The 72,089-nt window shown below is 40.5% G+C and overlaps 3 protein-coding genes across 12 annotated transcripts; 1 reads left to right on the top strand and 2 right to left on the bottom strand.

Moving 5' to 3' along the window:
• Positions 1-25,927: 25,927 nt before the first annotated feature.
• glcci1a (glucocorticoid induced 1a) lies at positions 25,928-51,861 on the bottom strand. 8 transcript variants are annotated; one of them, XM_053446463.1, is made up of 10 exons: positions 51,089-51,857; positions 48,735-48,910; positions 47,476-47,583; positions 46,301-46,344; positions 46,032-46,070; positions 36,380-36,531; positions 34,322-34,474; positions 33,948-34,158; positions 32,079-32,199; positions 31,856-31,994 (listed from the first exon to the last, which is right to left on the bottom strand). In XM_053446463.1, the coding sequence occupies exons 4-9, from the start codon at positions 46,322-46,324 to the stop codon at positions 32,080-32,082; spliced, it is 699 nt and encodes a 232-aa protein (XP_053302438.1). In that variant the 5' UTR covers positions 46,325-46,344; positions 47,476-47,583; positions 48,735-48,910; positions 51,089-51,857; the 3' UTR covers positions 31,856-31,994; position 32,079. The 8 variants fall into 8 exon arrangements, with proteins under 8 accessions (XP_053302437.1, XP_053302435.1, XP_053302433.1 ...); XM_053446464.1 differs by lacking the exon at positions 46,301-46,344 and having other exon boundaries at positions 51,089-51,856; XM_053446462.1 differs by lacking the exons at positions 46,032-46,070; positions 46,301-46,344 and having other exon boundaries at positions 25,928-31,994; positions 34,322-34,479; positions 51,089-51,861.
• Positions 51,862-52,842: 981 nt separating this feature from the next.
• On the bottom strand, positions 52,843-62,569 carry umad1 (UBAP1-MVB12-associated (UMA) domain containing 1). 3 transcript variants are annotated; one of them, XM_053446469.1, is made up of 4 exons: positions 62,451-62,569; positions 61,594-61,684; positions 60,856-60,941; positions 52,843-54,996 (listed from the first exon to the last, which is right to left on the bottom strand). In XM_053446469.1, the coding sequence occupies exons 2-4, from the start codon at positions 61,673-61,675 to the stop codon at positions 54,721-54,723; spliced, it is 444 nt and encodes a 147-aa protein (XP_053302444.1). In that variant the 5' UTR covers positions 61,676-61,684; positions 62,451-62,569; the 3' UTR covers positions 52,843-54,720. The 3 variants fall into 3 exon arrangements, with proteins under 3 accessions (XP_053302444.1, XP_053302443.1, XP_053302442.1); XM_053446468.1 differs by lacking the exon at positions 62,451-62,569 and adding an exon at positions 62,335-62,450; XM_053446467.1 differs by lacking the exon at positions 62,451-62,569 and adding an exon at positions 62,124-62,434.
• A 53-nt stretch (positions 62,570-62,622) lies between these two features.
• On the top strand, positions 62,623-64,526 carry rpa3 (replication protein A3). Its single transcript, XM_053446472.1, has 4 exons — positions 62,623-62,848; positions 62,948-63,022; positions 64,121-64,232; positions 64,311-64,526. Exons 1-4 carry the CDS (start codon positions 62,750-62,752, stop codon positions 64,391-64,393), a joined length of 369 nt encoding a protein of 122 aa, XP_053302447.1. The 5' UTR covers positions 62,623-62,749; the 3' UTR covers positions 64,394-64,526.
• The last annotated feature ends 7,563 nt before the right edge of the window (positions 64,527-72,089 follow it).

The following is a 72,089-nucleotide window of genomic DNA, read 5'->3' as shown; positions in this document are numbered from 1 at the left end:
ATTATATGCCCACTCGTGTTATCTGTTGCTGCAAGTGGAGGTTGCTTATATAACTGATTCTCTTTCATGGGGAAAAACACTGTGGTAAGTCCGATCTGTTCTGCCTCATTCGTAAACTCTCAATGAAAGTGTTTAATCATACCTGTAAATTCAACGATGAATGATGAATGCATTGTTGAGTTGGAGTGTGTGTGTGTGTGTGTGTGTGTGTGTGTGTGTGTGTGTGTGTGTGTGTGTGTGTGTGGTAGGACAGAAGCACTTGGTTGGGGGTCAGCTACACAGTTTCACCCGTATCATAAAACACCTCAAAGGACACTGCTGATGCTGAGCACTGCAGACCACCTCCTGCCTCTCAATCCCTTCACGGACAAACTCATCAATTGTGTCCCTTCTCCCCTCCCGTATGCTGCCTAAACAAGAAAGGGAAGGGTTAATATCATGTAGATATCTGCACATGTGCGAGCATGGTCTGCGGCTGATATGGCCGAGGTGGAACAACAGCTTTAGCAGTGTTGAGGTCTGTAATGAAAGCTGCTGCGATTGGCCATTAACAACTGTTGGACAGAGACATTTAAACCTAATTGACTGTGCTACACCAGAGACTGTGAAGACTCAAAAGAATAACTGAAAACATAAATCACAAAGTGAGAATGATTTCCATACAGAGCGTAAATATTTACTTCACTTTCAAATCCAGGTAACTGAATCGGTCTCCATGATGTAACATTTGATCATCATATGATCCAATTCATCAATACATCAACAAACAGTTTTTCTTAATGTCTGACTCAGTCCCTTTAAAGACAGAGTTTAAAAGAGGTGTCAAGGTGTAGTTTAAATGCACACAAAAAAGACACATTTTGTTTACAGTGTCCATGTTTTTACCACATTCCGACTTAGCCATTTGAATAGCTGGCAAGTTTAGTTTCGCTAACCCAGGTGACTAGCATACTTAGCATAGCTCAGTTTCATTGACCGATGGGCATTGTCTCTGTAAAAGTAAATAAGTATATCAATAACTTTAAAAGTGATAGATAATACTTGGAGTTGCTACAACATCTACTCACAAATTAAAATCATCCCCTGATAATTTGGATAATTTTATTTTTTTCAGACATTACAGGGTGTCATGGGTGCTGATCTCTGTCACAGCTACATGCATCAGTAAATGCTTTATAAATGCTTTTTGATCAAGCTGAGAAACAGAGCTGTTACTATGAAATATTGTGAACTTATATAAAAACTAGGGGTGCACCGATATGGAAATTCTTGGCCGATACCGATATTTAAAATAACAATCTGGCCGATAGCCGATACCGATATTTAAAATAACAATCTGGCCGATAGCCGATACCGATATTTGTTTATTTTCTTTTTGTTGTTATTCATTCACCCTTTTGTGCCAGAAAAATAATTAAATCATTATTTAAAAGCACTATTTAAAAAATGTTCAGCCCTTCATCACTCTTATCTTTTAATGAGCACAAATTGAATCAGATTTATGAAACAATCTTTGATTTAACTAAACTTTATTTAACAGAGACATATTATACCCATTTTACCGCAAGTTGAAATGGTTCCTTGGGATCTTAATGAAATGTCTGTAACATATTTTGGTCAAAATACCACAAGGGTAATTTAAAACAGCACCTTTTTACCCTGTCTAAAACAGCCCTGTTAAAGTATCATTATAGAGAACGCTCTTCTCATTGATTTACGGTAGCAGTATTGGCCGTTTATTAGATGTGTTACGGCTTCTGTGTGTATGACGTATGTTGTCAGTTCTAGTGATGGGAAGTTCGGATCTTTTTACCGTGTCGGTTCTTTGAATCTCGTTCAGTAAAATGAACGAATCTCTTTTTGAGTCATTCGTTCGTTGCAAGGGGGGGTGCAAACGATCCAAAGACTCGTACCCGGCGGATGAACGAATCGTTCAACTCCCGACCGTGTGTTTGGATCAATGATCGGGTTCATCTGCCTACAGAGTCTTCGGCCGACGTGTCGGCCACACAGAGCGAGCTCATCTCGCCAGTGACCGCGGTGCGGGCGGCGCACGGGAAAGTCGCTCGGCACCTCCATACCGCTGCACGTCCACCCGGACATGAACGGGAATCTATGGAGCTGCTGATCCGCACGCTGCCCTGCCAGCACATCCAGCTGGCCCGCCGCATCCGCGGACACAGAGCTTAAACTGCTGCTGATCCACTGACTATAACAACAACGCATTCAAATAAAAATGTGGGAAAGAATATTGTACAGTATCTAATATTGTGTTGGTCATATTTAAATCATTCATTATTTTTTTGGGGGGGAGGGAAAGAGAGGATAAAATAAGAGAATCGCATATTAAATCTTAATCGTTCAGCCCTATTCACAAGTCATAATGACTGGTTTTGTTATTTTCACTTTACATTTACACTTACAGTTTAGTGCAGTGTAATTATTTCCCGTGATAATTAAATGCCAGTGTGACAATAAATGACAATTTAAAACCATACAAACTGTCTTGTATTTAATAGAGGAGGTTTTCTTAAAAATAGAGGAGGTTTTCTTAAAAAATATATGATCTGCCACACAAAAGCTGTCAGTCATGGCTGCTTTTTAACAGCGGTCACGCGAAAGGGGATGAGGTAACTGTTTCCTCTTCTGACGCCGGGTTCACACCGGACGCGGAAGCGACGCCGAAGCGTGGCGTAAGCGCTAATCCCTGGCGCGCCGGCGCTTGGCTGTTCACACCGGACACAGTAGCGACGCCGAAGCGCCGCGCATTACTCATAATATCACATACTTCTGCTGTTATCAGCCTGCAGTAAAAACGGCATTTAATCATTTTTTTCAAGCATATACTTACTTGTTGCTCCAACATTAACTGCAACAGCGTCCCAACATGTGTCTTTTTTGGTGTTGTCTTTATACAACATATGCTGAGAATCATACAACTCAAGTTACTTCTCCACTTCAATGATTAATTTAATGTCATCCATGTTGAAGAACTTCTCCGCTGTTAGCTCCGGAAAATGTCGGTTGTCGAGGGTAAATTACGTATTCTCCACTCAAGCCTATGTGGAGAATACGTAGCCCCCCCCCCCCCCCTCTCTCTTTTTTATCTTTATGACTGCTTGTGTGGCTGTAGTGGATTGGCAGAGGGGGACATTTAATAATGTGGTTGGTAAAAGTGGTAAAATTAAAACTCCAAGACAACAGAAGGTGAATACAAAGTATGGGATGCATATTTGGTCATTTATATCATATAAAATATGTCATCTATATCGTTTAAAATCATTTTTCAGTGTGTTTCCTGTCGCGATACGCTCGCGTCAAGCGGAAAAAATAGACTCGACGCCGAAACGATCGCTTCACGGCGCTAGGCAGCCGCGGCACAACGCTACGCTTCAGCCTCCGGTGTGTTCAGCGCTGCGGTTTAACATGGGAGTGGATGGGAGCCAGAGGATTGGCGCTGCGCTTACGCCTCGCTTCGGCGTCGCTTCCGCGTCCGGTGTGAACCCGGCGTGAGCCTATGGAGGTCACGTAGAAAATTATCCAAAGACTCGTACCCGGCAGATGAACGAATCGTTCACCTCCCGACCGCGTCTTCAGATCAGTGTTTCGTTCTTCTGCCAACAGAGTCTTCGGATCAGTGATTCGTTCATCTGCCGGATACGAGTCTTTGGATCCTTTTTCACGTGACCTGCATCAGCCTATGCAACAGTCCCGATGCGCGGCCACAAGAAAATGAACGAATCTCTCTTTGAGAGGACTCGTTACTCCCGAGTCCTTGTAAGGATTCGTTCAAAACGAACGAATCGTTCACGACCGACACATCATCACTAGTCAGTTCCCTTGTTACCTGTGCATGAGACGGATGAATAGAGCCGATGCACATGAGAATAAAATACTTTAACAGACGCTACGCTCATATTTTTTACGCCAAGTTACACTGCGTGAGTCAAGATAACTTAACAAGCCCTCCTCAGTTTTACCTGTTTTTAGTGTCGGGCAGAAATCACATCGCGTCAACACCCACCGTGGCCCTTCGCGATGCTTGTTTTAATTAAACAGTCGGATTCCCCTGGTCCGCACCAGTTCTCAGTCAGCTGCTAGGCGCCAGCCGGAGGGTTCCCCCAGCGGTCGCCGTAGCTGAGGTGATCCGCGAGAAGGGCCCGACACGCGTCCAGAGTGGCCGCCGCTGACCGCGTACCCAGTCCCCTCCCCGCCTTCCGCGCCGGCGCCGTGAGGTGCCACCGGATGAGGACCTCCCGGTGCCGCACACTGAGCCTCCGGCGGCGCGGAGAGGAGGGCGACGGAGCGACTGCTCCCCCAGCCGCGGCACGTGCCCATCGGTTTTACCACAAATATGAACATCGGCCAATGATATCGGTGAAAGTCAAGTTTATTACCGATAAGCCGATATCAGTTAACAAGGCGAATATCGGCCGCTACCGATGTTCGGCCGATAAATCGGTGCATCCCTAATAAAAACCACACACATGAACAGTAATAAACTAAATCAGTTCCATTTTATGAAAACGTTGACTAAAAATTCTTCATTGCAGATAAACCAGGTAGGATGTTCTCATTTGGTTCTTCAACATAGATTGTTTATAAAAAGCTCTGCCCACAACATCCAGCACATAAACAATACAAAATTGGCTGTGTATTGTAGAACTGTTTCAGGTGGACTCACTTATGACAACAAAATAATTGTGAAATCACTCCAGAGCTCGAACACAGGTCAAGCAAACAGCCCATTCCGAACAGGCAGGTGAAGAATGGCTACTGCACTAATAGCTCAAATGTTCTCATGATGCATTTCTGTGAAAACAATACATCTTAGTCTTTTAAAATGGCAGTATGGTGGTTTATAACTGAAACTTACAGATAGACAGTCACTCGTGTAGTAGAATTGGAGTCACCCTTTTCAATAATTGTTTGTACTTTGACTAATATACAGTGAATTATCTAGCATCCTGGTACTTGACTGTATCCCTCGAGATTAAATCATATACAGGCCTTTCTGTGCTTTCTGTTTTAATGTTATTCATAACTATGAAATTAAGATTATGATTTACTTAAGTGTCAAAATGTAACGCGATTTCTGTTACTATGCCAACCAAGGTACAACAAGGTTAAACACTTAATGTTTCATCTCGCAGGCAAGAATGTTATTTTGTTCACTTATGCACCAACACATGGATTTGGACAGTTATTGCTTTTATTCCAAGCAAATAACTGTCCAGTCCTTAAATTCCTGTTTTTACAGAACATTACACCCAGTCATCCAGATTGCATGCAAATTAATTTGTCTGTGTTTGCTCTTTAAAATATGACAGGTTGTAGTTTTTCAATTCACCTTGAGCATCTAAAGATAGAAAATGTGAGAGAGTAAACAAGTCAGTAGCTTCAGGGCTCGTGTCAGAGTCATGCTGAGGCTGCTCTCATTGATTTTAGTCTTGTCCTGTTCAGTTTGTTTGAGCACGCTTATTAAATTGGCATACCGTTGTAGCTCTCTCCATGACCTGCCACGGATAAAAAATCTGTTTACTGTAAATTGCGCCCCACTCCCTCTAAAATACCATCTGCTGCCCAAACAGTGCTGCGCTCCCAACCTCTAAAAATAGCCCTCCTGATTGGCTCCTGAAGAGACGGGGTCCCACATCAGCCTGAAACCCCTAAACACTTTTGTTCATGAGTCTGTTTTTGACTTAGGGCTGTTTTATTCTCCTGCAGATCACCCAAAAGTTCACTGATCTGAGACAATTTACGAGGAGGAATGCCATGTGGTCATTGAAATCAAAAGATCTTCTACATGTTCTCAGCAGGATTTACCTGTAGTAATTTGTTCAGTGTAATGTTTCCACCAAAGGGTGGCACTAGAGGATAGTAGGTGAAGTGTTTCAAATAGAAAGGGTTCATCCTATGAGGAGCAGGAGTGTGGTCAGTCAATTTGACTTTAATTCTGCCCATCAGATGTAAATAGTCTGTACGTATAATGACTTTCTAGACTTGATCACCACTCAAAGCACATTTGATGATTTTACATAGAGTATTTTTGTAATAATTTGAAGAAAGTCAAACATTTTAGATTCATCAGAAATGCTACTTCACTTAAAGCTGATTATTTAGAATTGTAGAACAGACCAGTACAGACAGGAGTTTTAAAAATATCCCAACAAACATTTCAATCCTGAAAATGTGTTGGTCAGGAGTTGAAACATATCTTTGAAATGGAAATGGAACCAACGGCAGGTCACAACATCAACTTCATCTCAACATGCATTGAATTTTCACCCACTCACTTATTACAGACATCATTTTTTTGATTATATACAAGTTATCTGTAACACAGTGAGGATATGAAATAATACTTTAGTAGTACTATATAATACTGTAGTAACATTTTAGTTAACAAGTGGGGTTGTTTTGTGGTTTATGTGTAACCTGTTGCACATCATTTCAAACTGCATCCCACAATAGACCTGTCACCCAGGTTGATCAAATGTTGGCAGGGAAAGAGTTAAACTGTGACTTTCAGGATTTGTAACTGCTGTTTTCACCACACTGTGTGTTTTAAGTTGTATTATTAGACTGTATGCAAATACAATGCTTGTGTATGTTGGTTGTGATGATCAATGCACACAAAGGCGAGGGAATGATGAATCCAAAACAGATAATAGAAGTTCATCTGTTATGGGACCTGATGTTTCCTCAGAAGAGAACACTGGTGATAAATTAAAATATTTGCTGATATTTACATTATTAGAATGTTTCCAAGAAAGACTTGTGGTTGGTGCTAAATACAGTATAATGGTTTATACATGTATGTAGAGTCACTGCCAGTATAATAAAACACAGTAGTGAAAAAAACTCTAGGTTATGTTATATTCCGTTTCTGCCAATAAATCCCTTTCTCATTTATCTTGCATACTGAACCTTTAATGAATAACCTTATTACTACATTACATCATTTCATGGTTTTGTCATAAAAAGTTGATAACTGTGGCAACCAGGACTTTATCTGTTGAACTACTGTTTGCTAGTGCAGTGCCCGTTCTAAATCTGTTTGTTGGAATTGATGGTTCAATTGTCCTGTGTTGATGCTCTGAATTATTCGTTGTCATTAGTGACTCCTCAAACAGTTCATCAATATACTGTCACTTTTTATTGTTTGTTTGCTGGACCTTGTTTGCAGAACTTTTTATAAACAGTCTACGGTGAAGAGTGAAGTTAGAAAACCTTCTGTTTATCCTACCTGGTTTATCTGCAATTAAGGTTTGATATAATCAAATTAAACTGACGCAATGTTTAGACACAAGTTCACAGCTTTTTAAAATAAAAGCTCTATAACTCGTATGAATCATAACAGCAACAAATCAAGCGCTTTTACTTTTAGACTAATTGCAAAACAGGAAGTCATTCTACAAATGTTGTAGGCATGAAAGAGACAGCACTTCTGCTGTGTATCTGCATCTCAGTCCAATATGGTGAAATTAAAATAATAGAATTATCAAAATTATCTGGTTGTGATTCTGATCTGATTTGACCCAGCTGCCAACAATTGCAGTTGTTATCAGAAGACATAGAAGAAGACATGTTCAACACTGCCCCGCCCCAACTAACTAGTCACCTGTTTTTTACCATTTGTATTAATATTGAGCACATCACCTGTCCAAATCCCACCAAACCCAGCACTGCACTTCCTCGGCCAATTCACATGAGACTTCCTAAATGTGAGGTAGATAAGATGAATGGTTGGCGAGATATGTGTTCCATATACTGAAAGACAGACAGGATGACAGACAGACAGACATGATAACAGATAGATAGACAGAAATACATAATATCTTACTAGTTCACAGCTACTTTGAGGAAAGTAAATAAGGAAGGTTTCCAGGAAATTGGCGGAACAAATCAGAACCCATCAAATTAAGCTATAAACTATAGTAAAAAGGAAATAACAGCTGGATTAACAATAATAGTAGTGCCAAAGGAAGATACTTAATTTAAGTATTGATGCTTATATGATGCCACACCTGTCTTTATTTGAACAAAACTGGGATGCAGAGGTGACACTAACAAAACTGTGTCTTACAGGTTTTGTTTATGCTCCATTTCACTTCCCATCATAACCTATGTCTACTTAGACCAATATTTCAACATGCTGTCAAAGTTCATGTCATCCTCAGATTGTAGGGATTTCAGAAACCTGCGTCATTTTTGGTATGTGACTTCTTAAAAGTTTTTAATGTCCTCATGAAATTTAAGATGGTTTCCAACAACTTCCTCCCTCTGCTCAGAGAGTGGGCCGCAATGACACATACTAGAAAATGCTCTGTGAAGTGCAGAACTTTTCCAGCACTGCAGATAAAACAGGAAAAAAATCAAGGAATCTATAAAAATCTTCCAGAGGCAGAGCCTGTATCTCCTACTCTGCACTTATTTAAAGGTCACCGGTGGTTTTACAAGTGGAGCTAATGGCATTCAAACAATTCCACGAATTGGCTGATCTGTCACTGAAGGCTTGTTTATGAGCCGTTTGCTCCTCCCTGCGCGCCTCTCCAACCAAACTGCTCATTTCGGCCACCATTAAATACACAATTGCTCCGATTCATCACTGAATTAGAAATACTCAGACAGTTCCCGTCAAACTGCTGCTTGACTGCTGATCCAGGTGCAGCCAAAAGCTATTATTGTATTAACTGATTAGCAAAGATGATAGAGGTCTTACACCGTCCCACTGCCTGGAGCTGCAGCACAGCTTAGCCACAAAGTCTGATGATGAGAAAACTCTTTCAGACCCGAGGACTAAAAACATCCCAGAGACACATTCAGGTGTTTATTTGATTTCACTTTGTTTCTTAGTGTCAATGGATTTTTAATTAGTGTTTGCCTGATATGCATATTAAAGAGGGTTAGGGTGAGGGTTTCAGAAAACTCGTAATACAAATATGGTTTTGCTGTAAGAAATACTTGCTCACAGTTGACAACATGTTGTACCAGTGTGAGCAAAGGTCACATGAGCTCCGAGGCTGTGATGGAAGAAGACACATGTGGTGTGGTGTGAATGCGCATGATGGTGGATCATCGCATTTCCATAGGTTGTGCTTCTTTTTCAAGAATATTTCTGGTAGTGATTGTTATGGAATTATCGAAGACACGGTCTCCTCTCTCTGGGGCATAGTGCAGCTGGCTGTCGTGTTTGGGGAAGTGCGAGAGCTTGGCAATGGTCAAAGGTTTCACTCCCTAGACACCACAGATATGTGTCTGCTTAAGCAGGTAATACTATGTCCAGAACTAGAAGATACATTTGATTGTTTAGGAACTAGCTGAGCCATAGATTAAATGATATGTAGAGGTTTAAAGTGTGACTGCAGGAAAGCAGACTTCACAATATGAGCAGACATCATGCACAGTTGTTGTATTGACGAATTCAAATTTTCTCCTTGGACAAGCTTCAATAAATATTTTAGCATTAGATGTCGAAGGGCTCCTGAACACTTTCTTCACTGATGAATTGACCATTGATCTGCCGATTTTTCACAACAGTGATGTTTTGCACTTATTCTTTCTAACTGATCTGCTTCTTCAACATTATGCAATAAGCCCTCTGTACACACTCCCCTGAAGTCATGAGATAGTCACTAATGTTGCTCGGACAGTGTGAATATGAGATTGTCGATCTTACAGTAATGCTTAAAGACAACACAAAAAAGGATGACAGTGATATAAAATAATAACAAGGCCACAGTCCATAGGTATGTCAATGAGTTAAACAAAAGATTCATAATGATGAATCCAAAGTACATCAAAAGTTCTAAAGTCTCCTCAAAGGTTCCAAACAGGGGCAGAATCCTGATCACACCCTGTTGTTTGAGTCTTGGATGCCTCTTTAACACAGAGGTAAACCAGAGATCTACTGCACGTGTCCTCTAAGTGAATTCTCCCAAGGGTCCTTGAGGGGTTCGACGGTCTCTGGAAAAAAACGGGAATTATTTATGTTTTACCATAATTTCATCTGTAAGTAACATACTGACAGAATGTGTGACTATTTCGGTCCTTCCTGTAATAAAGTATCTAAAAGAAAAACCCTTGGCAAGTGGGGGTCCGTGGTCTAACGTTTAAAAGTTTGAAAATCACTGCACTATTGTACATAGAATCACAAAAGCTGAAGTGCTTCAATCCATCTGGTGATAATGTAACTCTCTGTATATCTGGTTCATGCATTATTGTGTTTTAAAAATGAAAAAAGTCAGTTATTCACTCTCTTTTAGGGTTAGTGAGGAAAAGAATAAATCTACTTCCTCTATATAAGAATGTTGAGAGTTCTTAAGCTGAAGCTGATTTTCACTTCACTGCAAAACACACCGGGCTGACATTAAGGAACAACAGCCATTAAAGCAGAGCACAGTGCCGAGGACAGATGCTGATGCTCAGCTTGATGCCGATGTTCTTGGTCCTTGGTCTTTTCCAAGCGTTCTTAGTGCAGTTCTATCTCTCCCATCCAGCTCTGTGGAGGGGTGATAGGACAGAGGTGCACTGTAATTTTCCTGCGTTTTCTCATCTTTATCGTTTCAGCTGGTTTGCCACGTATGAGCGGAGCGTGTCCTACACACACCCATAAGTGTAATCTCACATTGTGTAGCGTCTCCATTTAAATGAGCCCTTCTCAGGGTCATCACCCCACTCTTACTCAAACACACCTCTTCACAGAGGGACTCTGGGCTGCAACCTACACTGGCCGTTACACACAGCACACCGAAAAACACACTACACACACACAGCAAAACACACACAGAAAACACAAAAAACAGACAGCACACACAATAATGCACACAGCACACAACAACTCACACAACAACGCACGCAGCACACACAACAACTCACGCAACAACGCACGCAGCACACACAACAACGCACACAGCAACACACATAACAAACACAAAAACAGACAGCACACAACAATGCACACAGCACACACAGCAATATACAAATCACATACAAAAAAACAACAACACAAACAGCAATCCACACAGCACAAACAAAATATACAACAACAAACACAGCACACACAGCTATGCACAAAGCACACACAAAAACATACAACAACCAACATAGCAACTACAGCACATAAAACACACAGCAAACACAACACACAACAATGAAAACAGCCCACACAAAAACAGACAAAGCACACAGAGTCTTTGCAGAGAAGAAGGACTGGATTCGCTCTCCAATACAAATCATTCTGCATTTGTATTACAGTTTTTTTCCATCGCTAACGAGCGCTTACCTATACTTAAAATACTTTTTCTAAACTCTTAACACAGACTTACACCTACAAAACACAATTGGCCAAATAGATCATTTTCTTCTCAAAAGCACATTTTGTTAACTATATACTAACTCTTCATTTCAAAATAGAAGACATCTTTCTCTGCACACACTAACTTTACCAAAACACTGGACATCTGACTCAAAATGAAATTATTCTTTCAAAGAATAACTCTTGTTTTCACTTCACAAGGAACATGCAGCCAATCAAAGTACACCAGGTTTCAAAATACTGGCTATTGTGGACATTACAAAAACTGCATAGACTTTTATGTTTCAGTTTTACAGGTATTTGCATGCAAAACATGCAATCCACTGTTTTTTACGCCAAATTTTTTGGTTGGGAACTGTACTGTATATCCACATGTAATGTTCACATTCAAAAGCATTCCAGTAAAAAGCGAATCAGTTTTTTTTTCTTTACTGTTTACTACAGGAGGTATAGTAGAAATACTGTTTACAGTATGATACAACAGAAAACGTTTTACAGTATTGTTTACTGTAAAGTTAACAAAATATCCATGAACAAAAAAGCAACAGCAAAAAGCCCAGTAAAAAGGGAGAACTAAAAAAAAGCACAAAATTCCTTTATCTAATCCCTGCGATCTTCAGGGTTAGGCCACAAGTTTTCATCCACATCGCATCTGATGTTATCCAAGGCGATACACCTTGGATAAAACCGCTTGGAATGCCTGATCCACCCTTGACAATCATCAACTGTGATGTCCCTGCAGCCAGCATCCATGGCTTCAAGGAGGGACAACTGGTCATGTGGCTGATGGTCATAGACTTTCCACCTCCATGTAGAAAAGAACTCCTCTATGGGGTTGAGGAAAGGTGAATAGGGTGGAAGAAATAGACGAATCAGTCTTGGGTGGACCTCAAACCATGCTGCAACTGCTTGTGAGTGATGGAAGGCCACGTTGTCCCAGGTGATAACGAAGGTCCTCCTGTTTTCACCCTCCTGATCCTGCTCTGGAACCAGGCGCTGGTGGAGATCATCGAGAAAAGCAAGGAGGCGCTCGGTGTTGTAAGGTCCAACCTGACATTTGTGGAGGAGTGATCCTGCATTTGAAATTGCCGCACACATATTGATATTTGCCCCTCTCTGTCCAGGAACATCAACTGTGGCCCTTTTTCCAATGACATTTCTTCCACGTCGACGCCTTTTGGCCAGATTAAATCCTGCCTCATCCACGTATACGAATTCATGAGGGGCCTGGTTGGCCTCCAATTCCATAACTCTCTGAAACAAAATTTATGTAAATCATGCCATTATAGTACTATATACCATACAGTACTGTAACCTATTACTGAGTAGGTTACCTACTTGAAAAGTGCAAAGCTTATAGAACTGTACATTGAATTGAATATACACACTATACCTGGACATATTGTTGTCGTAGCACCTTGACTCGCTCACTGTTCCTCTCAAAGGGAACAGTGTAGAGCTGTTTCATCCGCACTCTGTGTTTGGACAATGTCCGCGTAATGGTTGCGAGGCTGATGCTATTGATATTGTGAAATATCTCTTGGTCCTCCAAAATTCTGCTTTGAATCTCATGCAGTTTAATGGCGTTATTTGCAACAACCATATCTACTATGGCAAGCTCTTGTTGATGATTAAGGAGCTTACCTCTTCCCCCAGAGGGAGGAAGACGTTGCATTTTTTTGAGGGACAAAAAAAATCAACATATGCATTACTGTATGGCCTCATTGACATGTCAAGTGAGAATAGAAACAATCCATGTAAAATGCAAACTTACCTGTTGGTTTGTTGAAAGATGCGTATAATTGACGCAACCGTTGACCGCCCCAAATTGGGCTGTACTCTTTCACCAGCCTCCCTTAGTGAAAGACCGTGGTTTATCACATGGTCAATGATAGTGGCACGAATTCCATCACTCACCACTGCCCTTGTAGCCCTTAGAATGCCACCACCACGCATTCTTATACCTCTACCTTGCCCTCTCCTTAGGCCTGCTCTTCTCCCTGGACCTGCTCCTCTCACTACTCCTGCTCCTCTCACTACTCCTGCTCCTCTCTCTACTCCTGCTCCTCTCACTACTCCTGCTCCTCTCACTACTCCTGCTCCTCTCACTACTCCTGCTCCTCTCACTTCTCCTGCTCCTCTCACTACTCCTGCTCCTCTCACTTCTCCTGCTCCTCTCACTACTCCTGCTCCTCTCACTACTCCTGCTCCTCTCACTACTCCTGCTCCTCTCACTTCTCCTGCTCCTCTCACTACTCCTGCTCCTCTCACTACTCCTGCTCCTCTCACTACTACACCTCTCACTGCTCCTCTCACTGGGCCTGCTCTTCTCCCTGGGCCCCTTGCTCTAACTCTTCCTCGTCCAGACATCTTTTTCGGTTTCTGTTTCTAAAAACATCACTCCTCAAAGTCCTCCTTTTAGTAATGCCATTGATTCTAAGCCAGAGTGGAATCAGCTGTGGTTGACCCAATATACCCAACATACATCAGCTGTGTGTCAATTATTCAATTGTTTGTTTATTATCAGCTGAGATATATTGTTTTAGAACTGATATTACTGTATTACAGAAGCAGAGGTTTTTATACTGTATCTAAGGTTTGGAATATTGTGTTTGCAATTGTGGGATATTGTGTGTTAACATTTGTAAATAATACAAAAACAATCCATAATTTTGTTTGGAGGTATAGCTTGTCTGTTAAGAAAATGTAAGCATTATATAAATGTGTTCACTGACTGCATATTGTGTGAAAACAACATGAAATGTGTGAATGGTATGGCCACAAAGGACCGATGTTGTGCTAATCGTGTTTAGAGTTTTGAAAATGTGACTACTGTTTAGAAAAACGCTTGTTAGCGACTGAAAAAAACTGTATCAGCATGTTTTATTATTAACCGTTTTCTTTTAGTGTGGCTTTCGACTATTTGAATAGTTTTTGCACAACAAAGGAGCTCAGAGGAATAAAAGAGCAGCGACATTAAGGGAAACAAGCTCCAAACCCAGAAATGGAAACACTCTAAGAAACTGCAATGTTACAAATACTTCAGCTTGCTCATCAATTCAATTCAATTTTATTTGTATAGCATCAAATCATAACATATATTATCTCAACCACTTTATAAAATATTCTAGAGAAACCCAGCAGTTACATGAGCAAACGTTGGATAGAAATAACTCCTTTCTAAGGCCATTTGCCTTGACCAGATTTGGTGAGTTGAGAAAAATGGGAATGAGGGGAGAGAGGAGAGGTCGTGGGGAAAGGAGGGGGAGAGACCAGAAACAGCTGTGTAACCATTGTCTCTCTCCTCCCACTCCCCCTCCTTTCCCCCACCGGTCAGTGTAGATGGCCGCCAACATGAATTTCTTTCCACTTGCTCATTGTTGTTGGAATACATATAAAAATAAAAAATAAAATAAATATATATAGCTAGAATTCAGACATGGAGGAGCTCACTGTCTCCCATAGTGATGTCATCCAGCACCTAACAGCAGCCAGAAGACTCTGATTGGTTAGAAGCACGAGGCCCTGGAATATCTGTGCCCTGCGGCCAGACTGGTCTCTGGGTCACAGAAGCCTTTGAGTGTTTTGTGCAAAATATTTTTTGAAAAGGTTGCACACTGCAGCTTTAATGAGAAAAGCTTTATTGATTCCACAGAAAAGGCACAACTTAAAGCATCATGGTCCATCACATCTATATGATGGTAGAAAGGTGAATGGAGGAATGATAACAAAACTGCAAACACAACACTATTCTGACCCTTAGAAAGAAGAGGATGATCGTTTGCTCTACACATCCATGTATTATTACCCTGCAGGTGCTGTGAGTAGGTGGGTGTTGGGTCTTAAACCGTGGAAGAAGCAGCAGCGGCACTTGAGCATTAGAATGTGCTGGAGCTCTGTCAGCTGGCTGCAGGCCTGGGCTCACAGCAGGGAGCCCTGGCTGGACAGCTCCTCTCCACTGGAAGGCAAATCACATCACACCCACCGTCTGAACCACACACGATAAGGCTTCATTACCATAAGTTTATTTTCTCCTGTTCAAGCGGCTGCTAAAACAAAAGAGCAGTTGATTATTTTTCCTTGATCATTGTAGCATTTGAGGCGTCCGATTTGAAAGGGGAAGTCGGGGGGGGGGGGCACACAATGATATCCCTCCCAGGGAGACGGGGAAGGATGACATGCATACACATGCATAAAAAGGCAGGGAGGACGGATGGATTCTAGAGGTGGGGACTAGCCTGTCCAGCTCACACAATGGACCCGTGAGACAGACACACAAAAGAGCTGAATCTGACAATCAGTCCACTACGATGTGTCCCGTCTCCAGAGATGACGAGCTGGCCGCTGGCTCCTCCACCTTCACAAAAGCCTCCTTCACCATTGTACTGAATATTTGACAGATTTGACACATTAGACTCAGTTCAAAGACCTACGGCCACACAGGGAATAGACTCATTTAAATAGGAGAGCGATCAAACTTTACTGTATGTTCGTATCTGTCTGTTTTAGCTTCCATATGCAGACATGCTGAGACCGTACCTGGTTCTATGTGCTTAGTGTTCATAACTAGTAGGCAAAGCATACGCAGTGCTGCCCTGCAGGGAGACTTACCTGCAGGGGGAGCTGCAGATGTGAGGTACAGGTTGGTTACTGTTGGTAATACTATGATAAAGAATGAACCAGTCGATCAGCTGTATGAATACATTATAGATTAACTTATCATTATTATTCTGCTAAATGGACATTGAGAAGAATGGCAGAGTGAGGTGAGAGACCACACAGTCTGTTCCATGCACCTTCATTACACACACCTCTACAGACTCCACTTGGTCAGTAGTTCCCACCTTTCTGTACGTTGGCCCTGAGAGCTCAACGAACAGCAACTTAAGTAAACACATGCAAGTTGACAAAACACAAGCAAAGTAATAAAACTTCTTCATCAATTTCCCAACACAACCCAACACATTACAGAAACGCGCAGCAAATAGACAAACGCGCAGCAAATAGACAAACGCGCTGCAAATAGAGAAACGCGCAGCAAATAGACAAACGCGCAGCAAGTAGAGGAGAAAACACAACGGAAGTGTTTCCAGAGGACAGCTAAAAGTGATGGACACTGCTGCCACAAAAACGTCCATTACACCATACAAATTCGGTTCCACACAGGGTTCTGCCACCCGCGGCTCTGGAGCCAAACGCGGCTCTTCGGCCCCTCTGCAGTGGCTGTACAGTTCAGTGTTGTGCATATGTTTCGCGAACGCTGAACTTAACGAATCAGTTTTCATATTATTAACGTGAACGTAACGATGAATGTAAGTGAACGTCACGTACATTTTTTAAATCATCATCGTATCAGGCCATCATGAAATACCAGGAGCGGGCGAGTGTGTGTGTGTGTGTGTGTGTGTGTAGCGAGCGCTCTGATTCCGGGCATAGACTGTATAGGTCCCGGGTCCCGGGGCTCCGACCCCGCCCACTCGCTCTTTTGATAGTAAAGGTTTCCTACCCCTGCACACTATGGACAAAATATTGCCTCACAAACAGGGGCTTGCTGTTTATTCAGTTTAACAGGAGAAGACGACATGTCTCTAGATCGGACCATCTTCCGTGATCAGATGGGTCTCTCCGAATGAGTGGGCGGGGTCGGAGCGCCGGGACACACACACACACACGCACACACACGCACACACACACACACTCGCCCGCTCTTGGTATTTCATGACGGCCTGATACGGTGATGATTTAAAAAATGTACGTGACGTTCACTTACGTTCATCGTTACGTTCACGTTAATAATATGAAAACTGATTCGTTAAGTTCAGCGTTCGCGAAACATATGCACAACACTGAACTGTACAGCCACTGCAGAGGGGCTGAAGATCCGCGTTCGGCTCAAGAACCGCGGGTGGCCGAACCCTGTGTGGAACCGAATTTGTATGGTGTATTGGACGTTTTTGTGGCAGCAGTGTCCATCACTTTTAGCTGTCCTCTGGAAACACTTCCTTTGTGTTTTCTCCTCTACTTGCTGCGCGTTTGTCTTTTTGCTGCGCGTTTCTCTATTTGCAGCGCGTTTCTCTATTTGCAGCGCGTTTGTCTATTTGCAGCGCGTTTGTCTATTTGCAGGGCGTTTGTCTATTTGCTGCGCGTTTCTGTAATGTGTTGTGTTGTGTTGTGAAATTGATGAAGATGTTTTCTTACTTTGCTTGTGTTTTGTCAACTTGCATGTGTTTTCTTAAGTTGCTGTTTGTTGAGCTCTCAGGGCCACCGTATTTCTGTCTAGTGATCTCTTAAAAAGAAGATTATGGCCTGAGTGAGAGTGTGGGAACAGTTAAACCAAATGGGATTAGTATGCCTCCAGCTCCCACATGAGAACCCCCAGCAGCACCAACACCAGCTGTACCAGAACCAGCACCTGCACCTGTTCGGGCACTCGGCCCTGCACCACAACCTGCACCACAACCTGCACCACAGCAGCAGCAGCAGCAGCACCAGAAGCACCACCGCCAGTACCACCACCTGGACTAGAACCAGCACCAGCATCAGCACCTGCACCAACACAAGTAAGAGCACCACCACCTGCACCAGCACCAGTAGGAGCACCAGCACCCCCACCACCTGCATCTGCAACTGCATCCGCACCTGTACCTGGCTCCGCAACTGCACCTGCGCCTGAAGAAGCACCAGTTCCACCCCCTGCACTATCACCAGTACAACCACCTGGATCTGCACCAGCAGCCGCATCTGCAGCCGCACCAGTACAAGCATCACCACCTGCATCTGCACCATCAATGATATGGCTTTGCTGTTGAAATGTCTTGTCAAGATAACAATCAATCTTTAATTTAAACTTCCATCATATTTCAAATAAACCTCAGAAGCAAGTGTTCATTGTATTATTGAGAATTAATGGTTAACAGTAACAGCAGCAATAAATGTACATAATATTTCACATGTGTTCATATAATACAATATCATTTGTTTTAATTCATTATAGATCCACCTATCTATTGTGAGATTAAGATCAAAACATATATATTGTGAGGTCAGTGACCTTTGCTCACTAGATTTATTCATCTTAGACCCCAAATAAAAAAAAATTCAAATCTGACAAAATGCCCTCAAAACAGTCCTGAGATATTATGTTCAAGAGGCCAAAGAAGAGTTTAGTGAAATCATAGCAGCCTTGACCTTGACTTTTGACAACCAAAAGCTATGCACTTATCTCTTGGGGCAAAATTAATATTTCTGCCAAAGTTGAAGGAATTCCCTCAAGTCCTTCCTGAGAGTTCACGAGAGGACCAATGGTCTGGTGAACAAAAAACTGGAAACATGATGCCTGCTTGTATTTAAACATGGAATAATTCACCAAAAATGTACATGTTGGGAAGTAAAATAGAAATATGTTATTTTCCAGCTTTATCATTTCATGGTAACTATTGGGAATACTGCTTTAATAACAGAATGCAGTGTAATCTAGCACAAGTTACGCAGGAAACAAGACAGTTACAGTTTTTTCCTATCGTTTTCGGTCATGTACCCATACTATGGTCACTTTTCCCTATCACTTAACACAGTGGGCTTTAGAGACACACACCTCTGCATATCTGTTAACCTTTGGTGCAAAATGCACTACAACAACCACACCACAAACAATGCTGCCATAACTTAACACATGTTTCCTCTCAGAACACTATGACCTAAAAAACACTAACATCTTGAAGCATTGCCAATTGCATATATAAAATGTTGCTGTGTCCTCCAGTTTGGCATAGATTTCCTGTAGTGTTGCATTGAAAAAAAGAGAAAAAACACAGACAAACACTTCTTTGGACTACAGTAATAAAGTTTGTAATATTACAGTATGACAATCCAAGCCAAGTATCTGCTGACAGTGTTCATATGTCGGTTTACCTCCCACAAAAGATGTCACAATTGAGTGTGGTAAATGTACTGTAATTGTAAATACAGTAAATACTGTAAGTGTTTTATGAGAAACTGAGAATAACAATTTTCAGTTTTTGTAATGCAAATTACATACAGTAAGTACGTAATATATGATCCAGAAACAACCTTCACCTCCACCTCCACCTCCACCTCTTCCTCTGCCTCTGCCTCTTGCTCTTGCTCTTGCTCTTGCTGCATCCATTTTCCTATACCAACTACGTAAAGAAGTCCAAAGCAAATGCCAAAGAAGGCCCTTTTTCAACGAGGCACAAATTACATGTAAAACACCTGAGTAGGTCTTTAGCTGAGTAGGTCTTTAGCTGAAATGACCACCAGGTGTTTTGCATTGCAAAACTTATCCTCTGTGTTTTGTACAGATCATTGTATGTAGTGTTGCTTTTACGTAAAAAAAGTAATTCCATGCCAATTCACCAAGAACTATGGTGCACAGGGGGAAAAAAATCTAAATTACTGTAAAATAAAATAAATAAACTATAAACTAAATATTTTTTCTTATTCAAACATGTAACTTCATTTGTCTGTCCAAATGCAGCATCTTTCCATCTACAGTGATCTAAATTACTGATAAGTTAGGTTTTGAACAGAAAGTTCACTGTTTTGAACAGAGTATCTAAACATTGGTAAAATATGCTGTAGTTCCACAGCGTTTTGCCGGTAGTGAACATTGACTGGGGCAGGTATCCATGAAATTTGGAAGAAGGCGTCATTGCCAGCATTTGTATCTTAGCATAGGGGCAAGTAACCACAGTTTGGTTCACATGGTCTACTGGTATGCTCACTGTGTGAAGTGTTTAGGGAATGTGAACATGGTTTAGGTAAATTGCCTAAAACGATAGGAAAAAACTGTAATAAAGTGTTGTAGATTCTCAAAGAAATCTGTACAGAATTGCTCCACAGTAAATAACACCAACAGGTTTGAACAAAACCTTTCAAATGATAATTTTATTATTATTATTATTATTATTATTAGGGCCCGAGCACTGACAGTGGGAGGCCCTATTGAAATTGTTATGATTATTATAATTATTATAATTATTATTATTATATTGGGTTTCTTAGGCTCAGGAGCTTGAGACTCCACTATCCAGACAGTGTGTGAATGGTGTAGAGCACTGTATGACTGTACGAGTGAGTGGGTTAATGAAATGTAAAGATCTTTGAATGGTCAATGAGAGGAAACACTGTTACATCAATACAGTACATTTACCATTAATATATTTTAGAGATCACCTTTGACTATCAACCTTTTATTAGAATCACAGGCACAGCCACAGCTTAAATTAAACCCTGATTTTTTCTACACTGTGAGTTATTTGTGTCCGTACCAATGGCAGTTTACTGTATATTCACTCTCAGCACACATTTGCGACTGTAAACTTTAACATTTGTTAAATGTTCAGTAAGCCCCTGTACCTCCATTTTTCTCCTGGGTTAATTAATGCGACATAGACATAGAAGATGCGTTGTTAACAACATTTTTTAATATAAATAAGTACATTTCGACAAGTAAATAATTGACATGAAAATAGACTGTGTGGATAACAAAGGGTAATAAAAGCAGTTATTTTTCTTTCATGCAAGAACTTTTTCAACCTGCAATATGAGAATATTTACAAGTGAGAAACAAACGATAATAAGTTTGAGCTCCATTTAAAGATCGGCTATTGTCAGACCGATTTCCCCTGAATGGATTAGTAGTTACTGGACAGACTATGGCTGCCTTCAAGAAAACACACACATTACAGCTTCCAATCTGTGTTTATCAGTGAATAACTGAAGCAAACAGCAAAAAAATCAAATTTCCAAATGGAGTGAGCATAGCTGTGTGGAAGCATGTGTTTAACCTCCGAGCTCTGGCTCTGTGGCAGCAGGACTGATTGGCTGGATGAGAGGGCTCTGATTGGGGACAGCTCTCACTAACTACGTGCTAATTTTAAGGCTTGATTGGTCAGAGAGGGAACGCAGATTGAAGGGCAAACCAACCTCTGTCACAACATGGCGGACGGTCTTCATGCAGCCACATGTCACACGTGTGTGTTCCAGCAGCTGGTTGCCAGTTTGATGTGCTCCATTATCTTTTTGTCTTTGATAAACAGGATTAGCATTTTGCACAGAGCTGCATCTGAACGGAGAAACAGCATCATTGCTAAAACGGCTGGAAAAAAGAGGATTACAAGAGGTTTATGCTCTGTAATTTGATTTTAAAAGAGTCTTACCTTTGTTCTGTGTGCCCAGTTCCCATGTGCTGGGAGGTTGAGATTAGCACAGAAAATCGAGTTTTGTGACAAAGCCGATTAGCAGCTGAAACTGCGCAACAATGGTTTTCTTCTTAGAAAATCTGCATTTTAGAGTTAAATTTCTCCCAAGTCTTTCTACTTCTTGTTCCAAATTTATGGCAACCAATGAATCAACCCATAATAAGTCCATTGTTGATAAACATGGCATTAACATTTATTTGCTGTAGAAGTCAAGGAGACCGGTAGAGTTTTAGACATGTCTTAATAAGAAACAAACACAGTGAGTTCATTGAGTTAAACATTTCTGTTGGTGTTGATCAGGCCTCAGCTGCAGCTTTACTGTGGTTGTATACTGCCATCTGCTGGATGAAGACACTACTGCATGTCACTTACATGATGCAATGCTCTTTTCTGTCACTTTCACAAAAGACACTTTGTTTAAGGCATATTTTACCCTTTTAATTTTTTGGGGGAATAAAAGACTTTAAAACCATACTAGTTTAACTGATATTCAAACTGAAAATGAGCAGAGTAATTGAAAAGCCCCAACAAGTATTAAATCACCACTGATGTGCTATAATCGTTTGAGAGCAGACACTGTCACTGCATGATGGTTCAGCTGTGCAGCGCCTCCTTTATAGAATAAAAAATATAATATAATATATTATATTAGGATAGAATATATCTTTATTGTCTACCGAGGTGAACATTTGACCCCTAAACACAAGACAAACAACATAAAAAACTAAAAAAAACTGAAACTGCAACTTACATATAAGTATGAATGATGGGATAAGAGGGAAACAGTAAACCATTGAAGGATTCCTATAATATTACATTTTAAGGCCCATGTTATCAAATGACCAAAGCTGATGAAAACTGGCCAATGTGTTTGGAAAGTGGCATCTATTGCACTTCTGTCCGTCCTGGGAGAGGGATCCCTCACATGTGGCTCTCTGAGGTTTCTACGTATTTTTACCCTGTTAAAAGGGTTTTTAGTAGTTTTTCCTTACTCTTGCTGAGGGTTAAGGACAGAGGATGTCACACCCTGTTAAAGCCCTATCAGACGAATTGTAATTTGTGAATATGGGCTATACAAATAAAATTTGATTGATTGATTGATTGAAGTATAATGTCAAAATACTATTTCCAAAATTCAGGCTCAAACTTCATGCTGAATTACTGATGCAAATGACACCTGAAGTTCTTGGTTTCATGATGGAACTGCCTCAACTGAGTGTGAAGTGATTTATGTCAAGTACAGTTCAAACACCTACCATTCAGTCCCAATACAGAGTGAAGATAATGTTTTAACAATAACAATAATTATATTTCCCTGCGCATTTCTAGTAGCCCAAGGACACCTTACAATACATGAAAATATATCAAATATATATATCAAAATAGACAGGAATAATTGAAGTAAAATCCAGCGTCGAGATCAGTTCATGGGAGACAGACAATAAATATGACTCAAGAATAGTCAGAAAGTAAAACCAAGGTTAAAAGCAGATTAAGAGGCATAGACACCTAACAGTACATAACACAAGAGTGACCATAAGTCAAAGCCAGGTTAGTGAAGTCAGTGGGGGAAGCAGGGAGTGGGGCTGGTGGGGGATAGGGTCTCTGCTACCTGTGATTGACTTGTGACTTGTGATTGGCTGCAGGCTCATGCAAGCCTCAAGGGTGAAGATGTATAGTCAGTGGATGGTTGGGAACACTGACGGTCAAGAAGTTTCATAGCTTCATCAAATTCAGAGATTATTCAAAGTATTGCGTAATATGTTGCTTCTTTTGTTTGTCCACAATATATAGTATATTGTGGACTATAGTGGCATCTGATCTGGATGGCGGATCATGATCTTGCTGGTTGCTGACCATAGACTATGATTGCAGCAGGACTGCTTGACATATAGTATTGAAGTTATCCTTCAAAATGTTTACTCTCATCAATGCTGCTAAAACCTTTAATCTTGATGATGTTCTCCTACACTTGACATCTATTGCACTTCTGTCCGTCCTGGGAGAGGGATCCCTCACATGTGGCTCTCTCTGAGGTTTCTACGTATTTTTACCCTGTTAAAAGGGTTTTTAGTAGTTTTTCCTGACTCTTGTTGAGGATTAAGGACAGATGATGTCTCACCATGTTAAAGCCCTATGAGACGAATTGTGATTTGTGAATATGGGCTATACAAATAAAATTTGATTGATTGATCACATGGAAATATTATGTTATTTTTTCTAAGAATCTTCGCTCCAAAATGTATACTTAGTATCTGGAAATGTATGTCCACTTCAGGGATGAGACTTATGGGAAATGAGGCGGAGGCTTAGAATCAGAATCAGAATCATAATGTATTTATTGCCAAGTAGGTTTACACCTACCTGAAATTTTCTTTGGTTGTAAGTGCACAAAATGAACAATAAACATAAAAACACAATATGTACTACACATAAGATTTTTTAATATATAAAATAAAATATATAAAAGATATAAAAAGTAAAGTAAAAAGGTAATTGATAAATTCTAAACAGGAGAGCAATATGTATGTGCATTGTGCAATGTGCAATGTGCAATATGCCTTGTGCAATTTAATGTAATGGGTGTTAATGTAACTCAGAGGGCAGAGTTCAGGGGGCAGAGGCCAGAGTGCAGGGGGCAGAGGGCCGGGGGCAGAGGGCAGAGGGCCGAGGGCAGAGGGCATAGGGCAGGGGGAAGGGGGCAGAGGGCAGGGGGAAGAGGGCAGAGGGGAGAATGCAGGGGGCAGAGAGCAGAGGGCAGAGGGCAGAGGGAAGGGGGCAGAGGGCAGAGGGCAGAGGGTCGTGGGCAGAGGGCAGAGGGCAGAGGGCAGAATGCAGGGGGCAGAGAGCAGATGGCAGAGGGCATAATGCAGGGGGCAGAGAGCAGAGGAAAGAGGGCAGAGGGCAGAGGGCAGGCTGTGATTGCCCAGTTTAAAATGAAACAGGAGAGCAGTTGCAGACTGTGACCAATAGAGGGCACATGTGTTGATATGACGCTGTCAGAGAGTCAGTAAAGTTAATGTTTTTAGCTTTTACTTAAATGTGTTGTTGAACAGATTCAGTGTCAAGTTACCTGAGTGACATCGAATTTTAAAACTAGTGCCACTATAAGGTCCAAATTTCAATTTGTCCAATACTTAAGAATCTAAAGTATTGGACAAATAGAAATTTGGACCTTATAGATTCATGACCAAATACCTTCAAAACTATTGACAATCAATTTCTCGCTGTGTTGAGTTTGCATGTTCTCCCTGTGTCAGCATGGCTCTTTCAGGGGACTCCAGCTCCCTGCTACAGTTAAAAAAATGGGGGAATTGGGCTTAGATTAACTGGAGACTATACAGTGACAGTGGGTGTAAATGTGAGAGTGAAAGGTTGGTTGTCTCTGATTCCTGAGACATGGGAGCGTTTGTGTTAAAAAATGAAAATATTTTCAACTGTAGATGTAATGAAGGATTAATTATAGAATGTACTCAACACAATTATCCCCTTCAATGTATATTAATAATTATTATATCAAATCTGACACTAATTGTCTTACCACTACATCTTAAACAGCATGGCCACAGAGAAGGGTTCAATCAGTTGTGTGACATTAAAGGGATATAAATATTGTTAAAAAGTAAAAAGAGCTTATTTAGGAAACGTAGGGCATACACACACATATGGGGAAGCTACATAGACACACTTTATGGGTCTAGCAAAATGTGAGTGAAAATGTATTTGTGTTTTTGGTGTCTGATGGTGGTCTAAGGTTGTATCAAAGCATAACTCAGTAGCTTAGTACATGTTAGATACATACATGTAGTTTAATTTGTCTGAGCTTAAGGTTTTGGTTTTTCAATATGGGATCCACTTTTGTCCCACTTCTCAACAATCAGTGATCTGTACGCTAGCCCCACGATGTACTGGTGACCTGTCCAGGGTGTTATCCACCACTGGCACTTCAGCTGGGTTTGGCTCTGGTCCGTCTGCAACCCTTACGACATAAGCGTTATAGATAATGGATGGATCACTACAGTTATGTTTTGTATTTTGTGCATTTATGGAGTGTTTGTAAAGAGATTGTAAAGTGGCTCATCCTGAAATTAACAGCAACATTTCACATTATTTATCTCCAAAATGTTTTTACAAAATGTAGTATTTTTTTTTAAAGATTTATAGCTACATTTATGAACTTCGAAATATATAATTTTTTTCATAAAAGTGTCAATGCCAAATCTGAATATTAATTTTAAAACCTTAATGTTAAATGTTAAACCTAAATGTTAAATGTAACTCTTAAATCTAAACATTTAAATCATTAATTTTAATTAACATCTGTGGTGATGCCCAAAGACTTTCCCTTGACTCAGACACACACACACACACACACACTATAGAGTGGACAAAACAAACAATATATCTTTATTGCCATTGTGCATGAACTTTGACAACACAGATTACACAAGGAGTATCATGTAGTAAGTCTATGCACACTCTGACCTGCCAATGATGTGCTCTGGTCACTCTCAGTGCTGGTTTTGTATTGGGTGATGGTTTAGCAAAGAACTACTTGCTGATCCAGCCCCCGTGCTCAAAACCAAAGGAATGCAAGATGAGACCCTCGAGACAAAGAATGGACAACATCCCGGAGTACATCACCATTTTTTAACTATTATTGCACACAACTAGTTTACCAATGTCGAGTATATGTGGGACATTGGGAAAGCTATAGCTCTTTGTAAGGTGCAGAAAAGTCTTTAGAAACCACAACACTGCATTGAGCCTCTTTAAAGCCACATATATGCAAAATATGAAGGGAACAATAATGCAGGGATTCCACAAGCACACCAGATATCCAAATAAATGTGGATTATGTTTCACTCTTGCAAATCAAAGTGGTGGATCATTTACACTTGGCGATGCTTATCTAAAAGCCTAAAAGATGGTGTTCAGCACAGAGTACATGGGATGTTCAGAAGGTTCAGCTGCCTGGATGGAGGCGTGAGGAGGCCTACAACACACGTAATAACAGAGACAGGCTTTTATCTATGCATCACACATGAAGGTGCTACTGACTCTGCAGCCAAACATTGCTTAGTACTGCAGCTAGTCTCTTACAGCAATCACAATAAAAGGTTGAGAGATGTTTTAGGAATGAATCATCATGAGTCTATTCATGTCTTGGATACTAAAATAGCATGGAATGCATTTAATAGAATAACAAGTATGTGGATGATTAGTACATTGTGAGTTTGGATATCAACTGAATGGAGATAAAGGTTGTACAAACATTCATCTGATGTGGCCGCAACCGGAATTTTTAAGATTGAACCAAACAGTGTTTCCACATCCAATGTTGCTCAGGGCTGGGTATCAAACCTGATTACTTTACTTACTGAATCATTATTAAAACATCTAAAGTGCCAAAGGGAGTAATTTAACGTGTCTAATTGTTGCTTATTGTCATCTTCAACCTGCATTTATGGGGGTTTTTGTCACTTGGGGGCAGCAAAAAATACAGCTGTGTCTCAGTTTAGGGGCCGCATACTCTTGAGGTTGCATTTGAAGATTGATTGTGTCACCGCAACTGGACTAGACATTTTAAGGCTCCTTCAAACGCAGCCCACAAACACTAGCTAATGGTAACTTTAGCTCTGTTACTAGGCAACAGCAAATAAGGATAGGAAAAGCTGGTGACGGCAATGACGGGAAACTTCTGTAGACCAGACGGTCTCATTTTGGTTCTGCCTGGTCTACACTGCAAATAAAGAAGGCGGTCTCTGTGGGCTGGGCTGACCACATCCTGCGAAGGATGCAGCCCATGAATTGAAACACAGCTAATAAGTGGCATGTACCCATTGACACATCCAGCAAATACAAGTGAAGGAAATATTCAGTCTCTTAAAAGACCTGTATTGGTTTCCATTAACCCCCGTCATTTTAGCTGCGTGATAGTCTGTCATTGTCATTTTGTGCTGAGTTGTTTTCCTTAAAAAATATGTTGGCTGGTTAAGAGTGCAGGAACTGCAGATTGGTGACAGTTCGCTGTAACTGTGTCACACACAAATTATCCATTCTACAATTTACACAGATATTGGCCAATTGGAAAGAATATTCATAAGTGCAACCTTTAAGCAATTTGCCAGTCAGGATCTCTACTAAAGTTGCTTGTGTGCATTTAAAGCTTGGTTTTTCACAATTGGATTGTTTGACAATGGTATTGATACTGAAATTTGAATGTCTTGACGGTACCCTGCCTGAATGGTGCCTCGTGCAGTCACACATTTCTTTATTCATTATTCTAGAACTATTTCTTGATGAGGGAAACATTTTAGGATTCTTTAATTGAAATAACAATTCAGTCTCATGACATGTCCTATACATTCTTTGAAAAGAATGATCTATTGCTTTCCTTATCATCCTTATTATACTGGAAGAAATGCTGGCAAATGGGAAACATAGTGCTCTATATCTTGATTGCAATTCTTCCAACTTAGGAGGATCATCAATTTACCAAATATTGGTGATATATTATCTTTTTTTAATATATTGATATTTTAGGCGAGGTGTGGTCTTGATGAAGTCAGGCTCATTTGTACAATAAACCTCCTTAGCAAGGTCCAATATAACAAATAAGGTCATGTCTACCTCAGGGAAAGTTTGTATAACTCCATCTCCAATCTGTACATCATTTTTCCGTTTGAGTATATTTTCATGTGATGGTACTGCAGACATCTCATCAACAGGCTCAAGAGAGCCAGTCCTACATTGTCATCAGACTTAAATAACAGACTTTCACTCCATGTCTTTCCAAGTCTCTGTCCAGCATGCTTCCATCAGTGCACACACGGCCACACGTCATCAGTCACAGTGTGTGCGGTCCAAACAGTGTCCCACCACCCATCCAAAAACTTAAGCCTAAACCCTGTGCAGCTCCTGTCACAGGTCTAGTATCAGACTCTGGAACAGAAAAGAGCGATTCGTCTGAGAATGAGAGGAGCCAGGGATAAATGACAGTGAATCTGCTCTGCTTTGTCAAGCTGCAGATATTTGTATGGACACATATTCCATATTACCTGAGTTTATACTCTGATTGTGAAATACCTGAAGCAAGGCCAGATGCAGACACTGTGCAACCAATTTGTGGTCTTTTTTTTTCTTTAGTCTTTCCCCAAATTATTTGCTGTTTGCATTTTTAAACAGGGTTCAAACATGTGACCTGGATAGTGTAAACATAATCCAATCCATTATACAGCCGTTTCTCCTGCTCAGTACATAACAAAGCTATACACAGTTTTGGATTTTTCTTTTAAACAAGCATATGTATTTTGTTATAATACATAAAAAAAACAAATATATATATATACATATATATATATTCAAACACACACATAAAACATATGCATATATACATTTATGTATGTATATATACATACATTGATCAGTCTCAACAGTAAATGTGGTAAGTGGTATTAATATTGCAGCGGATCTGTGTAGATGTATGTGTATATACATATCCAGGGTTTTCCCTTCAGTTATGGGACTTTTTGTGAAGCATCTAAACCAGGGGTGTCCAAACTACGGCCCGCGGGCCATCTGCGGCCCGCCATCCATTTTAAATTGGCCCGCCTCAAAAAAAATTAAATTTAAAAAAATTTAAAAAAAATGTTAACTTTTTTTAAACTAACAATTTAGTAGCACTGAAATGGCAGTTACTTATAGCACTATGTAGTTTTGCTCTATTTTTGAAGAAATTGTACTTTCTTGATTCTTGTTGTTCTGGGTTTGTACCCTCGAGTAGGGGAGAGGGGGTAATGTGAGACATTTTTTACATTTGCTCCCTTCTAGGCGAGCTAAAATCATATATCAGTAACATTTACACATTTCCCATTAATTCAGGATGTTTCCTAGCAATGGAAATGATCAGAATGTCTTCAGGACAAAGGGCAGTGAAATATGATTGTTTGTAAAACAGTGGTCTTGTGTCTCACTTTACCCCAGCTTAGGGGTAAAGGGAGACAGACCAGAGAAATCAAGGGGGTAAAGTGATCCACTTATCTTTTCCACTTTAAAACTACCATAACAAGACATGTTGTAATCGGTCAATTAAGCACATTTATGATTATTATGATTCATGTGATCTCTTGCACACCCTAGCTTACCGGCACATTGTTTCTCTGTCCAATTGGCAGGGACAGGGATATTGTTTTTCTCTGAGTATTCAAATGCCAGTTCACGACACTTAACTGGAGCAAGGCCATGGAACTGGTCAGCTAGTTGTTTCAAGTGTTTGTCAAGCTCCTCCATCTCATCTGTGAATATTCTCTTTGCCTCAGCTACTGCACCCCAGGCTACTGATTTTAGTTCCCCTCTCTCTTTTTTCTTTATGAATCTTTTGAGGGTTGTCTTATCAATATTTCTATCCCTTCCAGCTTTTCTTAAGGACTTCTTTCCTTGCATGACCTCAGCAGCTGCACTCTCCGTCTCTGTGAGGGGTGTTTGGCCTCAGGTTGTCTTCCTGTTGTAGTTTCTTTGCATGATGGCTTTTCTACAATGTTTAAGGCATTAAAAATAAAACATATATAATGTAATATTACACTAAAATATGGTTAAGACTTAACTTAACTTGTGCTACATGTCTCACTTTACCCCACAGCCAACATTTTAGAAAAAACAACATCTCTTGGCAATTCAGGCTAATCTTCAGCTAGCATCAATCACATGGTTTTATATATTGGAAGTTCACCAACATGTATGATATAAGTTTTTCTACCCGAATCAATTTGTTTTGACAAAACAGTTGATGCAAGAACATTTTTGTGAAAAAGCATTCTAACCGCAGCATCAGCACCAACTTCTCCTTCATGGCAAGGGTGGAATGGGAGGGGCTTGAAAACATAATGATCACATGACCACAAATGTGTTCCGTTGCCTAAATACAGGGGGTGTTTCACATTACCCCCGCTCTCCCCTTCCCTTGAATGCACTGATTGCAAATCGCTTTGGATAAAAGCGTCAGCTAAATCAATTGTAATGTAATGGACTATGGCCCACAGTATTGTACTTCTCAGTTTTGACTCTAGGTGGCGCCACGCCCCCCGCCCTAAGCTACGCGATTGAGGCGCACTGTCAACAGTCCGCTCCAGGGCAGGGGGGCGTGGCGGCTTGAGTGACCCAGACCTTCAAATTATTTTCTGTATGTGGCCCTCAGGATAAAAAGTTTGGACACCCCTGATCTAAACCTTAGGAAAATTGTTTCCTGAGAGTTCTTTACTACTCTAGAGAGAAAAGATGGTGTTCAGTTCCAATGTAAGAATGTCAGTCTCTGAACGTCTTTACTGCAGACATGAAGAAAGATGAGCTCAAAGATAAATTATTTGAGAGGAATGACTCTTGCTACAGTAACTTGGTCACCTGGCTTACGGCCGATGGGACAGTTTGAAAACCTCCAACCCAACAAAACCTTTGGTAAGCAGTCAAACACGATTGCACTGTCAGATGGTGGTAGGAGGAGGAGTAAACCGATTCTCGTATCTACCCATTACAGGTCTGGTGCTGAGTGTGCTCACTTCACCATTAAACATAAGTTTTCTTTTCTTCTTGTTAATCTCTGAGTGTCCTGTGAAAAACAACAACCTGTGTTGTGTTTTAATAAATATCAATAATATATATAATATAAAAAAAACAGCACCTAAGATGCCTAGGGAAAACCCTGATATATATATCTGTGTGTATATATATATATATTAGAGCTTATTTATACTGTGATTGTTGAAACAAAGAACAACACATAATTAACCAGACTACCATTTTATAATGCATGTCCCCACCCCCCCATCCAGAGTGCTCCATTCCTCCATCTGTGATGCCTGCATATAAAAAACTTGAACCATCAAGTCCTTCTCTACCAACAACAGCTCAGACATTGTGCTGGACAGAACATTGAGGTGGCAAGTCTTGTGGTGGTGGTGGTGGTTAATTGGGACATTGGTGCTACGTCATGCAGAGACAGAAGAGTATGGAGGGGGTCAGCACAGAGAGTCGTAGACTCCCCTAGCAGACCAAAGGGAGGTGTTGGTGGGACAGTTAGTGGTGTTGGTTGGTGGTTGCTAGCGTGGATCCTATAGCCAGAGGCCAGCTCTGCTCAGGTCTAGCTTATGGCTGGGCTGTCTGTTAGGGGGTCTGCAGTCTCTGAAAGTAAACCGGGCTCCACTGCAGGGTCTTCTGTGCTGGTGCTCGTGGAGACCTGAGAAGGGCCACCGTAGAATGATGTGGCCCCCTGGGGCACTGAGCCGGGGCCCGCCAACACATCGTCTTCATCCTCTTCCGGCTCTGAGGCCGGGGTGAGGTGCAGGGAGCCGGGGAGTTTGACAGGGCAGAATGCCGAACCTGTCGAGATGAAGTTGACCTTGTTTTTGTCGGGACAGGAGAAGAGGGGGACTGACGCCGATGCTGACTGCCTCGAGCTGAAGAGAAGCATAAGTAGCATCAGTGAGGTTCAAACATTGCTGAGGCCTTAGAGTGGTGCTTCAATTCAACACAGTCTATACCTCATCTCCTCAAAAGCTTTGATCTTCTCACAGCCCTCCGGCGGCTCTCGCTTGAACATGTAACTGTTGTTGGGTTTGGGTGAGGAGGCAAATTTGGGCAGTGGTGAGCTGCTTCCACTGTCTGTGAACAGAAACACATGGTTGATACGGCAGAACCAATTCACAAGGGAAACATTTTATTTTTAAAGTTACAGGTGCATTTTTCATGTTGCCCGTCTCATGCAGATGTGCTTATAAAATGTAACTTGCCATCCCTGTGTCTTCTTTGATGTGAATCCAAGGTCCAACTTATTTGGTACTATAAGTGAGAGTATGGAGCATATTACATGTTTTGCTGTCCCTCAATGCCTGTCTACTGGTCACCTACAGCGCGCAACGCTACCTAACAGTACCTTAGAAATGTCCACCAATATCAAGAATAGGGTGGTGCATTAACATCCAGTACCATTTAGCCATAAGTTCCGACGGAGCAGGCACCAACCAGAACACTAACAACTCCGATTTCAGTCCCTGCTTGCATGACCTTACCTACTCAGTCGCCACCCTAGCCCTGGTGGGGAGACAATTGATGACTCGTGTGGGGCTGGAGTATTTTACTGTTTCATTGTGAGATTTTGTAGGTAAGAAAAAGGTATTGGTTCTGGCACCATTTAGGTAGCGTACAGGAAGCGTTGTAAAAGTCTCAATTTAGCACCAGTATCAGAAAAAAAAACACAAACGATACCCAACTCAAGTCAACGATCAACCGGTTCTCAGAAGACTAACAACAACTCCACAAAAGACGCAAACACAAAAACAATAGCATAGCCAGGCCACACCAGGTGCACGGGCAACAGGATTCCGACTGCAAGTGCCTAAACAAAGCGTTTTTAAAAGTTATACGGAGAACATGCATTAAAAGTGTGTGGTTAGTCCAGTCTTTTGAAAACTGCTTTAACAAGCTCTGCTTCTAGATTGGAAACAAATGTTTGACAGGTGAAATCAAGCTCTTAGCGTCACCTGACAGCACAACTCCAGAGAGAAAATCGGTCAAACAGCCAAAATATTATTTATATTATCAGCAAATCCAATGAAAAGACCAAATTCAACAAGTACTTCCCTGGCCTGTCTGTGACACTGCCTCCTACTTAAGATGTAATGAAGGCTGTAGCAAGAGGATCCAAACTAACAACCTATGACTTGGCTTACTGTACCGTATATCAATAGCATGCTTTGCAAAAGTGAATTAAAGTGTGGAGTCTGTGGACACTTCATTGATTTAACAGAGGATTTTCACAGCTCACTGTCCCGAGAAATTTAATAAGAGAGCTATTAGCTTCAAAAGAAAATAAGGGATGGAAAGCTCACTGGAACTACAGAGCTGGTGTTTTCTGACCCATTGTTAATAGATATGATTGATTAATGAAACTCTAAATCATTATTTGCTATTTAAGGTTATGGTATGACAGCTTTCTACTATCACAAAGTAAAAGTAATGAGTAAACAGGTGAACAGATGAAGATGACATAAAAAATCTGAGGAGTGAAGTGAGGAAGCACTTTGGGATCAACACCATAGATGGAAAAAATATCAAGAGGGTTGAGGCTGTTTGTGGAAATCTAGTTTGAGTGAAGTTAGACTGCAGGGGGACAACACATGAACACAATGTCATGTCACCCTGAGTGGGTTGTGTTACCTTCTTTAAGAATGAAGGCTATAGACGTAAAAAAAAATACCCAGGGCAATTCCATCTGCCCTAAATTTAATTGAATGCATTCCTTTCTAAAATTGCAGAGCTTTCAAGGATCCACAAGAGACTTGTGGTTACAACTGGGGAAACAACATGAACTCAGTGACTCAGAGCCTGAACAACAGCTCAACGTTCTTTACCTTTGTCCCGATCGTCCAGTAGATCCTCTGTGGAGTAGGGGCTGCCGTCATGTGATCCTGGTGGGCAAGCTGGCGAGGGGCAGGGCGATAGGCTTGAGCAGCTGCTGGACCGGCCGGGGGCTGAGGGAGTCTGGGTGTCCATGCTTCGGGTGCTGCTGCTGCGCTGCTGAGGAGGGAAGGGTGCTCGCCGCCCGTCAGGAACCTCCAGGGACTGTAGAGTCGGAGTGGAAACGGACATTGGGGTTTGGGAGTAGGGGAGGCAGAACAGCAATCAGAGCTGAGACAAGGCAAATCTGTACAAGAGTTCAAGAGAGGATTACTGAAACACTGGGTTGATCACATCCTGTCTCAGAATGAAATGAAACAGAACCCACCTTGAGCTCCTCCTTCTCTCCGTTGTCTTTGATGAAGACCTTCTCCAGCTCATGGTTGATGCCCTCCATGCTGCTGGGCACCCTCGTGATGGAAGGCTTTGGCACTGTGATGTTGGACAGCGGCATCTGGGCCGACTTCGACATGGAAAAGTGCTGCACTCCACACACACACAGACACAATCTCATTACTTGTTTCATCCCTTTGAGGACAACTCATTTACATAGTGCATTCCCTTGCCCTCACACTTACCTAAACCTTCAGACCTAAAAGCTTACTCTTAAACTTTACCTGACCCTAACATAACAGTCACCTGGACCATTGAAATCAATGATTACTATAAAGACAGTGGGAAATTTGATTTTCAACCCACGAGTGACACAAAGCCCCATGGGAAAGTGGGTATTCAGTTATAAAGTTCTAAAAGTACACACTCATGTATGTAACCACCCACGCACACAAAGCTGTGAGCTGGCAGTAAAAATCAATGAGTCTGAATTCTTTCTGAGGTAACCGTATTATTCCTCTTAACAGCAGTGCTACATATCAGATTCCAATGTTAAACCAAGAAGATGGTTTTCTTCCAACTATGTTGCTATATTACTTTTGTTATTTTCTGTCCACTTTGGTTCTCAACTCAGTTATACTACCTCATACTCAGTGAAATCAGGGACTTCATGCGATTGTAACAAGTCACCTTCTCATCGCTGAGTTTTACATGTTCTCATCAAACTATTTTTCTATTAAATACACAGGTATTCCATAGTCAGATTCTTCCTGAGTGAGGGAGTGTAGATTTTGCATGCAGTGTAAATTACGCAGGATTTTTGCAGCTAGAAGTGGAGCGATACATTTTATTCAAATAAAATAAACACAACCTTACTTGAAATGAGGAAAAGATGCGCACACACACACACACACACACACACACATACGCACACGCGCACACACACTGATTAGTAGCCAACATTTCAATAATGGTTGTATCCAACTTTTTTTTTTAGGTAGCTAACAGATGAGATTCAGGGTGCATTCAAAGGCCTACAACTTTTTCAAACAGTTACAGTCATACAGTATTATGTCACTTTCTGAGTTTTTAGATATTTACGATTATTATAAATTTTATCCTGTCAATCTGCATGTAACCTTTCATAGCATGTGATTGTGATGTCATAGCAGCAATGCCACTATTAAAAAGCCTTTGTTTAAATTTCATCCAGCGTGAGGCTCAGTTTCAACACTTGTTTTACTCCCCCGGAAATCCTACATAACACAGAGACCAGCAGCATTACCATCCCACAAGCAAAATGACACAGGCAAACAAGACGGATAAGATCAGAGTGATATTATGCCTCAAATTGGGACTATAATCATAGAGACCTGGCTGAACAACAACATCCCGGCAGTCGAAGCAGCCGGCTGCTCTGTTTACAGAGAGGACCGAACTACAAACACTGCAGCCCTGGTGGTAAGGTGCAGAACAATTCTTTGTTCCAAGGTGAGAATTATTAATCATGGCAGTATTAATCCCCCCACAAACTAAGGCTCAGGTAGCGCTTGAAAAGCTGCATGAAGTCATCAACAAACAGCCGACGGCTCACCCAGACAGTGTGATCATCATAGCAGGGGACGTTAATCAAGCAGATTTCAAACTGGTCAGGCCCAAACGTCATGAACATGTGAATTTCCAATCCAGAGAAAATTTAAATACTAATCATACAGCAACAAAAAAATACATTCCCTAATAGATATATATCCTGCAAACAGTGACTTTTTTTCACTCTTGCCAAAACAAATGCACACGCTGACTATTCAATGACAAGAGAAAGTGGAAACACTTCTGCTTTTGTCCACAGAGGTGCCAAATCAACAGAAATAAAAAGTTCCCTGTATGGCCTTAAACCACACTCATCTAAGTTTATGCTTCTTTCTACAGATGGATCAGATCCTGCTGCTTTCACGAATGTAAACTAGAATGTCTTTCCAAATTTGAAAAACACTGATATCAGCTTAAGCTCCTTCCAGTGTGGCGACAGAACGATTTTCAGGCAGTACACTACCTGATAGGGCTGGCTCTGGAGTTGTGGTTGGTAGAGCTGGTGAGGGTGGTGTAGGTGATGGTGTTGTACTGGAGAGGGGACAGCCGGTCTTTGTCTTTAGTGTGGCGTCCTACTTGTTTACCGTGCTGGAGATGCTGCCGAAGCTTTGCAATCTGGGAGCAACAGAGAGAACGAATAGGTTAAGAATACTCTATAGTGCAGAGGGTTAATGTTATTAAAGTTATTGAAATTCTATCCTGTTTAAATACACCTGTCAGACCTCAGTTCCCAGATCTCATTAAATAATATATATCAAATAATGTATGATACAATGATTGGACCGACCATCCAAAAAAGACACCTGGCTGGACTGCAATGGAATTCATTCAACATTAATGTTATTAGTTAGATCTATGTCAAAGACTCAAAATGTAATTGTGTCCAAATCCCTCGTTCATTAATTCACAATTCCCTATATGATGAATAGTTCTCTTTATAGTGAGCAGTACAGTGCGATCATGGACATTAATTATCATCATTATTTTTTTCTGCTCCACTGTGACCATTATTGAGGTCACTATGAAGTGCATTAATTCCATACGTAAAATGGTGCATCAATATAATGCACTATTGAAACTTCATGGAAGGGTGTGAATGGGCCAAGGAAGGCACATTAACTTTTGAAGCAGAATTAATTAAGGGAGCGGATCCAAGATTTCCCCCCCACTTTCTTCAACATTGTGAGGATGTTATTAGATAGTTTTCTGCAACTTGTTAATTTCTCAAGAAATAATACAAATAATACAGTCTGTATTCCAAAAACAGGCATATCAGGAGTGCCAATATCTATAAACAGGTGAGATTTTGCACAGATCTGGATAATGACAGGGTGTATCTGATCTCACCACATGCCAATCAATCAATATAAAATTATTTATATGGCCCATTATAACACAAGTTGTCTGATAGGGCATAACAAGGTGCAACATCCGCTGTCCCTAACCCCTCAACAAGAATAAAGGAAAACTACCACAAAAAAATTATGTAGCTGAGCACGTCAATTAAATAACATTTACAAGATTAATGAAAAAATAGACAATATCTAACATAAATGGAGGCAGGCTGTGAAAGGGTATGCTGGCTTTGATAGCTTAATGATGCACCAGTATATAATGGCGTATGACTGTACTAAATGTGAAAACAGACCTACGCCCCACCAGCCCCGTTTGTCAGTGGTTGTCAACTCAAACTAGATTCTTCTTTGACTAAGAAAATAAATTACAACAATCCAACTCTTTCATACAGGACTAGCATTCAGATTAGTTGTATGCACACAGCTAACTTTTCTAGTCTATTGCTCAAAGCAGCTGCAATGCTCTGGACTGTGCCCGCTTCTCTTCCTCCTTGAACCTTTGTCTATTGACATTTGTAGAATCAGTGTAAGGGCTACATCTTCTCTGCAACTCAGTAATGTGCCTGTGCATACATTAGTGAAGCTGAGCTGTCATCTGCCCCACGTGTGTTGTTCTCTTTGCTGCAGGAGGCAGAGAAGCGCCTGCTGCGGCTTGACTGACCATAAATTGCGGCCGGTTATAGCCTTTGCAAAGCGAGGAAGTAGTTAAGAGTGAGATAGCGTTATCTGGCATGTCCATGCTGCTGCTAAGTAGCAGCAGGGTGCAGCTTCAGAGGATGTGAGTGTGTCACTGCCATACACCATCAGCACCATAATGCCAAATATAACACACCTTTATTTTAAGAGCCAGAAGAAAATGTCAGTAACAGCAACTGCACTGAACTAACTATTGTTTCATCACAACAGACATTTTCCGAAGGATGAGAAACAATTCTTTTTTGCCTCCACCTTAAAATATGACAACTTTCTTTATTTCAGGCACTGTCCTATGCATCGTACTCACTCTCATTCACAGCATTAACAGCAGTAGCAACATGTAACCACTCAGGGCTTTTTCTATTATTAGTGACATCACTAATTTGGCTTCCAAACAATGTGTCTTTCTTCACCTCCATCTCATTAACAAACACTTCATCGTCTCATCGCCTGCAGATCCACGTACGCATGTTTCCAGGTAAAGGGAACATTGCCCTCAGGTGTTTGTGCGCACAGTTTTATAAATCGGAATCGTTTTTTGTGTACGCCATTTTCAGCTTTTGTGTGCACATGCACTTTTAGTATGAATCCTGCACCATGTTTTATAAATGAGGCCCCTGGTGAGGTGAAATGTGCAAGCAAAATTTTATGTAGCAAAAACAAAAAGGAAACAAATTCTCTGAATTTCTCCAGTACAACCTGCAGAACTGATAACGTCAGGAATGATACTGCGGTTAATAATAATTTACCCTCTGTAGTCATTTAATACACTGTGTCAGTACCCAAAGTCACTTTAACTGACTCTGTGACTGTGTGTCTGTCGAAAGTTCAGAGCAGCAGTGGGGGTGGAATATTTATCTGGAACATTAGGACATCCAGCTCTGTGGTGTGGAACAGCACAAAGCAGGGAAGGCACACAGCTGCAGTCTTACCAGCACTTCCCACCAGCTCAATGCTGTGACACAAGAAACCACAGAATGCTGTAAAATGAAATATATTATTACAGTTAGTGTTATTATTATATTGATTATATTCAGGCTATTATTCTTATTATCATTTAATTAGTACAGTGCCCATACTAAACATACCTGTTTGGAATGGGCTGTGGTAAAGCTGCAGTTTTTTCTAAAATTATAAAAGTAACCTGCAGCAGTTGAGCCGTAGTAAGTAAAGAATGGCAGCAGGACTTCGACCATAAAGTCACAGGTGATGCATAAAGTTTGGTGAAGCTCAACGCAGTAAGCAGAATCCATCTGCCGTGGACATGCTGTTGTAACGATCAACGTTCCTTACAGGGCGCTGGTTGCCTGTTTTGGTGTATAGCCAGTTCAGATTGCACCTAATTTGACACTGCGCTTCGTTGGGCCCTTAACAATACACAGAGAGATATGTGAGCCACAACCAGCCAGACGGACAGAGATTTTTGGAAATAGTAGATGTAAAAATGTACCAATGTTTTCTTCTTAATCTTCATGTAAAACACATTGTGTTTCCACCTGGATATAATATTTGATATATGAATAAAACTTGCACATATTTATTAATATCAACATTAATCTCTTACAACACTCACACACTTACAATTGAGAGTAAAAAAGTTGTAATACAACCGGATAAAAGTGTTTTCCCCCCCTTTTCAAAACCTGGTATCTACATGTACATTACCCAAAACACATTAACCACCAACAGTTCAGTCCAAGTTTCAGCTGAGATATGCTCTGTAACAGCTAATGTAGAGAAATGATCTACACACATGCGACAAACTCACTTCTTTCAATCTCCACACAACCAGATTTTCTTTTTCACTTAAAAACCTGCAGCTTCGGCTCTGGCCAACACTGACTCAAATGACTTCACTTGTTGGCATTTTTGCTTTTGGCTTTTGTTTGAATATTTCATGAGCTCCTCAACATGCAAATTAAAAGATAAGTGTAAAGTGCAATCTGGAGCTGCCAGGCCTAAACATACACTTGGAGAAAAGGTTACTCTTAAGTAACTGCCAACTGTGGCCTATTTTTCTAGTCTTAATGGCAGTCATGTAAATATGTTCTCCGTATGTGATTTATGTATGTATGTCAGTGATGTGTTAAGTGTACAAGCTACTGGATGATCTAAATTTCCCACGGGATTAATAAAGTATCCATCTATCATCTATCTATGTTCACCCATTCACACACACACATTCATACAGCACTTCTATATATAGGATAGAACCACCAACCCTCAGTGGCCCAGTGGAGGACCTGCACCCAATGTGATCATTAGTTGGTTGCTTGTTTCTGTCCAAGGTGTACCCCGCCTCTCAACCAATGTCAGCAATGTCAGCAGGTGGCTCCAGACAATTAACCCCAAATTTGCTCATGATCTCTGTTCTATCAGTGTGTGAAAAAGAAGTGAATGATGCACTGCCTATATTGATACAAGTAAAGTATGAAAGTGTGTTTTTTTTAATCAGGAGCAGTTGTTAAAACCTTGCTGGTCTTCTAGCCTAACAAAGGCAAGGTCCATCTTTATGGGCCCATATCTGTGTCAACACCACTGAGGATTTTTTAAATGAACCAAGAAACCTGATAGGAAAATTGGCCAGAGACTGTGACAGTTTTTAATCCTGCAATTTAAAATCGACTGTATCTGTGCAACAAACGTGTTCAGCGTTGTTTAACATTATTTCTTTGAGTGTTGCATTAAGGGATCTCAACCATTCCTATAATGGTTTCAAAGTAAACAGACCGTTTTCTGTTTCTGTTGACTGAATCGGTTCATTTGTTTTAACAAGGTATTTATTGTGAAATATTTGCACGACCGAAAGATGCGAGGCTTAATATTGTTAAGTCCTGACATTTAGTGGAGTTTATAGCTCTACTTTGTTTCGAGGAATATAGCAGTCATACCAGAAAATCAGGCAACAGTGCAGCAGACACACTCCTTGTGGGAGCAGATGCCCGCTAGACACAATAGATCAACGACTCAGCCATCATACACTGCACATGCACACGATACGGCTCAGGACTAAGGTGTACAAATTATTATAGGAGGGTGAAAGTGAGAGTGAAAGAGGAACTTTGTAAGTTAAGAAATTATTTACAAAACACAAACCCCAAACACCCTGCACAAACTAATTATAAAATGCTAATTGTTTTGAGGAGTAGAGTGAAAACATTTCAGTTGCATATATTTAAGTGAACATTTTGGATGGACTAATTTCACTGACAGTGAATTCTGAAACCCTGTACAGCATAGCCAGTTAAAGACAGTACTGTCCTCCATGGTAAACATGTCTTATAACAGGAATGATGCTTGGTTTAAGTACAATGACCACATCAGGGTCCTGGTGGGCGGCGGTGGACGGTGACTGAGGACTGGAGTGGCGTCTGGTCTGGATGGTGGATCGTGGTCTGGATGGTTGCTGACCATGGACTGTGATCGCAGCGGGACTGCTTGGCATGTCATGTTGGGGTTGTCCTTCAGGATGTCTACCCTCATCAAATGCTGCTAGAGACTTTGATTATTGATGATGTTCTCCTACGCGTGGCATCTATTGCACTTCTGTCCGTCCTGGGAGAGGGATGCCTCACATGTGGCTCTCTCTGAGGTTTCTACGTATTTTTACCCTGTTAAAAGGGTTTTTAGTAGTTTTTCCTTACTCTTGCTGAGGGTTAAGGACAGAGGATGCCTCACCCTGTTAAAGCCCTATGAGATGAATTGTAATTTGTGAATATGGGCTATACAAATAAAATTTGATTGATTGATTGATTGATCTACCAAGCCTATGCGTGTTCATACACTTTATCTGGCCAATGTTTCTGTCGTAATCTGGATGCTTAGTAGGGATGAGCGAGTACAGCATTATCTGTATCTGTATCTGTATCTGTTAACCATATGAATTATCTGTATCCGTATCCGTACTCTGAGTGGGCGGGGCCTAACCCGGAAGTGGTAGTGATTTAACCCGGAAGTGGGCTGGATTTAACCCGGAAGTAGGCCGGGTTGTCTTGAAACGGGCGGGGCTTTAACCAGTATGTTATTTTAAGCATGCAATTGATATGGGTTGATCAGAAATTGTTAGATTTATTGCTGATTAGAAAACTATTACAGGACAGCATCAGCATTGAGCTTCAGCAACAGAACAAGTTTTGCAACAATGAATACAACACATGCTGTTGCAATTATGAAGTGAAATGTAATAACAAGTGTTTTCATACTCAACATAACTTTCTTTTTTAACTTATTTCCACACCAGGTGTGTGATTGTGTGTGTAGCTTAATTTGTAATGTTTTTTATACCACTACTACCTAGAAAGTGTCAGACACTCAGTGCGTGAAGTAAAATAAAACTGGCTAGAACCAACTGACGGTTTAAAAAAAAAAAAAAAACTCCAACGACCGGCAGAGAGAGGGAGAGAGAGAGAGAGTAGCCAGATGCTAGAGAGTAGTCAGACACTCAATGCGTGAAGTAAAAAAAAAAAAAATGTTTACAATTTTTTTTAAAAAACTCTCCAACAGGCAGAGACGCAACGCGAGTCGCTTTCTACCAGCACCACGTCTGAACGAACCCACGTTTAACAGAACTCTACTGGTTAATAAGTAAGTACAAACTGAAATAAAAACAAACTTCAAGCTGAAGAAACCCTAAACGTTAACGGAAAAGACCCGCGAACCTGAGTGACTGAGAGACAGAGAGCTGTTCTGTGAGTGAGTGAGCAGAGCGGTGTGTGAAGGGGAGGAGCGCTGTGACGCTGTGTGAGGATTTTCATTCAATCCGAGCACAGATATTGACTCGTATTACTCGTATAATACTCGTGCTCGGCAAAAGTGCTTTATCCGTACCGGATACTCGTTTCAGCCGAGTATCCGGCTCATCTCTAATGCTTAGCCTTTTGTCCAACAAGAGAATCCCATTACACAAGGTAGAGGGCAAGATCATGTGCTATAAATCCAAAGGATTACGGGGACACTGGAGAGACTAAAGGCCGAATTATAGTCGGGTTGCACGCACGCACGCATGCACGTAAGACACGCAACACGCCCCTTTCGTGCCCTCTGCGGGCTTGCGTGTGTCGGCCAATTTTTCTAACCACACGACAAAGCGACGCGAGCCTCACGCAGCCCGCAAGGCTTGTGATTGGTCTGCTTACTACATCCCGTCCGGACTCTAGTTTCCGGTTTCATGCCCCACAATACGCGGAAATCACGGAAGATTTAGAAGAACGAATATGGACCAAATAGAAGAGCACTTGGCAGAAGAGATCCGAAAGTATGACCACTTGTATAACCCGTCACTGACTGGCCGATTTGTCCACCAGAAATAGGCTATGAGGAGCCGGAGTGGCGATGTAAATAAACAGTCGACGAAGAAGAAGACGTCTCTTCTTTGTGTGTTTTGTCTTCGACAAACAACGTTACTCCGCCTAGTGTTCTGGCGGTGAATTGCGTTGCAACACGCGCAGCACGTTAGAGAAGTATAAACCAAAACGAGTCCGTCGATGCAGCTGCGTGGCCTTCCGCGGTTGCAGTCGCAGGACTATAATTCAGCCTTAAATTAGACTTGGCTGGCAAATTTCAACTGTTGTAGCTCAACAAGGTAGAAAGGGGTGAGGAAGGACCTCTAACCTTACGCAGTACATTTGTAAACCTATACTTCAGAGAACCAACTAAAACCCACTGGCACTGAGCATCCAGGCTCTCCACAGAAATGAAGAACTCCTTAGTAACTCAGCAAATGTAGTGTCATGATGAACAGACTGAGTATAACTATTGATAGGAACTTTTACTTTTTTAATACTCATTATCTCCACAACGAGGCAACAATGGTGGCTAAGCTTTCTTGAGGTACTACTTCCAACTTCATTTACATTTACTCATTTGGCAGCCCATGTTTTCACCCTAATGTGACTGTAGAAAAATATCATTAAGATCTTTGTTATACTATGTTATATGATGAAGTAGGTGTTTGGATAAGTATCTCCACCAATGAGGTTATGTTTCCTCCCTTGTTGTTTGTCCGTCAGCAGGATAACGCAAAAGACTAATGAATAGATCCAAATTTCCAAAGAGTTTTTGCTATCTGCTATCTATGAGTGTGTGCAATTTGGTGTGGCTTGACTCAATTGAAGGCAACTCGACTAGAAGCAGGTGTACGCACTCTACTGTGTGTCCCATTATTTGAAACAATTATGGTGCTTCAAAATGCAAAAAGTTGACAAGATTTAAAGGCTGGATGTAGGATTTGGATGGGCAAAAGGCTGTAATGTGTTTCTTTTTTGTTTAAAAACATGACTGTCAATGTACGCTTTATTTTACAGGTAAATATTCTCGACGATTTATTGCAACCCTTGATATCTATGCGCTTCTATGAAGTAAATACAAAACCGATTATATTTTTGATTTATTTTGATTATTATCATTGAAATAGGTGATACAATGACTGAAGCTTAATATTTGTCAACTTTTATCAAATGTAAAAAAAATATGTTTTGCTTGTATGTTTAGATGTGTTAGAATCTAATGGGTAGCATTAAGTTTTCTTAAAGTCAATAAAGCTGTATGTAACCTGTATGTAAATCTTGTCCTGACCAGGAGCCCATTCATTCCCTTTAACCTGTAACCAAGCTGTAAATCATCATCCAGACATTAGTTAAGTACTTGATATGGTATTTTAACAGCCCACTGACATCTTGATCTCTTTGTGAAATATATAGTCTCTTGCGGGATATCCTACTATGTATATCGTACACTAACTTTACTATCATTAAATATGACTGGAAGCTTCAGTTCTTAGTCTGAGGTAGTCATACATATAGTTAAATGAATATTCATCTTTACTGCGAAAAAGTAACATTTCAATAATATTTCATGGTTCTTTGATAAGTAACAAAAATGGAACAATTTATTTCAAGCATAATTCTATGACAATCTCTAACATGCTTATCTTAAAAGGATTGTTCACCCAGAAATAAAACGTCATTCATTATCTACTCAGCACTATGCCGATCGAGGGGTGTGAAGGGGTGAGTTTTTGAGTCAAAAAACTCTTTACAAGTTACAGCGGTAGACAGTGTTGCAGCCGAGTCAGGGTTCAGCATCTTGCCCAAGGACACTTCAAAGTGTAGATGGGGAAGACTAGGGATCGAACGCCGACCTTCAGGTTGGAGGACAACCGCTCTACCACTCAGCCACAGTCGCCCTTGTGTGGTGTAGCCCAAGTGTCTGCAAGCCCCAACATTCAAATTCGAATTAGAACAAGGTCATTTAGACGTTTCCAGCCTAAAAGTGAAACCAAAAGTGGCTAAGCTAGCAGACTTATCGTTTCAGATGGTCCCTAAATGCACCTCGTCGGAAGATATCAGCGGACATTTAGGCTTAAAAAATGTGTTTCTTGGACTCAAAGACTTGACCCAACCCCCCATCTGCATAGTGGTGAGTAGATAATGAGTGAATTTTCATTTGTGGGTGAACTATCCCTTTAAGATAGCATGTTCAATAAGAGAGCTCACCGTGACCTTGACCTTTGGGTACCAAAATGAAAAGCTAAATCAAGTGAATGTTTTACCCAATCCCAATTTGAAAGATATCCCTCAAGGGTTTTCCACAGATATATCATTCAGAAGTCAACTGCTGGCCAACAAATTATTTCCAGGTCATTCTTGAGTCTAAGTGAATGTTTGTGCCACTTTTAATGTTATTGATTTTACCTGATATATCCATTTCAAAACAATGCATTGTCATGTGAACATGACCTTTTGACCTTTGACTACCAAAAGCAGTTCATCATTGATTCCAAGTGAATGTTTATAAAAAAATTTAAGAAATTCTCTCAAGGTATTCTTGAGATATCTTGTTCACAGGAATGGAACCTATGGACAATCCAAAAACATAAAACCTCTGGCGTTGAGGCATAAAAACGACATGAAGCCATGTCTGACACTACATCATGTGAACCCCGGACTCGATGACAAATGCAATGGACCGGTCTATTATAGTTGCTTCACTCTAGAGCTGAGTACAATGCTATCTCTTACTATGTCTCACTTTACACATTTACTCGTCTATCACAGGCGGACTTACCATCAGCAGGATCGGGAGAAATCCCATCACTTCGCTGAGCTGTCAATAATATCCATAAAAATGTTATCATCCTCGCAGGTGGGAAGATTATGTCATCATGGATTCAGCTGAACCTGTGCATGTTCCCGCTTGCAGTTCTCGGCGCGCAGGCAGACAAAGGTTACATACCTTTCTTCTCTGATTAGCGGGTATTATATTAACCATTTAAGTTTAGTCTGTTTTTGGTCTGTATCAAAGTGGCAGAGAACCAAGCAGACAGAGTACATTACCATCCAGAAAGACGTTGGTTGCATGGTTTACAATCGAAAGGCAACTGAATAAGGCAAAACAAAAAAAAGGGAATGGCCTGTTAAAATACAACTCTACCAGCAACAGACATAGACAGTTCATGGCTGTGCCACTCTCTAAAGTGTGTTTATTAAGAGTCAAGATAGCATATAACAGCTTCAGCTCTAAATTTATTACTAAAATATCCCTAAAAAACCCTGAATAGAAACATCGTATTATCTCATATTGTAGATTTTTGCAGTATATGGTAAAAAAAATATATATATATATAGCCCTTTTTTAGGCCACTCAACTGAGACTGCCCTCCTTGCTGTCTCTGAGTAACTTCACACGGCTAGAGCAGCCTCTGTATCCTCTGTCCTCATTCTTCTAGAACTGATTTGACACAGTGAACCACCAGATCCTTATTTCCTCCCTTCAGGATCTGGGTGTCTCAGGCTCTGCTCTCTCCCTACACTCATCCTACCTTAACCACCGCACTTGCCGGGTTACTTGGAGAGGATCTGTGTCTGAACCTTGTCCTCTCTCTACTGGGGTCCCTCAAGGTTCCGTCCTGGGGCCCCTCCTCTTCTCTCTGTACGCCAACTCTCTCGGCTCTGTCATTCAATCACATGGCTTTTTCTACCATAGCTACCCTGATGACACCCAACTAATCCTGTCTTTTCCCCAATCTGAAACACAGGTAGCAGCACGAATCTCTGCCTGCCTGCCTGACATCTCTAAGTGGATGTCTGCACACCACCTGAAAATTAACCTCGACAAGATTACCTATGAAAAGTCTGTGTTAGCCCCCACCCAGTCTATTAGGAACCTGGGTGTGACACTCAGCAGTCAAGTCTACTTTACTGCCAACATTACTGTGACAAAACTTTCCTGTAGATCAGGCTGTACAATATCAGGAGAATACGCCACCTTCTCACTCAGAAGGCGACGCAGGTTCTGGTCCAGGCTAATCTCACGTTTAGGCTATTGTAACTCCCTCCTGGCAGGTCTACCTGCTAGTGCTATCTGACCTCTGCAGCTCATGCAGACTGCAGCAGCTCGACTGGTCTTTCACCTTCCTAAATGCCCTCATACTACTTCTATGCTCCTCCTCTCCCTTCACTGGTTACCAATGGCAGCCCGCATCCGTTTCATAATATTAGTACTTGCGTACCATGCTGTGAAAGGAACTGTTCCAGTCTACATCCAGGACATGGTCAAACGTTACACCCCAGCTCGTTCACTCCGCTCTGCCAATCAGCTTGTTGCTCCCTCCTGGCTCCTAAATGGTGGAATGAGGACAGCAGAAAATCTATACACCTCCCGCCGGAAACAAAAAACACCTACCGTCCTTGAATACCTTGAATGAAAAATATAAAGTAATAATAAAGTTAAACTAAACATTTTGTATCACTTAAATGGCACTTACTTAGAGCACTTTGAAGTTTGGCTTTCTTGAAGAAAATTTTACATTCTTCATTCTTGTTTTGGGTTTGTACCCTCATTCTTGATGCACTTATTGTAAGTTGCTTTGGATCAGCTAAATTAAATGTAATGTCACTGCAGGTGGGCCGTTAGAGGTCATCAGAAAATGCATAAATAAAACAAGTTTCAGATTTTTAAGTAAGCAATAAATTGCCAGGAATTATTTATGATTGATTTAAACAAAAGTAATCATCACAGGTAATGAAACAAAGCCATACGATTAAAATTCCACGTTAATCTTATATTATCTGACCTATATATCAGATGTCATTGTATTTGCTGATCATCACATTAACACCTGAACGCATCACACATCATTAGTGGGGAATCATAGATGAGGGAAAACTTTCAGATGTGCTGGATCGGGCAAGATGCTGTCAGGGCGAAGAGGCAAGCTGTTTATGATGAAGGGGAACCAGAAAATCTAACTGATTCATTCAAAACAAAAAAGAGGACTCGCTGGAATTTACGGGTGCTGGCTCAGAAGACAACCCGAACTCTGTGTGTGTGTGCTATGCTCTGAGATGCCTTCTAACGAGGCCCTGAAACCATGTAAAGTGTGCCACCATTTAAAAACTAAACATGGATCTTATTTATCGAAGCCTTGTGATTTTTTTAAAAATAAGCTGAGAGAGTATCTGAGCCAGCAACGCAGCAAGATCACCCCTCTCATTAGGTGAGTTACAGGTAACTGTACACGATGTGTGATTCAATATCCAGTATTTCGAGATAAACTGCTTGAGGTTTCAGACTGGAGTATATGTAACAGTAGTTATACCAGAAACCTCAGATAGGCTCTACATATATTCAAAGAACTTCGGGGGATGGGCAGTAGGCAGTTTAATATTTTGAGCTAAATAAGCAGTCAATGGCATGGCTGAGAATTTCCACCTAAACACTGCGGTAAACAAATGGATTCAAACACTCAGGGTTGGTGATGCCACAAACCTAAGAAACCAATCCTGTCAACTTGTGGGTTGAGCTCAGCAGTGGAAAAGCCCCTTAAGTATAGGGCGGCTGTGGCTGAGAGGTAGAGTGGTTGTCCTCCAACCTGAAGGTCGGCGGTTCGATCCCCAGTCTGACCCATCTGCATTCCGAAGTTTCCTTGGGCAAGATGCTGAACCCTGAATGGCCCCCCATAGAATAACAAAGTGCTGCGATTAGATGCACTGTATGAATGTGTGTGTGAATGGGTGAATGTAACACTGTACTGTAAAGCGCTTTGAGTGGTCATCAAGACTAGAGAAGTGCTATATAAATACAAAACCATATACCATTTAATGTGGGGAGATGGAGAGCAGGATACATGTTAGTATATTAACTCCTAGATTTAGATGCTAGTCATGAAGTGAGAAAGGAGTAACAATTAAGCCATTTTAAGGCCATGGAAGGGGGGGTGGGTTCATGAACCAATAAACATATTATATACAGGGGGGGGCGGGTTCATGAACCAATAAACATATTATATTTGTAATTTCAAAGAACAAACAAAAGAGTTTTAGGGGGTGTAATAAGCTATTGAAGTTGGTTAAAAATAATCAGGCCCAGGTATGGCAAAGGAACCAAACCAAGGGCTAACAACTTATATCTAGAGCTCTTCTTTTTGTATTTGCATTTATTTCTACGTTTTCAGTAAGTCACGAGAGGAACGAGTCTTCGCAAGAGTCAGTTTCAAATGCTCACAGCAGGGCTGCACGATTATGGCCCAAATCATAATCACGATTATTTTTGATCAATATTGAGATCACGATTATTTATCACGATTGCTAATTCATTTTAGGGACAACATCTTTTTATTTCACTTTCACGTTTAAATCAACAAGAAAACTGCTTCCACTTCCATTGTTGTGCTACATTCTAGCTTATGTACGTCTTTGCATCAAAATAAAATTTATACGGTTCTTATTCACCTGAAGCAAAATATAAATTAAATTTTAACCCCAAATAAAGGGATAAATACAAATAAATATGCCATCACAGAATGCAACCAAATGAAAACAATTCAGGCCTATGCAGAATAACTTAACTGCAAAAAAAAATGTCATGCATGTGCAAGGACAGTGTCTTCTTCTTTAAATTCAAATGCACGTTGTAATATTGGTTGCCAAATAGTGTTTTTATTTGTATGCATGTAGTTACAGAGGCTGGCCTGCCTGCCCAGAGGGCTCTGTTTATATCTCTCAGACTGCTAGGCCCCAGTGTTGCCATTGAAGCCACAGTCCCACCAGCTGACGACGTGTGTCTTTCCGTTTCCACCACGGTAAACAACCTCAATGTGACGAATTACTATCAAACTTTCACTGTGCGCAGAATTGTCCCAAAAATCCGTCCTATCATCCGGATCATGAAGCTCAGTGAGCGCAGTTAATCTTCGACAGAGCAGCTGCATCATCATTATCACTACACAGGCATCCGTGTCCTCGCGTATTTAAGTGAGCGAGGGTCACGACAACATAACCCGACTATGTTATGTGATAATATCAAATTATTCCGTTCAAAACGCTGAGGTAACAAGCAAATAATCCACTGACAGCATAAAATGTGGTGTTATGGAATATTACTGATACAATGATAGAAACCAGAACATTGGTTGAGGGACATAATGTGAAACATATAAACGATGACATGAACCCTCTCGGTGGTTAGAGCGTCAAACATCTGACCCCCCGCTGTATTATGACCCAATTAGACAGCTAGCCAACTAGCCCAACATATGCATATGCCCCGATATGGGCAGTTCAAGCTAGAGAGAATGTTTCGCTAAATCGAATTCGCTATGGAAAACGTGAGAATTTAAGGTGCTCCGGTTTGCTGCGATTGTTTTCAACGCTTTAAAAATCCTCACAGCCGATGTCTGACTGTTAACAGTCAGCTTTACAATTCGGCATACACATTTTTTCCCCAAGACTGGACATGTTTGTGTAAACATTGCGTAGTGTGAGCTGCTACGTCTGTTATTTCCACTAGCTGCTCGCACCAAAACACGACTTGACGCCTGATGGCTAATGGTGGGTGAAATGATTAAAGTTGACATTTCATTTAGATGGATGATGAGTGTGTTCTATACTCAAGCCGAATAGAAGAGTGGTGTGTTAGCTCTTGGAAATCCTCAGTTCCCAGCCTCCAAATGAAAGCATCGTGTTCATACATCACCGACCCCATTGATTTGACAGTTTTGTGAGCCTTGTTCCGCGTGACGGATGCCACATAAGAGACAGGAGCGGCGCTTAGCATGCCAAGCTATCTGCACGGTGATGGCTACATTAGGGATAAGCTTCGTCCACTTTAAAGGATGTCATTACCTTTAGAAAGCGGCGGATCGTGGGGCCGTTCAGGTGAACCACTGCTGTCCGGCGGTGACAGTCTCTGCCTGTGGACCAGCCTGCCGTCCGAGCCGCTTCCACTCGGGTTGGCGGGACTGGAGCAAGGGGACGTCGTCGGTCCTGTGTTGCTCCCGGCTACTGAGGAGGAGGAGGAGGAAGAGGAAGTAGAGCGGGTTGGGCTCAGCTGGTTTCCACGCAGAAGCTGGTACGGCACCGTGACGCGGATGGGCTGCGATCGGACCGCGGTGGTGGTGTTGTTGTTGTTGTTGGTGGTGAAGAAGGTGGGGGTGAGCGGCTGAGTGTGCCTGCTGCTGTGGATGCTGACATGACCCGTCACTTCCACTTGATGAGGTTGTTTACGTGAGAATATGACAAGTAAAATACTACGTCCACAACCTAACATCGCGCTTTCATATTTAGGAAGACGAAAAATGCGCTACTCATCTTGACAAACTTTAAAGGTCAGATTCCCAAAGTTTCTGAAAGTTTATTCCCGAAGTCCAAGCCGACCGTTCACTTTGCGTGTCTGCGATGGCAGCGACAAGAAGAGGAAGAGCACACCAGAGTCCTAAGTGAACTTTCTACCGGAACATCGATAGTGCCGTGCTGTTATCTTGCTTGCTCCTCCTGAGTCTGTACTTTTCTTCTTTTTCTTCTTCTTTGGTACCACACACACCACTGCCAGCGGTTGACAGAAGAGGCTGGACTTCGGGTCATGTTCTATCTGATTGGCCCTGCACGACTTCCTGGACCCGTCACTAATATGTTTAATGGTTTCGTGGAGGCTTTAGCCAGTATGCTGACAAATAATACATCAGTGAGTTTCAGTTTGATTCTTCTTTGCAGATTAATTAGCAGAACATGGATCTTGATTCAAGTCATGTCTTTAATTGAAATTTTCTCAATCTTGTTTTGTAATTGTTTCATTCATAAATGGAAATGGTCTCAATGAAACAAAATACTCATTAGTCCAAGCAGAACATTACACAAAACAAAACAAAACACCAAAAGCACTGACGAATTAGAAAGCATCAGGACTGTAGTAACTTCTTTTTAATTTCATGATCCTTTTCTTGTTTTATGTTTTGTATTTTCTTTTATGATCATCGAAGATCTAATCACATAAATTAATAAAGTAATTTAAGTCATTGCTAGTGGTTGGTGACCACTGTAGAGGAGCCATACGATGCATTTCTGGTATACAAGCTAAACTTTCTGTTCCACTTGTTTTTTTTACTGGGCACATTAATTATCACAAAGTGTTAGCTAATTTATATTATGCCTTTTCACATATCATCATTACAAATAACAGAACTCAAGCTATGTGGAATCAGGGCTAAGGAGTTATAGTCAAGAAAAATACAGCACTTCCTAAATCTTGTCCCAAGTCAAAACCAACAAGACCCTAGTGATGAATATGAAGTCCCAAGTCAGAACAAAAGGTGCCATGTTAAGACCATTATGTCCCATCAAATGAACACGTCTCAAATTGACACCACCAAGTCATAAATCCAGGTGAACAAGTCCAAGATCAAAACAAGTGAGTCTTATGTACAGTCCCACATCAACAACAGTCCTATGGCAAGCCCAAGTCCTACACATTGTTAAATAGTTTTTGAACAGACTATAACCTGGTATAATGTTTCTTAACAGTTTGATAATATTTATTTCAAACTATCGTCCAAGTATCAAAATAATTTAGTGAGACAATAATTGACGATAAAACACACCACATCATTCTTCAAATTTATTTGTAAAGTAAGTTGCCTTCCACAGTTATAACCAGGATAACACCAAACCAGCATGAACTGATTTTAGTGACATCTTAGTGAGGGAAAGGTCAAATCTGAATGGTATGGGCTGCTTATTAAAGGCACATCAGGTTTTAAGAGACCCAGTTTGATCATGTATAAAGAATTAAGAGGTAAACACAGTATTGCTGAAGAGTATAGCTCACTCTGCCAAAGTCTGAGTTCAAAAGCGCATGTTTCTCAAACTAAGCCAAAACAAAGGACAATACAAAGGTAAAAAGATATCAGTCCATCTAGCTTCATGTACTCTGCTGAGATCATGGTTCAAAGTAGAAGGTACGCATCTATCTAAGACACTAATACTCAAAGTAAAAACTACTGATGGATGAATGATTAACTAAAAACCTTGTATTTTTACAGTATGTATCAACAGAGCAGAAAAGATAGCTACGATTTATTCATTCTACCACAAACTCTTAAATATAAACTCTAACACAGCACAACTTATTGCACTTATCATGTAAGTTGAGCACATTAGAGACTAATCAATGAGTTGAAGAGCTGAAAGACGATGGGGGACAAGTGCAGAGAGTGGCACAAAGTCTATTTACTAGTTTTAAGTTAAATAAAATAAAATATATAAAAACCTTAAATTCCTTCTTTGACAAATATATGAATTCAAACATTTCCTATGATCCACGCCTATTTGTCTATTTTCAAAATTAGGACTTGACAAAGGTTCAAGGATTTCAAAGGACGCGTGGGAACACCTGCAGCTCTTGAGCCTTGTTCTGTGCTTAAAACACGAACAGCAAGTAACTTCACATGATATGCAGTTCCACATCACTCTTCAGTATCAGTTAATGAGACAGGGCTCGTGCTGTTCACAACAATCCCTTTTTCAAAGTGTAAAAAGTGTTAGTTCAGTTTAATTTCAGAGGGTATTCACTATGAACACCAGTATATTGAGGGAGCTCAGAACTAATGAGTATATTTTAACCTATGTAGTGAACAGTGTGTTCCATTAACACATCGAGGAAATACCACAGGAAAATGCAGATAATGCAATCTTGTAATCATGGTAGAAAAATATGATGGGTCAAAAGGAAGGCCATATTCATGAAGTAAAATAAGGACATGGAGGTCATTGCAGGTGTAAAACACTCAAAACATGGATTGTTGAAAGAAGTGTTGCTGCCTCATATAATGTCAAATATATAAAAGGCAATGGCGTCATTTAAAATTTTAACTGAACTGAAGTTGGTAAAATTTGATAACTAAACCTCAAAAGCCTTCTAATGAGTAGATGAGCTAATTGAAAAGGGGACGGTAAAACTATTACCAAGACTATCTTTGGTAAACTGCCCATCATAATTTGAACCAACATCTTGGTTCAAATTTGACCTGTTTTACATACAGTATTTGTGAGCAATGTCAGATTAACACCAACATTTCAGGTGTGTTTGTTTGCATCATTATCCCCAGAACTCAGCAAATGTCTTGGTAAGTAAAATGTTATTGACCCAAGTTGTCATAACCCATAACTATCCTGTTCACAGTTAGACAATATCATTATAACACACTTTACTCCTTGTATTCACACTGAGCAGCATAACAGGGAACAAGTCCATTCTGTTCCGACAAAGTAATTCAGTCAGACCTTGTCATCATCATAAGTTCAATGCTATTCAAATCGACAACTTTTGGGGTGTTTTATGTCATTTTAGTGAAAGTTTAACTCCTCATAATTCTACAGAATCACATTTGCTTATTCATTAAGTTGTAGAGCTGTAACTTCTCATATAGTTCCCCACATTCTGAACTTCTGCCGACGGCCCATGTTATAAACATTCAATCAAACTAGGCATTATGGAGCACTGAGTTCTCTAAAGTGAAGTCGTAGTGAAAATTAGCCAGGTTGTAGTTAATGTCCCGGGACAGCAGCACATCAGGAATCAGCTGGAATCCTGCCTGCATAGTCAGGACATGAGGAGCCAAAGTGAAGGGGACGTCTCCAAGGACATCCGGAAGAGTCGCAGCAGTTTCCGTTGCTGAGGGCGCTGGTACTTGCCCTATGGTGGGTAAAGGTTTATGGAGCTCTAAGTTGTCTTGTTGAACTGAAGGCGTGTAGGATGACTGTCAGAAAAAGGAGATATAGATTTACCATCAGTGTACAGTTTTGAAACGGAGTCTGCTCAGATATTACTTTTATAAACACAGTTTCTGCTTTTTCTGCCCCAACAACAGCAGTTGCTGTAGGCTTTAGGATGTCAGCACCTTACCATTTTGTAACAAAAGAAAATAATACAATATGTGGACTGACTGTATGTAGTATTATGTTGGTTGATAAGGGTTCTGTCAGTTGGAAGTGTTCGTCACTGTAATAACGTTTGTTAGATGCTGAAGACATAGCAAGTTGTGTCCCACTTCCCAGGGGAAGATTTTCTAGCCCGCTCACTTGTGGCTCTGTTTGGAGGTGGACACTATGGCATGACTGCTATGATATGTGCTATGATTCATAGTTTCCACAAAGATACTCTTTAATTTGGTGAATTTGTGTAATCCTAAAGTTATATTCAACTGTTCGCCCCAGCTTCTACCAAAAAAAGACTTTGACACAAGCTGTAGTTTGTGTGATCCAACGGTTCTATTCTGGGGTGTAATCAGCCCAGAATAAAAAAGATTTTTACACTGATTAATCACTGTAATCAGTGTAATCAGCCCCTTTAGGTACAGTATTTAGCAGAGCTTCAGACATTGCTGCATAGAATTTTCTTGATAGAGAAGTTGGAACATAGTGGTTTCCCATGGTTACACACAGTGTGCTGTTTATCCCACATCTGTTTCTATGAAACTGACTGGAATAACATGGAATATTGATGATATAATATTAAATCGGGACATTTATTAAAAATAATCAGAGGGGATTAAAGGCTGCTAATGTAGAAGTAATTAATTAATTAATTAATTATTTAGAATGAACTCAACACAGTGTGAAGACGCTGATATTAGATTGAAGAAAACATTACAGGGCTCAGGCACAACTTAACAAATGTGTTGGTTTTACTGGAACTGATGAAACTGTGCACCAGGAACCAGGAAGTAAGTTTGTGCTTTCACCAAGAGTTTCACTCTGAATATTGACATGGAAATGTGTGGCATACAAACTATTTGAAACCACAAAGAGAGGCAACAAGTCTTGTGAATGAATTTCATTGTACCACTCTCTTGTGTTTAACAGGAGTGACACCACAGGCACTGAAGACAAAAGCCTGCCCACTAACTGCTCATCATTCCAATCATCACTTGAAAAATAGGGCTCCGTGATTTTGAGTAAAAAATGATGAGACATGATTTTGTTCACCTGGAATTTAGATTAAAAAAATGTCAAGATTCTTGAACCATATACAGTGCCTTGCATAAGTATTCATCCCCTTTGGACTTTTCTACATTTTGTCATGGTATAACCACAGATTAAAATGTATTTCATCGTGAGTTTATGTAATGGACCAACACAAAATAGTGCATCATTTGGAAGTGGGGGGAAAAATTACATGGATTTCACAATTATTTACAAATAAAAATCTGAAAAGTGTTGAGTGCATATGTATTCACCCCCTTTACTGTGAAACCCCTAACAAAGATCTGGTGCGACCAATTGCATTCACAAGTCACATTTGCAAGTCAAATAATTAGTAAATAGGGTCCACCTGTCTGCAATTTAATCTCAGTATAAATATACCTGTTCTGTGACGGACTCAGAGTTTGTTGGAGATCATTACTGAACAAACAGCATCATGAAGACCAAGGAGCTCACCAAACAGGTCAGGGATAAAGTTGTGGAGAAATATGAAGCAGGGTTAGGTTATAAAAAAATATCCAGAGCTTTGAACATCTCTCTGAGCACCATAAAATCCATCATAAGAAAATGGAAAGAATATGGCACAACCACAAACCTACCAAGAGGAGGCCGTCCACCCAAACTGAAGAGTCGGACAAGGAGAAAATAAATCAGAGAAGCAACCAGGAGGCCCATGGTTACTCTGGAGGAGTTGCAGAGATCCACAGCTGAGGTGGGAGAATCTGTCCACAGGACAACTATTAGTCGTCTACTCCACAAATCTGGCCTTTATGGAAGAGTGGCAAGAAGAAAGCCATTGTTGAAAGGGATCCATAAAAAATCCTGTTTGGAGTTTGCCAGAAGCCATGTGGGAGACACAGCAAACATGTGGAAGAAGGTGCTCTGGTCAGATGAGACCAAAATTGAACTTTTTGGCCTCAATGCAAAACCCTATGTGTGGCGAAAACCCAACACTGCCCATCACCCTGAGCACACCATCCCAACAGTGAAACATGGTGGTGGTAGCATCATGCTGTGGGGATGCTTCTCTTCAGCAGGTACAGGGAAACTGGTCAGAATAGAGGGAAAGATGGATGGAGCCAAATAGAGGGAAATCCTTGAAGAAAATCTGATGCAGTCTGCAAAAGACTTGAGACTGGGGCGGAGGTTCATCTTCCAGCAGGACAATGACCCAAAACATACAGCCAGAGCTACAAAGGAATGGTTTGGATTAAAGAATGTTAATGTCTTAAAATGGCCCAGTCAAAGCCCAGACCTCAATCCAATAGAGAATCTATGGCAAGGCTTGAAGATTGCGGTTCACAGACGGTCTCCATCCAATCTGACTGAGCTTCATCTTTTTTGCCAAGAAGAATGGACAAACCTTTCCATCTCTAGATGTGCAAAGCTGGTAGAGACATACCCCAAAAGACTTGCAGCTGTAATTGCAGCGAAAGGGGGTTCTACCAAGTATTGACACAGGGGGGTGAATACTTATGCACCCAACAGATGTCAACATTTTTGTTCTCATTATTGTTTGTGTCACAATAAAATGTATTTTGCACCTCCAAAGTACTATGCATGTTTTGTTGATCAAACGGGAAAAAGTTTATTTAAGTCTATTTGAATTCCAGTTAGTAACAGTACATAATGGGAAAAAGTCCAAGGGGGGTGATTACTTATGCAAGGCACTGTATGTTTAGCTAATGGATGGATGGATGGATATGCATTACTGTCATTCTGAAGACAAAACAAACAATATCAGGAATGAAACAAATGTTAACAAAACAGTAGACTCTATAATCTAACATGAAAATGAAGACCATGATAAACCTGGGGCCTTATATGCAGTTTTGAGGCCTCAGACAGGAATGACAATAAGTCTTTTAGATTTATTCTCATTATATTTTTATACTTTTCTGCAGCTGAAATTCCAGCAAGAATCGACAGGTATTTCTTGGTCAGCACAGACAATTTGGGATATTGACCTGTGTGTTCCCTCTTAATCGGTCCTTCCTGCTGTCAATGTAACATAAGAGGAGGAAGACATGGCTTACTCTTGCTGTAATGTTGTAATGTAATGCTATATTGTGTCACCAAAATACATGGATTGGCCCTTTAATTACTTAAATTAAACAATTAAGATTGGCAATGTAAGTTTTTGTCCTAGACACATACAAAATAAATATTGATCAAATCTGTTTGTGAAGAGTAGGTAACTTATTTTTGCCTTGATCAACTTTCCACAGGCACAGAGCTTCAATAACTTCGGCCATAAAGCAGCTTCTATGCGCTGACATGACCTAAAGGAATGTACCAAAAGATAAAGGACTGTCCTCTTCTCTATGCGAGCTGGGTGAGCACGCAGGACAAGTAGGTTTCGGCGTACAAGGAAAAGAAGGAAACAATATTTCACACTGATGACACCTACTACGTCAATATTTGCCGCATCTATGAGTGTAAAGAGGTTCTAACACCTCTGAAGTCAAACGACATGAACATTCTCAATGATGTAGTGAAAAATCCCATAACAAGAGCTCAAATGATCTCAGCACCTCTGAAGGAAGTTCTGTGGAAAGTGTATGATACAGTTTAGATTATTGACTTTCTTACTGCTAAATGTTTTTAGATATCAAAGTCACTTTTATATTTACCAGCTGTGCTTCTACAGGTCCTTACCATGTACTGAACATTGACACGAACATGGCTCCAAGCACTAAGTTGCAGAGACTGCAGGCTGATTGAACCGTGACTGTGTATGTGCAAGGAACACTCAGGAATTAGAGCTACATCGGAATATTTTCCATAAAGGTCATTGGTGGTAAGTTGTTGTTCAGTTGTTTTGAAGACAGAAAAAGTGATTTTCTTCAACATTGTGTTTTTCTGATTTTGAGTTCATGATGTGGTGCCTTGCAAGTAGGGTTCAGGCCTGGTGTAAGTGTATAATTAAAGACAAATGTAAGACTAAATGCAGAAAAGATGTTGTTACAGGAAATGTGGATTTCTCTGCAATCAAGAGGCAGAGGTTTCAATGAAACACTTCACAAAAATTCATACTTGCTATAATAAATTAGCTTTCACAGTAGTCATTATAGATACCTTGTGGAGTTTTTGACCTTGGTGTTATCATATTGTAACCATTTGGTCATAGACTTATTTGTATTAAGTTATTTAGTGCAATGTGCAGAATATGCACATGGTATTGCAGCAGACTGCAGAGGGTGGTTGTAACTATCCGTCACACAGGCACAAGCAGACTCTCGAGTAAGTCCATTATTAGGGCCCGAGCACCGAACAATAGGAGACCGAGGGATGCCCTATTGAAATTGTAAGGATTATTATTATTATTTTTCAGGCAAATTAATTGGCTTTTTGAGCGCTTTAACATGCATAAACTGTTACCAAAGTTTGGAGAAAATTATGAAGTGGCGAAAATGTAGGTATTCTGGAAGAATTTTAAATGGGGCTCAACAGCGCCCCCTGGAACGCAGCCCCTGAGTTCACATTGACCGATCTTCACGAAAATTTGATAAACAGGTGTATCATGTTCACAATCACAAAAAAGTCTGAAGGAGCATTATGAAAAAAACGCTAAAGGAAGCACCCTCAGTGCTGCTTTGCAGCCCTATTTATTATTGTAACCCAAATGAATTGGCTTTTAGAAGGCTTTAATTTTTATTTATTATGGAAGTTATGGAAGCACAATGCTCTTTTGAGGCAGTGCAAAGTTATTGTGCTTTTGACAAACAAAACCATGGTCTGAAATGTTCTTGCTAATAAGGCTAACACAAACATATAAATCTATTTACAAACCAATAGGATGACAAGAAGACTAAAAGCCATAATAGCGTTGTCAGCTACAGGTGGGTTCTTAGAAGCTTTCTGCTCTTTTCTCTTCTCAGTTTTTTCATAGTTATAACCAGATATTTTGGATACATTTGAATATTCTTCACATTCTTATTTTGTGTACCAAATGATTAAAGCCTTCCTTAGATCAGTAGGTTTTTTTTAAATCTGGTGTCTGTGTCGGTCCTCATAAAAGTGGAAGAACAAGGGGTTGGGGTTGTGTGTGTGTGTGTGTGTGTGTGTGTGTGTGTGTGTGTGTGTGTGTGTGTGTGTGTGTGTGTGTGTGAGCGTGCATGTTGCACTCTTTGGAGTGAGGCTGCAGTGTTATTGCCTCTCAGCGCATCCTGTTGCACCGTGTTATTAAGACTGGAGGGATGAACCGCTCACTAATTGTGGGACATGTGGTAACTCCAAGATGCCATATGGACCTAACAGAGTGTGCACGAATGATGCACGCACAAACACACACACACACACCAAAATACCCTTAATTACAAACCAAGTAATTAACATTGAAGTCTTAAGGCTCATAAAGTAAATATAGGGACAAACAGAAGGCCAGCAGAGATGTTCAGCAGCTTCTGTTTGAGCTCGGCTTTAAAGCCAGAGTGGTGAATGGTAGAGGCACATATTGGCACGGTGGCTCAGCCTGACCTTCCAGCACATGCTTGAAAACTCTTAACTACCAGTGTAAACGGTGAATCACTTAGTATAGGAAGAAAATAACAATTTAGGTCTTTTCCTCCTCATGAAAACAGCATGTTTTTTCTTTGAATGTCATATTATGAAGTATCTATCAGCGTGCTCACCTTAGATGGCTGCACTATGACGTTTGTTGATGGATATGTGACGTTCATGGTCTGCATCTTCCTCCTCTGTTCTTCAGCAGTTTCTCCTGCAAAGCAAATAAGGCAGATACTTTCAGAAAAAAATACTAAATGGACATATGGAGGTAAAATTAAATGCAGAATTCCTGAGTCTCTGCACTTGATTATTCATAGAGACGTGTTTTCCTCTGGGAATCAACAAGGCCCAAATAAATAAATAAAAAAGTATAATAAGAATGATTAACATCATTTGTCACTTATAATATAATTAACCTAATATGAACTTCAACTATACCCAATCTTTTTCAGTGTCATGCTATGAAAGCAACACTTTGAAGTGCGTATCCAGGCTTGTGTTGGTAACGTCTGTGGTGACGTTCAAAAACTAGCGAGCCGTCCATACCACGTGACTGAGTCAGGAAATGGTTGGCGTTTTTTTCCGCGTGTGATTCGAAATAAAAAGGGCGGCGAAACGCAATGGATCTATCATAATGTAATCTGTTACATTTAGTTTTACAAAGTTAGGAAGGCAATGTCTCTTCCACACGCAAAGTATACAGTGTATTTATTCATCACTGCTATTGGATCGCTAATATGTATCCATATTGTATCGGGAGTGATGGATGCATCCCCAAAATGACTACTAAACAACCAGTTTAATGGTGTTAGTCAAAATACTAGCATGTCAAGCTCATGTTCATATGAGCTGATGTCACTCACCGATGATGACAAAGCCTCCATCTGCCTCCTTCTCGGATGTCGACTTCTTCCCATCTTTTCGTAGTCCGAGGAAACTGAACATGACGACTCCCTGTCAACACAAGAGAAGGAAGGTTAGAGCAGCGGCCCCTGTGTGTATTTGTGAGAGGTTTGACAATTAGTAAAACGTGCCTATGCTTATTTGTGTATTAAATTAAAGCCTATCGTGTAGCTGTGATGTGGATGTGTAAGAAGTTAAAGCAGCAACCGTAATACTTGCCAGGTTTCAGTTGTTGACATGTTTAATATAGATATTATCTCACTGGATTACTTTAAGGACATTTTACGTTTGGAGCTACAATGGATCAGGAGGCAATATACTCCCTTCTCCATAAAGCTACTAAATGTTCATAAGTATGTTCAACTGGCATTTCTCTGGCGAACAGTGTGGTTCATGGTTCACAATGCAATCACAGTACGGATGGAGAGTTTATATCAAGTAAATATAACCATGTCACCGTTACTGAAGTCACTATAGTACAGCACCATACCTTTTGTTCCTGGATTAAATGTCTTGTTTTAGCAGTCGCGACAAAACCGTGTTCCTCCAAAGTCAAGAAACGAAAGTGAATGAACAGATGTCGTTGTACGTAGCATTAAGTTCGGGTTACTACAATGAAATCAGTTCACGGTTCCATAACGTTTTAGTTCCGTGAGTTTGGATTCATTCGGCTACTTTCAGCTCAGCGACGAATGTTTTACCGTCACTGAATATGCTTTGCTGCCTGGACTGCTTCGGTGCGATCATCCGTGTTGTTATGCTCTACTATTGACGTAACTGACCTATATAGTGTGCTCTTTCGTGCAGAAACTCTTACCACCACATTCAGTTCCGCTGCACTTCATCCTGCCAGCAGCAGCAGCCGCCGGAACCTGTTGTTGTTTCTGGGGAGCAATATACTAAAACACGACGACGGATATGTCGTGCAAAAAGTTCGGGTAGCTCGATTTTAACGCCGGGGTTTGCTTTGGCTGCGAATCAAGGCTTGTTTCAACGTAATCTGAGAGACCCCGCCCGCTCGCGCTGCCATGTGACACAAACCGATACAACGAAACATTTCCCGCGCTGTGCTGCATTGTCCAGACTCCAGTAGCTTCACAACCCGAACCCGTTAACATGGCAGGAATAATAGATGTCCCCAAACCCAGAGTCAACTGCTCCATGCTGTCGCAGTACACCAACAGACCTGTGTGCTTCGTAGGATGCGTTGAAAAGGTTGGTGTCACCTGCAGCCACCGTGAATTATAAAGTGGAAACACCGGTGACGACCTGAGAATGTTCCCAACTTTCAGTGTTGATTTTCTGCGTTGACAGGTTCACCCAACGGGAAAAACGTTCACTGTGTCGGATGGAGACGGAAAGGTGGCCACAGTGGAACTAAACGACCCCGTGAGTACATGCGTGCCGTCCCGGCCCACAAATGCTTCCGTCTGTCTGGTGAAACTGTAGAGAGGCCATTACTCTTTAGTTCCTGGTGTTATACATGTGTCGCCATTTCTATTTTCAGACCCAGAGTGCGTCTCGAATATTGGTGTCACTGCTCACTCCCATAGTGACTGTTTGTAAAGGTCACTCCATGATATGACATGTTAACCTCTCTTAAAGTTGCAGTGTGTGTGATTTAGTGACATCTAGTGGTGAAGTAGCATGCTGCAGCTGAACACCCCCTCACCCTCCGCTTTCAAACAGCTGAACCTGTTGTAGACTACAGTTGTCTTTAAACTCCAAAGGTGTTTAGTTTTACTAGGCGACGGCCCCTGTAGATAACAACTCCCTATGAAAATATAATGTATTTAAATATAAATAAAATAACAATTGATACAATTTAGATGAATAAATGCATGTAGATTCCTTTCACCTAAAACGTTCACACTGAGGAGGGAATGAAAACCATCCCATTCAACAGACTCTTAATGAGAATGATCCCCGGTTTTGCTTTACTACATTCAAGGCTCCATACTCAGCAATTCGTTTTTTGTATCAAGTTGTTTTGTGCTATAGGAAACCTGCACGTCATGTTAACCCGTGTCACATGAGAGGTCGTGTCACAGATTTTGCGGCCATCCCTGGGTTGATGAAATGTCAGCAATAATGCACTGAACTCCTTGATAAACTTGTGACGTTCTCTAGAGGGGCTGCATGTGAGGAGGCAAATGTTCGAGAGAGAGGCTCTGGACTTTGCAGTTTTCTGTTTCAAGTTCCCAAGGAAAATCTCTGGATACTGTCTGAAACATGTCAAGAGAGTGTTTGGTGCTAAGGGCCGACGCCAGTGTTGATGTGCTGTTAACAAAGACGTGATCATCTCCAACAGCGTCTTAGCGAAGAATCTCCTGCTGTGTTTCATATGTGAAAGGCAAAGGCCACAGGACGTTTAAAGAGATTAATTACATGATCAGTGAATTGTGGACAACTCCCTACAAGGATAAACCTATTTTCAGTCAAAAAGGTAAGGGTGTTTATGTTCTGTTTAATTCACTTATTTTCCAGCTTGAAGAAGAGCTGAGCGGCGTTGTGGAGTTGATCGGTATGGTGTCCAACAAAGGAGGAATAATGGCCACGACATACACCATGCTGCGAGAGGACAAGGGCATCCCCTTCGGTAGGTTTTATTTCATGAAGAGATAAAATGGCTGTCAAACAGCAGCATTCATCCGTTTGAACTTGTTCTGTCCCACAGATCTGGAGCTCTACAATGAAGCCCTGAAGGTCGTCCATGATTTCCCTCAGCACTACCCTTTTGAAGTGACTTCCAGTGGATGAGCGTGCACATTCAAAGATTTGTTCTCGGAAGTTGTTAGTTTTTGTGTCTAGTTTCTGTCAGAATAAGATTTCTGAAATGTATAATATCAAATAAGATTTTTTTGCAATAAAATTGAAAAACTGAAAGAATTAAGGTTGGTGGAATCTCCAATTAGTTTTCCCTACATTTTTAACATAAAATATGATCTTTTGTTCAAATCAGAAATAAAACAAACTGATCCAAGAACATGAGTTTATAATTCTATACTCTAAACAGTAGCACTGCTGTAACAACTAAATACTAAATGCTTTTTTTATATATATATTTTTTAAATTCCAACTCACATTTGTATATTACCAAGTGCAGAGTATGTGCACTGATTACAATAAGTGTCACACAGCGATTAGTACACAGTAGCGACCACTGTGTGTTAGCATTGAAAGTGTACATAATGTACTTAACACTGAATAAATAGCAGCTTTGTTAAATGTCTGGTATCAGTGAGGTGAGCTCTATAGTTCTAATGCTCTGGATTATCACCAGCAAAGGTAATGCCTCCTTGTATGAACATGATCTGGATTGCACAGCAGGGGGCAGCATGAGCAAAGGTTGCTGCTAGGTGAACTGCAATTGATTTAAAATATATATATTGATGCCCTCCCGCAAATTTCTGGAATTAGCCTCAAGCTTTTATTGATCTATAATTTAAGAGTATATATGACCAGGAAAGAGTATTTTTTTGTCTACTGGTATTAATAATTAATTTATAGTTTAGTTCCTTTTACATTAAATACGTTTTTTGTTAAACATCTCTGCATCTGGGTCCATCTCCTTCCACAAACCGTGACAGTCTTGATGTTGGTTTTCTGCCTCTTCAAGCTGGGAAGCTGTTGACGAATGCAGAGGGCCAGTAGTATAACAGATTATTCAGTGTGGATTTTTTATTTATAACAGAGCGAATCAAAAGTGTAGTGGACCATTGGATACTATATAGTTGTTCAGCTCAGTGACATACAGGTTCACAGCATTAACCTTTTAGTTTGATCATCACACTCTGCTTGTTCACACAAACTGGACCTCCACCCTCTGTGAGGTCAGTGTCCTCTTACTTAACATTAAGATGACTTTTGAGAGACAGTTCAGTGTTAACTGAGTTACAGAGAATTCAGGACGACTAAATGTGATCTTTACGATGACAAATTGATCACAGTGAAAAAAAGAAAATATAGTCCAGGAGGTTTTGGGCAGAGCAAGCAGAAGTGAATATTTGGGCCAATTGTTAGAAAGGTCAATCAGTGTTGACCTCACTGGGTCTTCATATGCTAAAACAGATCGCTTTTAGCTATATACAATAGATTTGAAATAGTACGAAACAATGAAATCCAAACAACAACAGACAACAATTAATATTATTCTACTGAATGGCTTTTAGGTTAAAGATTGAAAGATGAACAAAATCCAGAGTTTTAGCTTTTATTTCCTGGCGTTTACATCTAGATTTATTCATCAACTCAGGACACAGCAACTTTGTATATGACTGGGTCAGTGACTCGGTAAGGGTCAGCTCATTTACTTGATCAGTCTGAAACCTTCCTCTTCTTTTCTAAAGTACGTTGTGTTCAGGATTATGGACGTTAGGAACATTTCTCTGTTAACTTGCAGACGAAATGTATCTGTAGACATCTGTATTAATCCTGCTGCTTCCATGAGGGCAGATGTTCTCCATAATTCTGCTTGGTACAGTGGGTTGTGACATCTTCACCCTTTCCTCGTGCAGTTTCATGGTGATGGTGTGAGAGTTGGTTTGGGTTTTTTCCTCAGAGCTGATCATTTTGATGCCTGTTGTTCAGCACACAAGTCACTTCATTCTTTTTCAGGACATTCAACATGTATTGTCTTGATCCTGTGTTTTCTCGGCTTCAGAATGTCTCTTCTTTTTCTAATACCAAGAGCAGAAACTCAGAGCTATTTGATAATATCAGAATTTGGTCCAATTAAGCTGCTTGTTGGACCCAGGCTCCACTTTAGACCATTTTATAAAGGAATATTTATCCATGTCACTCATCCAGTTTAATATCTTTCCAGCTAATGATGCTGAGATTAGAGCGTACTAGCGTGTCTTTATTCTGTTCCCATATAGGAAAGTGTATTATTCCACATTTACTATTCTCTTCTTGACAGTCACCATGAAGTTTGTCAGGGATAACACATCTACATATGCATGTATGTAAGTTCACCCTGACAGTAACATGTTAGTCTACTATTTCGTATTATATCCTTTTGTTGTAGCACAAAAAAATAGATATTTCTTGCTTTTTTATTTTTAAATTGCCTCAGGGCCTGGATCAGATTGTCTCGCAGTTTGTGTCTGGCCCATAGGCAAACGATTCTCCACCCCAACACCTGGGCCACAAGAAACATCTGTCATATGTTTTGACATATTTTCCAATATTTTTACTTACTTGAAAATGAGGGACTTCAAACCGAGATGTAGATATAAATCAAAATGGGTCACAACGGATAACATGAAATATAACACATAATAACCAAACATAAATCGTAAGGAGGTTAATTCTCCATGAAATGTTATAAAGAATTAAGGGCGGCTGTGGCTGAGAGGTAGTCGTCCTCCAATCTGAAGGTCGGCAGTTCGGTCCCCAGTCTGACCCATCTGCATACCGAGGTATCCTTGGGCAAGATACTACACCGTGAATGGCCGCCTATAGAATAACAAAGTGCTGCGATTAGATGCACTGTATGAATGTGTGTGTGAATGGGTGAATGTAAAACTGTACTGTAAAGCGCTTTGAGTGGTCATCAAGACTAGAAAAGCGCTATTTAATTACAAAACCATTTACCATTTACATAAATTTACACTAAAAATACATTTCTTATGTTTGAAAATGTATAAGGTTGATGATAACAGTACACACCATTGTACTGATCACAATTCTTTATGACATTATGATTCTTTTCACTCTCTCATATAAAAAAGATTGCAGCACACAGCAAGTTCCCACAGGTCTGAAGGATTCGATCTATTTAGATTTGGACAAACTCCACATATGACACATATTATTATTATGACTGAACATGTTGGAGAATATTTACTCTGCTGCTCAAAACAAAGCCAGGTCAACTGTTGCTCTAAGCTTAACATTTACTCTAAAGACATATGTGCATCAGTGTATTATCCAAAATATCCAACTAACTACACTAACAGAAGAATAATCACAGAAAGTGTCCCTATTTTGTCCCTAACTACAGTATTATTATTACAATTACTTTAAGTTATCAACTCCTCATGTTAGAGCACATTAATAGTCAACATGTATTGTGAGATTAAATTATAGGATTATTGATTGAACAAAAAACATGATTAATCCAATGACACTGACATAAATAAGATGATGTAAGTTAATTAATATAGACAGTATAACTGGATGGATAACTGCATGTGAACATGCATCAAACAGACCACAAATTCAATGCCAGTGTGTGGTCAGTCTTTCCTTCATGGTGACTATGAAGAGGCAATAGAAAAAGAGCTGCTGTCTTAACACAAGATTTAAAAATACAATGTAGGGGAAGGTGTGTAATTGTTAGTGACAAATATTTCACAGTTTACCATCAACAACTGAAATCTTTAAATTTGAACCTAGTGAGTGGAATGGAGAGTAGTGGTAGGTCAGCAGATCACTGGGATAGGGAGGTGGAACAGGGGAAGATGGGACAGGGAAACACTTTATTCTTCTAAAACAAACAAAAGAATCTTTAAATCACTGCGCTTAAGATGGAGAATTTTGAATTGTTATATATATATATATTTCCTTCTCCTTATCAAAATTAATCTTTTGTTAATTCATTTTTCAATCAGTGCACATATTGTTTTATACAAAAGTTAAGAATAGAATATTTCCATCTGGAATATATTAATATACACATAGACCAGTGATGATTTTAGTGAAATATTTTCTAACCATTCTTTTTCTTACCATCTAATCTTCTTCATTTAACAATCATTACAATTCTGCCCACACTGTATCCTGGTCAGAAAAGAGAAAAGCGAATTGGAAACATCAAATTAATTTCTTTGGATTGTCATGAATCAGTACTGTATGATCCCAGAGTCTTGGAGCTGAGAATATGTTGCAAGGATTTAAATGTAATACCAGCCACATTATTTCATTATTCTGATGTGGCTGGTATTAATCATTCTGTGATACAGGAGGAAATTAGTGGCAAAACAGCGAATGAATGTGTATTTCATTACCAAATTACAAAAGAGGCAGGGTGGCAATGTCACCTGCAGTAAAATAACTAAGTATATGCCTGCCAGAGTCAGTCAGTTGATGGGTTGGAGAGAGTAGCCTGGAGGAACGCAGCTGCCGTGTCCAACAAGTTGAAACACTGCTGTTAATGTTGCAGCCTCTGCTTCATCTGCTTCCACCCACTGACACACTGTTATGGAAAGATATTCATTTTCTGCTATAACTTATCTCTGACACACACACACACACACACACACACACACACACACACACACTATACACACACACACACACACACACACACACACACACACACACACACACACTATACACACGATTGGGCTCATAAACCCCTCAAACAAAAACACTTGTCTTGGCTTAACTTTGGTGTAGTAAATGTCACTTTTTAAACATATCTTTATTATTAGGACATTGATAACACCCCCCCCCCCCCCCCCCCCCCCCCCAATTGTTTTCCCCTCCCTCTCCATCAATAGGGTTACGGTAAACACAAACATTCAAGGTAAGATACATAGCACAGCACATTCTCAGTCTACATGCAGAGTGGGACAACAGGAACAAATACATCAGGGATTAAACAAATAAACTCAAGTAAGTCAAATACAGACAACAAACCCTCATTCGTTAAAACATCACTCCTCGGTCAGGGAAGTGCCTTCCATTAGATATTCTGGATCCCACATAATTCAGGAATAAGATAGAATACCCCAATACAACCTTTGGACCGGTATGTCAGATTTTCCATGGGCAAAAGACATGCAGCATAGGTTCCTATTTCAGTCTGTTGGTCCTGTTGATTTATGAATGTTGCATTCCTAACAGGAGGCTTACTGGATCCGAGTCTAGTTCTTTATTGAAAATTGATTTAACTTTAAAACCACTTTTGCCCAGAAGCTTGATCAGTCACTTTTGATCATTATTTACAGATGATATCATAAATCTAAGCAAAAGTCAGTCATCTGTCACTATATTTGATGAATTTATGTTTTGCTGACTTTTGTCAAAGAAAATATATTTCATATGAAGCCCAACCACTAAATTAACTTTAATCAGATAATCAGTAACATGACATGTCAGTTCCTGAAAGCCAGTGATAAATTTGAGATGATGTAGATACTGTTGCCACTGTGTACTGTGCAACTGTAAAGTGAACATTGTCCCATAAACTATTTTATTATTTGATTCTTTAAACTCTGAGCTACTAAGATCAGTTAATACTGCTTAGATCCACTATCATTCAGGCTGTACTTTAAAGACATTATCTTGATCAAAATTTCTTTCATTTTCCTGACAAATCTATATAATAAACACTTAATATAGTCATAAATTAAAATATAAAAATTTGATTAAAACTGTTTCCGAAGTGTATTGCTTGGAAACTAAGAACAGTAGTAGTCTTAAACACAGGTAGGCAAACATTGATATATCAAAGCAGCTTTCATATATATATTTTTATCCAGTTGGGGCCAACAGAACAAGCTGAACACAACATAATGAAACAATGTCACTGTCTAAAGTTTCTACTCTATTCACAAACAGTTTATGCCTTTTCCTGCTGACACACATCAACAGTGTCTCTATAGCCAGTTGATAAACGTTAATCTAATTCTCTGGAGGTTTGTTACAACCAAACCCTCCATATTACACATGTGATGTGTTACCAGTACGACATAATCATTGTTTTTGTCCAACTGATGACACAAAGTCCAACATTCACTCTTCTTTTACCTTGGCCACAAAACAATCAGCTAAAAGAGGCTAAAACCTTCTGTAGTTTTGACGGAAAGAACACCATTATTATTATAAAATCAAAAATTGGTATTTACTATCTTTAAAATGGATCATTCCTCGGCCAGGTATTCAGTGCTTCAAAGGGGTGTTAAGGTGAAATTCTTTGAATGAGTTAATAACTCCATAGGCAGAATGAGGCAGGTTTCACTGCAGGTTTTACAGATCGACACTCCTGAAACTGTCACATAATATTATCCTCTTGATCCTGTTGGTGGGTCCTCCAAATTGACTTAAAAAGCTATTATCCAGTCAATGAATCATCTCACTCCCAATCAGTCAGACCCTCCCTCTGTTTATCTGTTTGCTTTGGTCAGGTCATAATCAGTCATAAAAAAGGAAAAATTCCATCTTTAGGTTAATCCTTCTCAGGTTTTTTTAAGGGCTGGATGTTTATGGTGCCCCTCTGTTCAGCCTGTTAACCTTACAATGACCACAATAACTGAGCTGTGGATCTTTTAAAGTTCTCCGTGCTCCATTATCATACCTCAAAAGGTTATTAGTTCATACACCACATACCAAACTGGACACTGACTTTTTTGCATCAAAGCAGGCCATGAATGGAACAGCTCCTCTTGATTCAATGTGACCCAGCATGTCTAAAACAACCTCTGCATATCTATCACATGCCTATCAGGGCCCCAGAGTGGGGCTATTGGACCGGCTTTATGAAGCTGTCAGGCCTGCCAAAGACTGAAGTGCCACAGGGAGCTTCAACAAATGGTCCATGCATGCCAAGTTCCACAAGACTTCATACCTGAAAGCGCCCCATGTAAGCACTCACCTGGCCCTGATACTGTCTCTGGTAGTGGAACAGACTAATAAATGCTACACTTGTGTGTGTCAGAAGAAGAGGTGTCGCAGGCTGTTCCTTCCTGCAGCAGTAAGACTGTAGAAACAGAACTGCTCCCAGTAAACAACACCCGCAAATTTAGATTCACTTACTACTCAGATGCATTTCAGTAAGTGAACACATCACAACATATATGCACTTCAGTAGGTGCGTCGGTAGGTGAACGCACCACTGCTGCTCAGTGATGATTCCAGTAGAGAAACTCGGTTGGGAAAATTCTGCATGAAATATGACTCGCCAAAAACACTCTGCTGATAAGGGCCATACAGAGCAGTACAGGATATATACTGACTACAGGAAATGACCTGCAACATAATGAGGAGCCAGTTAAGCTACAGGGGTGTGTTGAGAAGTTTCTAGACATGTTCATATGTTTTTCAATTGGGAAAGTTCCGTTTTTTTCCCCTGAGAACTCTATAAATGTTTGAACATGAACTTTACTTTCTACAGCACCTAACACAACCCATCATTTACTTAAATCCTTGAGTATCTGTTGCATTTTGCACATCGAAGACACATTATGTGACGGGGCAAAAGACTTTAGTAAGAGTTTAGAAGAACTTTCTTTATCCTTTCTGATAATGAAACATTTGTCCTAAGGATGTGCATGGTTTCATCTTGGACTCAGTGTGCATTCCTTTACTGTGGCTCTCATATGTGAGGTGCCTTGAGACATGTAAATTATGATTTGGCGCTATACGAATAAAATTTAATTGAAATTGAATTGAAAACAGTGAACATCATTTATTTGCAATTTATATTCTTATCATTTGTTTTGGGGAA

This window comes from Pleuronectes platessa, chromosome 18 (genome assembly GCF_947347685.1).
Source record: "Pleuronectes platessa chromosome 18, fPlePla1.1, whole genome shotgun sequence".
Lineage (NCBI taxonomy): Eukaryota > Metazoa > Chordata > Actinopteri > Pleuronectiformes > Pleuronectidae > Pleuronectes > Pleuronectes platessa.
The sequence above is the reverse complement of the archived record's forward strand: the minus strand, read 5'-3'. Positions and strand labels throughout refer to the sequence as shown.

Bases quoted from the DNA above. Each gene is read 5' to 3' on its own strand.
- glcci1a (XM_053446462.1), bottom strand. From the start codon at position 34,465: ATGTCGAAGTCGGCCCAGATGCCGCTGTCCAACATCACAGTGCCAAAG. The intron at 32,200-33,947 runs GTAAAGAACGTT...TTCTGTTCACAG, and splicing joins ACTGGACGATCGGGACAAAG to ACAGTGGAAGCAGCTCACCA. The intron at 31,995-32,078 runs GTATAGACTGTG...GCTTCTCTTCAG, and splicing joins AAAGCTTTTGAGGAGATGAG to CTCGAGGCAGTCAGCATCGG.
- umad1 (XM_053446469.1), bottom strand. From the start codon at position 61,675: ATGTTCAGTTTCCTCGGACTACGAAAAGATGGGAAGAAGTCGACATCC. The intron at 60,942-61,593 runs GTGAGTGACATC...TTTGCTTTGCAG, and splicing joins TGGAGGCTTTGTCATCATCG to GAGAAACTGCTGAAGAACAG. The intron at 54,997-60,855 runs GTGAGCACGCTG...TTTTTCTGACAG, and splicing joins TCATAGTGCAGCCATCTAAG to TCATCCTACACGCCTTCAGT.
- rpa3 (XM_053446472.1), top strand. From the start codon at position 62,750: ATGGCAGGAATAATAGATGTCCCCAAACCCAGAGTCAACTGCTCCATG. The intron at 63,023-64,120 runs GTGAGTACATGC...CTTATTTTCCAG, and splicing joins CAGTGGAACTAAACGACCCC to CTTGAAGAAGAGCTGAGCGG. The intron at 64,233-64,310 runs GTAGGTTTTATT...TCTGTCCCACAG, and splicing joins GGACAAGGGCATCCCCTTCG to ATCTGGAGCTCTACAATGAA.